The following is a 69,013-nucleotide window of genomic DNA, read 5'->3' as shown; positions in this document are numbered from 1 at the left end:
CAAACCAAAACTGTGCTGAACACAACACTCTCCTGTGGTCACGTGACAAACCAAAACTGTGCTGAACACGACACTCTCCTGTGGTCACGTGACAAACCAAAACTGTGCTGAACACAACACTCTCCTGTGGTCACGTGACAAACCAAAACTGTGCTGAACACGACACTCTCCTGTGGTCACGTGACAAACCAAAACTGTGCTGAACACAACACTCTCCTGCGGTCACGTGACAAACCAAAACTGTGCTGAACACGACACTCTCCTGTGGTCACGTGACAAATCAAAACTGTGCTGAACACGACACTCTCCTGTGGTCACGTGACAAACCAAAACTGAGCTGAACACAACACTCTCCTGTGGTCACGTGACAAATCAAAACTGTGCTGAACACGACACTCTCCTGTGGTCACGTGACAAACCAAAACTGTGCTGAACACGACACTCTCCTGTGATCACGTGACAAATCAAAACTGTGCTGAACACGACACTCTCCTGTGGTCACGTGACAAACCAAAACTGTGCTGAACACGTCACTCTCCTGTGGTCACGTGACAAACCAAAACTGTGCTGAACACAACACTCTCCTGTGGTCACGTGACAAATCAAAACTGTGCTGAACACGACACTCTCCTGTGGTCACGTGACAAACCAAAACTGTGCTGAACACAACACTCTCCTGTGGTCACGTGACAAACCAAAACTGTGCTGAACACAACACTCTCCTGCGGTCACGTGACAAATCAAAACTGTGCTGAACACGACACTCTCCTGTGGTCACGTGACAAACCAAAACTGTGCTGAACACAACACTCTCCTGCGGTCACGTGACAAACCAAAACTGTGCTGAACACGACACTCTCCTGTGGTCACGTGACAAATCAAAACTGTGCTGAACACGACACTCTCCTGTGGTCACGTGACAAACCAAAACTGTGCTGAACACAACACTCTCCTGCGGTCACGTGACAAACCAAAACTGTGCTGAACACGACACTCTCCTGTGGTCACGTGACAAATCAAAACTGTGCTGAACACGACACTCTCCTGTGGTCACGTGACAAACCAAAACTGTGCTGAACACAACACTCTCCTGTGGTCACGTGACAAATCAAAACTGTGCTGAACACGACACTCTCCTGTGGTCACGTGACAAACCAAAACTGTGCTGAACACGACACTCTCCTGTGGTCACGTGACAAATCAAAACTGTGCTGAACACGACACTCTCCTGTGGTCACGTGACAAATCATAACTGTGCTGAACACGACTTTCTCCTGTGGTCACGTGACAAACCAAAACTGAGCTGAACACGACACTCTCCTGTGGTCACGTGACAAACCAAAACTGAGCTGAACTGAACACGACACTCTCCTGTGGTCACGTGACAAACCAAAACTGTGCTGAACACGACACTCTCCTGTGGTCACGTGACAAATCATAACTGTGCTGAACACGACACTCTCCTGTGGTCACGTGACAAATCATAACTGTGCTGAACACGACTTTCTCCTGTGGTCACGTGACAAACCAAAACTGAGCTGAACACGACACTCTCCTGCGGTCACGTGACAAACCAAAACTGAGCTGAACTGAACACGACACTCTCCTGTGGTCACGTGACAAACCAAAACTGTGCTGAACACGACACTCTCCTGTGGTCACGTGACAAACCAAAACTGAGCTGAACTGAACACGACACTCTCCTGTGGTCACGTGAAAAACCAAAACTGAGCTGAACTGAACACGACACTCTCCTGTGGTCACGTGACAAACCAAAACTGTGCTGAACACAACACTCTCCTGTGGTCACGTGACAAATCAAAACTGTGCTGAACACGACACTCTCCTGTGGTCACGTGACAAACCAAAACTGTGCTGAACACGACACTCTCCTGTGGTCACGTGACAAATCAAAACTGTGCTGAACACGTCACTCTCCTGTGGTCACGTGACAAACCAAAACTATGCTGAACACGACACTCTCCTGTGGTCACGTGACAAACCAAAACTGTGCTGAACACGACACTCTCCTGTGGTCACGTGACAAACCAAAACTGTGCTGAACACGTCACTCTCCTGTGGTCACGTGACAAACCAAAACTGTGCTGAACACGACACTCTCCTGTGGTCACGTGACAAACCAAAACTGTGCTGAACACGACACTCTCCTGTGGTCACGTGACAAACCAAAACTGTGCTGAACACGTCACTCTCCTGTGGTCACGTGACAAACCAAAACTGTGCTGAACACAACACTCTCCTGTGGTCACGTGACAAACCAAAACTGTGCTGAACACGACACTCTCCTGTGGTCACGTGACAAACCAAAACTGTGCTGAACACGTCACTCTCCTGTGGTCACGTGACAAACCAAAACTGTGCTGAACACGTCACTCTCCTGTGGTCACGTGACAAATCAAAACTGTGCTGAACACGTCACTCTCCTGTGGTCACGTGACAAACCAAAACTGTGCTGAACACGTCACTCTCCTGTGGTCACGTGACAAACCAAAACTGTGCTGAACACGTCACTCTCCTGTGGTCACGTGACAAACCAAAACTATGCTGAACACGACACTCTCCTGTGGTCACGTGACAAATCAAAACTGTGCTGAACACGACACTCTCCTGTGGTCACGTGACAAATCAAAACTGTGCTGAACACGTCACTCTCCTGTGGTCACGTGACAAATCAAAACTGTGCTGAACACGACACTCTCCTGTGGTCACGTGACAAATCAAAACTGTGCTGAACACGTGACTCTCCTGTGGTCACGTGACAAATCAAAACTGTGCTGAACACGACACTCTCCTGTGGTCACGTGACAAACCAAAACTGTGCTGAACACGTCACTCTCCTGTGGTCACGTGACAAATCAAAACTGTGCTGAACACGACACTCTCCTGTGGTCACGTGACAAATCAAAACTGTGCTGAACACGTCACTCTCCTGTGGTCACGTGACAAATCAAAACTGTGCTGAACACGACACTCTCCTGTGGTCACGTGACAAACCAAAACTGAGCTGAACACGACACTCTCCTGTGGTCACGTGACAAACCAAAACTGTGCTGAACACGACTCTCTCCTGTGGTCACGTGACAAATGAATCTGGAATGAGCCGCTGCAAATGATGATGTGTCATACTCAATCTGGCCTTTTCGAGTGTTTGCATTGAAATACATCAAATTAATAAAATGTTAAATATATCATATTAAATACATGATGAATACATTTACTTTTAAAAAACGGTTAAAATTATGTTTGCATTGAAATGGATGAATAAAACTAATAAAATATTAAATATATGATGAATACAATACATTAACTTATTAAAAAACGAGTAAAATTATGTGTTTGCATTAAAATGAATGAACAAAATTAGTAAAATATGAAATGAATACAATACATTAACTTATTAAAAAAACTAGTAAAATTATGTTTGCATTGAAATGAAATACATTAAATAAAATATTAAATATATGATTAATTCAATATATATTAACTTAAAAAACTAGTAAAATCGTGGTTGCATTAAAATAAATGATTAAAATTAGTAAAATATTAAATATATGCTGAAATACATTAACTTTTAAAATACAAGTAAAATTGTGTTTGCATTGAAATAGATTAATAAAATAAGTAAAATATTAACTATGTTGAATACAATACATTAACTTTAAAAAACAAGTAAAATTATAGTAGTATTAAAAAATACAACATTATTACGAAATTTCTAAAGCTGGGTATACATGCAATAATAGATAATAAACATTAATATAACATAAAACTAGAATTAAAACATAACAAATGGCAACATTTATGACCGTTTGATGCCTTTGTGAACACATACTGATCATATGTATTGGCGTTCTTCGTGTCTGTGGTTTAACTAAACAACCGAGCATGTGCCAAACGCACACGCTTAACAGTTACTAACACACGGAAGTTTAGCTTCAGCCAAAATGTTTGTGTTTGTTCAACATACCTTATAAAAGCGGGTTGATATATCGCGCCTTCAGTCACATAAGCAGAACTTTATAAGCTTCAAACCATCAGCTCAGTGCGCGACTCGACAACATTCAAATTCAGCCAACCGGAAACCGTCATCAGTGTGAGGAATAAAAACTTCCGGTCTCAGCAGCGCTCCTAGAGAGGGGTTTATAATTATACACAACACAACCCAACATCTGCTGTTTGCAACCCTACATTTAGCTGATTTGCAAAAAGGCCTAATATTTCATTATTAATTAAATAAACAAACAAAACATTACCATCACGAACAGTTTTATTTTATTTTAAGATGTTTCTAATTACATGCACTGATCAAAATAACAACATCAGTAAAAAGCAAACGTTTCCTTTTTAATGTCAGAAAGAAGTAGCCAATTCAAAATGTATCATTTTACATATAATTGGCAAAGGATTGCCCCCCAAAAAATGCCCAATTTAATGTCTATATCTTTACATAAACACAAGTTTATAAACAAATAAGCCGTTTTCATAAAATCTGTAATTTTCTGCCGCTGTTTGAACGCAGAAAACACCCACATGTGTGGCAGAAAACATCTGGGTCATGTTGGCATCTCTGGCCATATTAATGTCATTGTCAACAAATAGTTGCATTAAGACAGTGTCTTCAGATCTAGCGGGACCCACTATAGCAGTTCATGTGAATGATTGAAGAAAAAATATGTATTTGTGTTGAACATTGGATGGAGCAACAGATTTTGTGTGGAAATAAAATCATAAAAGTTGTTGATTTTGTTTAAAAATCGTATTAATGTATGATGTGTCGAGGAGGGATTTTACCACACACACACACACACACACACACACGGGGCAAAATACCCACAGTATTTATATACACACTTTAGCTAAAAAAAAATGTTTTTAATAATGTCTGTTTGCACTTTTTATGTTTATTTTGATCAATTAAATAATTCATTTTTGTTCATTAAATATACTGTCATTAAAATGTTAATATCGAATATTTTAATCATTTTAAAAAGTAAAGATTCTGAAAGCATTGAAGATCATAATTTAATACAGATTTATAGGAGACCCAAAAGTTTCTCACGTGAATAGGGTAAACATTTTAACCTTTAGATATCATAATGCAAATTAATTACTCAGTTGATTACTTATCAAGACATACAAAAAAATGTATTACAAGTTTTTTTAAATTGTTTGTTAACATGGGCAAACGGTGCATAATCTAATTACGTATGTGCTAATTTGCATAAATAACACAACAGATCTAAACATTGGGTATAGCCGGGTGAAAATGTCTTGTTGTCGACATCTTACAGTAAAAGACTAGAGGCGAAATAATGTCACCATAGAGATTCAGTCATTCATTCAAGGTCCACTCAGGTGTCACTAAGATTCGCTTTTGTTTCTCCTACATGGATTCATTTGATTGTTTGATCCAGACACGTTTTATTTGACCTACCTTTTGCTTTCTGGGTTCTCCTGCCCCGTATGGTCTCCTGTTCTTCTTCCCTCAGACTCGTCCTCCAGAAACAGCCCCACGGCCCCAGCCCCAAACCCCATCTCTGCAATAATCATTAATAAAGGCTGGTTTCTACAGTACTTCTTCCTGCCTCTATGTATTATGCTCACGGGTAGCCTAAATGTGTTCCCTTCAGACCTTAACATTAGGTATTTTACTGTTATACGTCAACAAGATTCAACAAGACATGTTCACCCGGCTATACCCAATGTTTAGATCTGTTGTGGTATTTATGCAAATTAGCACATACATAATTAGATTATGCACAAACAATTAAAAAAAAACTTGTAATACATTTTTTGTTTGTCTTGATGTAAGTAATCAACTCAGTGATTTTCATGGTAATATCTAAAGGTTAAAATGTTTACCCTATTCACCTGAGAAACTGTATCGGCGTATGAGTTTCGAAATATTTGGGTGTTTTTCGAAACTTTCCCCTAACGGGATTCTTCGGGGCTTTTTTTTCCATATGTGTCATATGACAAATATAGAAATAGTTGTCAAACTAGTTACTAAACACTTTATTCTGAGGCTGCAAACATGAAATATAAAATCACCGGATTAATTTGCATTTAAAGCACACATGAAAACACACAAGTTATTTTTTCCTCAGCAATTAACTTTAAAATGTATTGCTAGAGTTTCAAAATGAAACCGATACACATATGGAAGTTTTACAGGTGAAACTCGAAACATTAGAATACCGTGCAAAAGTTAATTTATTTCAGTAATTCAACTTAAAAGCTGAAACTAATATATTATATAGACTCATTACATGCAAAGTGAGATATTTCAAGCCTTTATTGATGATTATGGCTTACAGCTTATGAAAACCTTTTCACAATATTCTAATTTTGAATTTGGTGTTTTCATATCTGTGAGAACACAAAAGCATTTCATTTCTCCTCCCATCTCTTCTTTTCTCTCAGTACAGAGACACTGTAAAGTTAAATCCCAGGACTTTTCAAGCACTACTTTCTTGGTTCTCAAGGCCAGAGATCTCATCACAACATCTTTATTAGCTTTTCAATTATAAAAAAGGTAAATAGATACATAAAAATGAACAAATAAAACAACAAAGTACAAATAATAATCAGTAGCACATGCAATGACTGTGGAAACTTTACTCAGTGAGAGGATCCTTATTCAAACGCTTTTATTCCCATGAATGGCCTGAAGAATGAAAGCTGTGTCATATCCTGGATGTTTATGAGCAATATCACACTCATGGCTCTATATCTGTGTAAGATGGGCTTCAGCTTTGGTTTTGTGTGAAAAGTATGAACACTAATTAAAATTAAAACAAATTAAACACTAATGTTACATATATTGTCTTTTAATAATTCAAGCACTTTTTCCTAAATATGACGGATTAAGGGTTTTCCAGGACTCTCTCTCTCTCTCACACACACACTCTCTCACACACACACACTCGCTCTCTCACACACACCCTCTCACACACACACACTCTCTCTCTCTCACACACACACTCTCTCTCTCACACACACACACACCCTCTCTCTCTCACACACACACACTCGCTCTCTCACACACACCCTCTCTCACACACACACACATTCTCTCTCTCACACACACACACACACAAACACACTCCCACTCTCTCTGTCTCTCTTACACACACACACACACTCTCTCTCTCACACACACACACTCTCTCTCACACACACTCTCTCTCTCACACACACTCTCTCTCTCTCACACACACTCTCTCTCTCACACACACCCTCTCTCACACACACACACATTCTCTCTCTCACACACACACACACACACACACAAACACACTCCCACTCTCTCTGTCTCTCTTACACACACACACACACTCTCTCTCTCACACACACACACTCTCTCTCACACACACTCTCTCTCTCACACACACTCTCTCTCTCACACACACTCTCTCTCTCACACACACCCTCTCTCACACACACACACATTCTCTCTCTCACACACACACACACACACACAAACACACTCCCACTCTCTCTGTCTCTCTTACACACACACACACACACACACACACACACTCTCTCTCTCTCACACACACACACACACACTCTCTCTCACACACACTCTCTCTCTCACACACACTCTCTCTCTCACACACACTCTCTCTCTCACACACACTCTCTCTCTCACACACACTCTCTCTCACACACACACACTCTCTCTCTCACACACACTCTCTCTCTCACACACACTCTCTCTCTCACACACACTCTCTCTCTCACACACACACTCTCTCTCACACACTCTCTCTCACACACACACACTCTCTCTCACACACACACTCTCTCTGTCTCTCTCTCTGTCTCTCTCTCTCACACACACTCTCTCTCACACACACACACTCACACACACACACACACTCTCTCACACACACACACTCTCTCTCTCACACACACTCTCTCTCTCACACACACACTCTCTCTGTCTCTCTCTCTGTCTCTCTCTCACACACACTCTCTCTCACACACACACTCTCTCTGTCTCTCTCTCTGTCTCTCTCTCTGTCTCTCTCTCTGTCTCTCTCTCTGTCTCTCTCTCTGTCTCTCTCTCTGTCTCTCTCTCTGTCTCTCTCTCTCTCTCTCTCTCTCTCTCTCACACACACTCTCTCTCACACACACACTCTCTCACACACACACTCTCTCACACACACACTCTCTCACACACACACTCTCTCACACACACACACACACTCTCTCTCTCACACACACACACACTCTCTCTCACACACACACTCTCTCTCACACACACACTCTCTCACACACACACTCTCTCTCACACACACACTCTCTCTCACACACACACTCTCTGTCTCTGTCTCTGTCTCTCTCTATAGAAGAGTGTGACCCTCTGTGCAGGATCGAGGACAGGCCACGCAACCCCAGTGTAGAAACATCTTTAGCATTTCTTTATTGAACTAAACTGAATACAGCGATCAAATTTACAATGGGTGCACATCACAGTTCAGTCAGCAACAACGTAACAGCAATATAATCACAATAACCAGTATGTTACTATTGTTAGTTTCATAATGTGTCGGCTCCTAAAAGGACTGGAACAACGGAAAAGAAAAAACAAAACCGCAGCCAAGTACGTGCAACTCTCTCCAAGGTTCGCCACATCTCTTTATTTCAGTTTATGCAGAGAGCCTTGCGGAAGTGACACTGACAGAGCATAAATAAAACCAGTTCATAGGAAGACAGTGTACAAAACCAAAACATCGTAGAACATACTTACCTACACCTTTCCTGGTAAAACCATAAAAAAATCAAGAGAAGTCAGGAGTCAACACTTGAGCAGTTTGCAGGCCTTGTGTCAGCGTGTAATAACACACTCCTCTGTTTAGCGTGTTCACACAGCATGTGCTCAGAAACAAGAGAGGAATCATTTTCTATCGACTGCACACGGACACAGAGTTGGCATTCAGTTTGGGGGAGAGACTGGAGATCCGAGGTATGCATCCGTCACCCGGGTTAAGTCATGATGACAAAGCTAGAATAGTTCAAGACGCACATAAGCTAACTAACTAACTAACAAAAACAGAAAAAAGACCCTATCTGTGTTGATTATTTGTGTGTTGGCGGTTACATTTGCAGGATTATTTCCTCAGATCCACTTCAAATCAACCACAGAAAAACAAACTAAACAAAACCAGTGGAGCCAACAAACATCAATTTCGTCAGGCGAAGGGGAAGTGTGCGCGGTCTCGGTCCGGCTCGCGGGGACTAAAGCTGTCCGGGGTGATCGTGCTCACCTGTGGCTCATCGAGTCTCTGACACACACACACACACACATGCAGTGCTGGCCTCGCTCAGGTGCTCTCGCTGCTCTCCACGGACTGCATCTTCACCAGGTGGTCGGGCTTGGCGCCGGCGGCGTGGTGCTCCCACATCTGCAGGTACAGCCGCTCCAGCTCCAGCGTGTACTGTTTGGTGTTGAAGAGCGGGCTGCAGATGCGCTGCTTCCAGACGCGGGAGCGCACCTTCTTCAGGCTGAGCGGGACCACAACAACAGCAGGGTTAAGCTAAGCTCAAGCGCTCGTCCCATGCAGATTCACTTGTATATGGTGTTTGCATGTAAATGTGTGTTTGCAGAGTGTGGACAACCACCACACTCTTTATTTTATCCTCAAAAAGCCAAAACACACTCAATAAATCAAGCCGTTTGGATTTTCTGAACAATATGATGTCATATTGCTCATGCTCCGCCCATGACCGCTGACAGACTGTCCCACATTAGCATATTTCCCATATTAGCATATTTCCCATATTAGCGCATATTTCCCATATTAGCATATTTCCCATATTAGCATATTTCCCATATTAGCGCATATTTCCCATATTAGCGCATATTTGCCATATTAGATCATATTTCCCATATTAGCGCATATTTCCCATATTAGCGCATATTTCCCATATTAGCGCATATTTCCCATATTAGCGCATATTTCCCATTTTAGCGCATATTTCCCATATTAGCATATTTCCCATATTAGAGCATATTTCCCATATTAGTGCATATTTCCCATATTAGCGCATATTTCCCATATTAGCGCATATTTCCCATATTAGCATATTTCCCATATTAGCATATTTCCCATATTAGCACATATTCCCCATATTAGCATATTCCCTATATTAGCATATTTAACATATTAGCGCATATTCCCCATATTAGCATATTCCCCATATTAGCATATTTCCCATATTAGCGCATTTCCCATATTAGCATATTTCCCATATTAGCGCATATTCCCCATATTAGCATATTCCCTATATTAGCGCATATTCCCCATATTAGCATATTCCCATATTAGCGCATATTTCCCATATTAGCGCATATTTCCCATTTTAGCGCATATTTAACGGGTCGCTGAGAACAAACTGTTTTTGAGGAGGAAAAGAGTGTGTTGTTTTACACAACCATTGAGGAATTTTAACCAAAGTATGTTACAAACTTTACATGAAGACCCTAAAAATTTATCCCAACTTGTGTAAAATGGGCATCCGATGCCCCCTTTAAACATTAGGGTTGGGGCGATGTCTAGCAAAGTGGCACATCTTCACATTCAAACATCGCGATGGACGTTGACAACGGGAGGGGAAACATTACATGTTAAAACGTAACATTCTCATTTTCCACTAGATATTTTCATCTTCATCTCATCAGCAATTTCTCTTTCGTCCCGACGGCGCTCAGCGCTCGTCATGTAGAACCATTCAGTGTTTTCAACCACATAATGTTTATTTTAGGTTTCGGACCTTTAAATGCACTTAAGTACTAGCAAAACAACACATTTATAGTGTGTAAAATACACTATGTTGTAGTGGGTTTTTGATCTCCTTTTTGCCCTCAAACTTGAAAAGATTAAATTTCAAGTTAGATTGAAACACGATCTTTTCTTAAAATCCTGGAGCCCATTTGTAGATTATTTTTATTTGGATTTAAGTTCTGGATAAAACAATTTATTTATTTAAAAAAATTAAAAAAATTGGTTTATTTCGTTGTTTATATGTCTATGCATATATTACTGTGATTATATGTTCATTTGTATGTGAGCATTTATTATGCTTTTTTCCCCCCTCCATTTAATTCTGCAACAATCTGATGCTTGTACTGTGCTTGAGATGCTTTTCTTAATAAAAACGTTTTATTTATAACAGATACACATAGCGCAAGTAACTATAAAGTTTACTCTATTCTTCTCCCAGTTCATCGGCCGCTTAATTTCATGTATTTCGGGGCAAACTTGATGAATTCATTACATGCGCTGTAATGAATCCGACAGACAGGACTCTCTGAACTGCCGCGCAAACAAACATGGCGGCGCCCATTTCACGTTACAGATCAAAAGGGGGAGAAACTGAAATCATGAAGTCTATCAGCCCAACCCTATTAAACATGTCTCGTTTAGAAAGCGGAGATTGACAAAATGAACTTACAATTCCATATCAGTGCCGAGCTTCACGGCAACGTCTTCATACTCCTGCCGGCTCTGAGCGATGAGTTCGAGGCAGCCGAGACACGTGAGCTGAGAGGCGGCGACTCGCGACGCCAGCGTCTCTCCTGCAGGAAACAGGAGATACAGGAGAGACATTCACACATACTCTTGAAGAAAACATGAGGTGATCGTCACACTTGGCTGGTTGTACTTTAGCAGCGTCTGTATAGTTTTTGAAAAACAGTAGGCGAAAAGTCCCCGGATGATCTATAACTTCCAGCAAGATTCGTGTGACGTGTGTATCTGATGAACACTTGACTATCCCAGGAGGCCACAGGAGAGCATTAATGAATTAAGGTGAAGCGACACAACTGATCATATGATAATGACAACATGGCGAGTGTAGTACAGTCAAACCAAAAATTTATTCAGACACCAGATATAATTTTTGATCTTGTTTTACTAGTGTGTGCCGGACACTATAGTTCATTTATGTAAGTGAGGAGAGCAGAATAACGTAAACTGTGACATATTATACCCATAAACTCTTCATACAGTGACTACCAGTAAAAACACTTTGAGCTGATCATGTTTTGCTGAAGTGTGTTTTCTGTAATTGCTAATGCTCTTTTTACACACACACTGAACAACATGAAGCATTGCTTGGTCACTGGTTGAGCTAAACTGGTATTATCTAATTGTGTAGTTAAACTGAACAGCTGACAGATATTCAACATAATTCATGTGTGAAAACCAGTCAAATATCCACTGACATGAGAACTCTGAGTTCTGCTCATGTTTATCACCATTTTCTAAACTATAGCGAATAAACTGATGAAAATGTTGAAGGTGTGTGAATAAATCTTGGTTTGACTGTATTCTGAAGAAAGCATAAGGTGTTTGCCTGTGCAAAAGTCACACTTGGCTGGTTGTATTTTCGCAGCGTCCGAAATCGAATACTTCCCTACTATATATCAGGCGAAAAACAGTGCGCCAAACGAGCAGTTTGTATGTCCAAATATATAGTATTTGAAAAACAGTAGGCGAAAAGTCCCCGGATGACCTACTAAGTACGGCGAGATTATGAACTGCACATCTGATGGACACTTTACTATCCCATGAGGCCACGGGAGAGGATTTGTGAATGACAGTGAAAAGCAACACAACTGACACTGAACTGTTGGTGAGTTCCCGGTTTGGGCGTGTTCGCACCGCAGGAACTAGGAACGATTTTAATTCTAGGGACTCCTTTAGAGGAACTAATTTACTCCAGAGTCGGTCTAAACCAGCGCTATAGGATCTACAGTGACGTCAGTGTTCGCTGATTGGCCGAACGCACGCGAAACACCAGCAGCCGCCATTTTCAAAAAGGGTGTGTGAACACACAGATTATAGCCTATATATTTACTCCAGAAACTAACTCTACGAACATGTAAAAAATGTGTGTAGTGATAGAGAACCTCTTAATCTATCAAGAGATCTATCTGTATTTCTGCTCCGCAACACTGGACATCAACCACACGCCACAACTGCTCATTACTGTCTACTTGTGTACAACAGTTCTGTCTCTACCGTATTAGACCGTTAGACAGATCGTACACTGTGAACACGGAGAATGCGAGCGCTGTGTGTTCAGTCGTTCTCAGCGCAGTTAAAATAAAAGTCACAACCACAAGTGTGTCTTACGTCACGTCAGAGCTCTACTGGGGGCGCGAACGCAACCAGGAAAACGTTCCTATGGGAAACATTCGTTCTCGGGGAACCATCCTGGAGGCTCGTTCCTAGAAAAATCCGGTGTGAAAGCCCCTATGGTGAATGTAGTCCCGAAGACTATAGAATAATACAATAGTGATGCGCGGGTCAGCTTTTTTTCCAACCCGCGGGTCCCGCTTTTATGAAATTATTTGGCCCGCCCCAGCCCGCACCGCACCACTGTATCTATTTTTACAACCCGACCCGCCCCGCCCCGCGACCGTTAAATAGACATACTACTAGGCATTGTAATGTAAATGAAAACAGCCTTTATTTCAGCCTGAAAGTGCTTGGAAACATCGCCCTGTAAACTGGCAACAAGAGACGATTATGAATATGAATCATAAATCAGGTCATATTAATAAGATAACGTTACTAATAAACATTTTCAACATTTACAAAGCAGCGTTTGTATTCATCTAATAGGCTAAACCATTTTTTATTTCTTAGACCCCCCACAAATATGTCTTGACATGCTTGAAGTGCCCGTTTTGTGGCGCTACTGTCTATATTTTTCACACGAGTTGCACTTCAGGTAGCCAATCTAGCTACTGTTGTCTCCTGCTGCAACTATTTCTGAGAACAGCTCCCAAACATTAGATTAAGCAGCCTAACCTTATTTTTCTTTTCAATTTAATCAGGTAAATTCCCGACCTCAATTTCTCCCGCACCTCGTCTTCCATCTTCACTTTTATTTCTCCGTTGTTGTTGTTGTTGTCGTGGCTGGCGGCGGGAGCTGCGGAGCTGCTTGGCGCGCCGCTTTCGTGACGTGTCGCCAAAGGTTTATGGACCTCACGCAAGTTAAGTTGCTACGGCATTCGTATTGTAACCTTATCAAATAACCTAATAAAATACGAAAATAGATATTCCCAAATATTTAATATAGGCTGGAAATTACAAGCAACATACATGGATTGAAAAAAACAATAATAATGACCTGCCCCGCAAATAAAGTGACAATTTCTTTACCCGCCCCAACCCGACCCGCGGGTTACCCACGGGGTCCGCGAGTTACGAGTCGGCCCACGCACCACTATAATACAAGACCTGTATGGTTTTGAATGGGGAAAGTGCAACGCTCAATATGGCGGAATAAGTCCCGCCTCCTAAATAAGAGCCAATCGGTGATTGGTAAAGTCATCGTGTCACTGCAGCGGCCGTTAGAAGCTCTGGAGTCAGTCAGACGCACACATACGCATTAGCTAGATCCTCCCCCGTGGCCTCATGGGAGAGTAAAGTGTCCATTAGATGCACACTTCAGAATCTCACCAGAAGAAGTAGGTCATCCAGGGACTTTTCAAGGACTATTTTACGAATACAGTGAATTTGGAGATACTACTTGAATTACATACTGTTATTCACCAACAAATGTTCGACAGTGTGCGTATCACAACTGAAGTATACCTCGGGCTTGAGGGTTTGCTATAGACTTGCTCGTGTGTTCTGGTTAGTTGCTAGGATGTTGGTGTCTCTATGATACATGATTTGGGTCCCTCTAAGTCAGGGGTCACCAAACTTTTTTCTCTGGGGGCCACATTATGGTTCCTGACTGTGATGGGGGGGCCGGGGCCGGGTCAGCTATATAACATAGAATTGTATAACCCAGACCAAACTGACCACCAGCAGGCCTCATTGTGTAGTAGAGATTACTAGCCTGGCACAGCCATATTTGTTTATCTAGTTGTTTGCAAAAGTAGTAATCGAGTCTTTCCATGGGTAACTAGTAGGTGAGCTACCTTATAGCAAGCTCGGACAGCAGCCTGGTTGACCTGAGTTTGGCGAAGGAATACATTCTGTTGTGCAGCCAGTCCGACTTTCATCCTCCGAATCCTGTCTTCTCTTGCTTGCCCTCGCAAGCTAGCATACTCCTTGTGGCGGGTTTCGTGGTGACGACGCAAATTATATTCTTTGAAAACTGCCACACTTTCTTTACATATAATACAAACTGCACTTCTTTACACTGAACAAAAAATAATCGTTGGTCCACTGTTCTTTGAAAACTCTGCACTCTCTATCAACTTTTCTTTTAACACTAGCCACACTGACAGTACTCTGTGCGTGCGTTGTTGTCTCTGCGCGATCTCGAGCATGTCGGGTGACATAAATTCGCCAAATATAGTTAATTTTATAACTAAATATAAATTTTTAACTGAAAAAAATCAACAAAATACCAGATGCAGACATGTTATTATTTTCCAAAAAGCAATTTAAAAAAAAAATAGGCCATGACGTCTTTTGGGGATTGCCGGTTCAAGTATTGGGGGGCAGAGGGGTTGGGGGGCCAGTCAAAGGGGGGTGGCGGGCCTGATTCGGCCCGCGGGCCTTAGTTTGGTGACCCATGCTCTAAGTCTACAGGATTTTTTTTTCTTTTCATTTTTAGTCATTCAAACAAACCACTAAAGCATAAGCAATGCCAATAGTTGAATATAATGTATATTAATGCAATGGGGGAATAGGTGTGTGTGCTGATAATGCCGGATGTCTGATGTTACCAGTAAAAGTGGCCGACATTATTATAAATATATCTAGTCAGTGACAGAGATCAAGCATATTCATCTACAATAATTCAGTGTTTTCATCTTCAGAATCATGAATATTGTTATTCTGGTGTCTCTATTGTCCTGTGCTTTGGGTTTCAGCACCGAGACTATTCATTCACACACACAATGTGACACCAAATTTAGCTTTTTAATCAACAGTACATTTTTTGTTAATATTTTATCATATATCTTGGAGTATCGCATCAAATCGTGACACGCATCAAATCGTGACATGAGGGTCTCGTTACACCCCTAGCTCTTAGTGTGTGTTACCTGGCATAGTGACCATGGGGGTCCCGGCCCACAGCACATCCATGCCTGTGGTGTGTCCGTTGCAGAGCGGGGTGTCCAGGCACACGTCGGCCAGCTGTCCTCGCCGCACGTGCTCCTCCTTCGGGGCCACCGGGGAGAAGATGATGCGGGAAGCGGGCAGGCCCAGGTTCAGGGCGTATTGCTGGATATTGGGCTCGCCCACGGCCGGGAAGCGCAGCAGCCACAGCACACTGTTGGGCACACGCTTCAGGATCTGCACAGCGGAGAGCACAGTGAGGAGAGACTGCTTTACAACGAGCACATGCTGCTCGCTTCAATGATTTGATAATAAACACCACGATTTCAATTTACTTTGAGTCAAAGATTACAAAGATTTGAGATTTCTCAAAACACGTCTGCAGAAGCCTCTGTTGGTCACTACAGTTGCGTGCCATATTGCAGGTGTGTGTATGTATATATATATATATATATATATATATATATATATATATATATATATATATATAAAAATACATTTTGTGAACTTTTTTTTTACATTATTCATTTTGAATGTGCTTTGTAAAAATGGCTTCTTGGTTGAAATAATTAAAGTCGCCCTGTAGTCAATAATTGTATCGCTTAAAAATCATGTTTGATCACCAAAATTACATATTTAAACGCTTCATGCCTTAAAATAGCGTGAATGTAACTCTACACCCTTGCCTCATTTAGTATTCGTGGTTCTCAGTTAGTTCTACGCGGTTCACTGCAGTTTTAAGGAAAAAATACTCAGCAATGCTGTCGACTTATGAAGTTGCACATGGTTTGTCTTAAAGCGTATTGAAAACACCACATAGACATATTTTCACCACAGGGGGACTTCAAAATTGAAAACTGCTAAAACTTCAGTATTAATACATGAACAGAGATCCATATGAAATATTATTTAGCTGGAGAAACAACAGCGAAACAGTTATGTATATATAATGCCTTTAGCTATAGCGCCCAGCCCTAAACTCTGTAAATAATACAGAAATAGTTCAATAAGGTGACAGATTTAACTAGCTTTGTATTATTAATGTTAGTATTGTATGTAAATGAGGAAATAAATAATATGCACACTTTCTCGGTGTTATCTGCACCCAGATACCCCTGTTTATTAGTCAGCAAAAGTCAAAATGACCTGTTTTGCATCATCCAGCAGATTTGGACAACTCTAGGGCTTTAGTTCAAACTACAGATTGAATCCGCATTTTTGTATTACTGCCTGATTCCAATTTGTGTTTCTACTGCATAGACAAGTGTTATTAATAAAAGCCCATCTTCCCCCTTTAAATCTTACATTGGCCCACATCTGCAGGGTGGGAGGGTCAATCTTATAGAGCTGGTTGAAGTTGCAATAGACAATAGCGTCTTCAGGAAGGCCGTATTGCGAGCGGGTGGTCACCACAATCGTTCTGGGAACTTCTTCTCCGGTTGCTGCCTTGTTGTTAATCTAAACAGAAAGGTTGAAGAACACATGAGTTACTAGTTTAGGTACTGAAAAGACAAGCATGTTCCCTAAAACCGTGTCGCCCATCCCAACTTCTCCGCCACCGTGTCTGTGCCCTACAGCAGTGGTGTGAAGGCCCGAGTGAAGGGGAAATGCCTATTGCACATGTCCTTTCTCAAAGCGTGCTTCTCTCAGCCAGCTCGAGTGTGCCATACCTGCAGAGCTACAGTCCCAGATACTACAACCTCCTCCAATGTAAAAATCTGAAAAACAACAACATGAGGTAATGTTCTGACTCTGCCGACTATCATCAAATCGTCTTTTTGCCAGATCTTCCCTTAAAGCAGGAGTCAATCAGGAGTTGATCGAAGGAGGAAACTGATCTGAGATGATTCGAATCATTTCATCACCAATCTGAGTGAAATCAAGGCTCTCACGTGCGTAATGAATTAGACATTGACAATGTGGGCATGATTGAGGTGTCAGGAACCACATTTACATACAAAGCCATATTCAGAATTATTATTAATTAGAAAGTGATATATTCTGTTTGTGCGCATGATTCACGTGAACTAGGGGTGTAACGATACACGTATTGGTATTGAACCGTTCGGTACGAGGCTTTCGGTTCGGTTTTCGGTACGCATTTTCAAACCGAACGGTTCGTTGGACCATTTGTCCTGCCGACCAAAATTTTGTCATTTCAAATGTAGGCGCGTCGTAATGTAAGAGACGCTGGCGTGACCACAACATTGGCCAACATCAAATGGCAAATGTAATGTAAGCGGAACGAAACTGAGCTGCTCGTTATTGTGTGTTTGACGGACCATTTATCAGTTTGGACCAATGCAGCGCGAGCCGATCTTCATCATCAGCACTGTCACTACACAGCCAAATCCAGTGAAGAAAGCATTCGCCACTGAAGTAATAACATCGCTCCGAGATCTAGTGAGAAACATTCACATTTCTCCGTTATTAACGGATCAAACAGCGCTGACGTGGAAACCAGGAAGAAACATTGTGCCATGAATGAACTATCCAGTGTCCACAGATCAGCAGCATTCACCATGGGTTTACTGTAGTAACACTACTAACTGTAGTAACACTACTAACTGTAGTAACACTACTATAACCATGGGAGTTTGGCAGGAATAGTCAGCTATAATGCTTTCAAGTAACATCACGTCGGATTTATTTTGACATTATGAATACAGTTGCTGCCCTCAAATGTTAATCTGAACCAAAATAAACCTTTGTTTATAACTACTACAATATTACATTTCATTTTGTCCAAGGAGCTGTTTTGTTTTATATGCTCCTAAGAAAAGTCAAGTATAGCTCCATCATTGCTCAAAGTAAAAAAATATCATACTTTATGATGTTAGTTTTAATAAAAAATATAATTATAAAAATATAAAAATTAAATCAAGGAAATTTCTCTGGCATTTCTTTCTTTTTGCTGAATCGAAAACGTAACCGAACCGTATTGAACCGAGACACAAGTGTATCGTATCGAACCGTGAGTTTTGTGAACCGTTACACCCCTAATTAAATACTCGTGACACAAAATCAGAGTGTCAGAATTCTGTCAAAACAAAATAGAGGATCACAAAAGAATGGAAAAGAGTGTGCATGTAAGCCTCTTCCACAGAATGACGGCTTGTGTTGTGCATGTAAATGTGGTCAATTATCCACAGATCTGTCATGCTCAGACTAAATCACAGTCGGAGAGCAAGCCAGGAAGAAGCAGGGAAATCAGTGGAAGTCCAGTGCTGAGATCGACACCGAGGGCCGTACCTGAGTGGTGGCCAGGCCGTTGCTGACGGTGAAGCCGTTGATGGTGACCTGGATCTGGCCTTGGTTGATCATGTTAATGATGGCCTCGGCAGCCGTGTTCATCGGGATGACGGGCATGGACAGGGCACCGTTACTGTCAGCCACCTCTTGACCATCACAGTCCATCTGACAGCAGGGGAAGAAACATTAGCATGTCTGTTTAACTGGGTAAAGGAACGAGCGGTGGATTAAAGCTGGGATATCTTCACTAACCTTCACCACTTTGACATCCGGCAGGCTTTCCAGAAAGGCTTTCAGATCGATGCCATTCAGCACTATGCGGTTGTCAAAAATGTGTCCATTTGACTTGAAGTCTATGACTGCTTTTTTCTAGTGGGTAAAGAGACAAACATGAACCTTCTTTTCTGTAATAGATCAAAATAAAATCATGTGATGGGAGACTGAATCGTACCTTGAGGTGAGGGAACATGTTGGCATGATCTCCAATGAAGAAGGTGTTGGGCATGTAGGCCAGCTTCTCAGAGTATTGCTCTGCGACCTCAATGGGCGACGTGTCCTTATCACTGATGATGTAGTCCATGAAGGGAGCACCACTGGTGCCGGGGTATCCAAGCCACATGGCCTGGGCAGAGTGGGAAAAATACAGTTATTACTCTTGTATTATCTTATATACTCTACCGTTCAAAAGTTCGGGTCAGAAAGATTTTTTTTTTTTTTTAATTAGCTATTTTATTCTGCAAGGACACATTAGGTTACACTTTATTTTAAGGTGTCAGTGTTACAGTGTGATTATATACTTACTAAATGTATTTACTATAGGGTTAGGGTAGGATTAGGGTTTGGTTGAGGGTTATTGCATGTAATTATGCATAATTTACTGTTATTGCTATGGTAAGTACATGTAACAAGGACACTGTAAAATAAAGTGTTACCACACATTAAATTGATCAAGCGTATCAGTAAAGACATGCTAAAATGCCGTTTCTATTCATCAAAGAAACCTGAAAAATATCATGTTTTCCTCAAAAATCTTCAACATTGATAATTAAATAGTTTCTGAAGGATCATGTGACACTGAAGACTGGAGTAATGATGTTGAAAATTCAGCTTTGATCACAGGAATGACATCTTAAAATATATATTACAATAGAAAATAGCTATTTTAACGGTCACACAAGATGCTAATTGTTCTGGCTGTAGAATATGCAAGACAATCCTTATTATAATTGTAAGAAAATGATCACTAAGTTTTTTATTTAAGGAATTTGTTGCAAATGGCTCCTCTAAAAATGGCCCAGATCTCTCCATCAATGCAAGTCTATGTGGATTAAAACACATGCCACTCTGTAAGCTGGACTCTCAAATGCCAACCTGAATGGGTGCCGGGCGCAGTGCGAACAGCTCATTGCGTGCTCCTTTAGTATAGCCGTTCATGTTGACCAGGATGTGGACTCCATCCTGAAAGATCCTGTCGGCTGCTTTTCCATTACAAGGGATCTATGGAGAGATGAAAGCATGATGAGATCAAAACAGATCCCCTGAAAGGAGGAAGATGCTGTGTCTTGAATAGGCCCGCAATGCCTATACTCGCCTGTGAGAGGTCGATGAAGTGATGAGACTCTGCCAAGACTTTAACTCTGAAGTTGGTGCTGTCGTCAGGGCTGAGAGCGTAGCAGAACACCTGCACAAGACACAACAGAGTGAGCAGCGCTCCAGAATAACATTTAAGAGATTTTTAATCATGAAGTTACTTAAATCATAAAATTGCTATTTTTTGTGCATTAATAAGTGCAGTTACTAAAAATAATACATGTTTGTTTATTGGAAATTTGACAAAGCACTGAGCATGAATTGAGATGCAGATAAAATTAACTTTTATTAATAACAGTAACTTGCAAAAACCTCATTTTTAAAGGGAAAATGTAAATAATTTAATCTTAATAAATGAACCATTGTTCTTTTAAAGTGTCAGGCTGAACTGACCGACAGATTCAGTGATTATAAAAGAAGCGCTCATTACTTGTTTTCAGTCACAATTTGAAGAAAAGTTTGTGCTTTTCATGAGACTTTGTGACTTCCTACTTATTTTTCATATAGACCTCTTTTCAGTTAGTAAACATGGTGACGTTTTTTGTGGGCGGAGCTTAGGTGGAGGCAGAACGATCCCTCTGGCCGCTTCACTAACGTTAGTTTGCAAGTTTTGTTAGCTTGATTTTTAACAATAGCCGTGTTTCCACCGCAGGAACTTTACCCAGGAACTAGGAACTTTGGGCTGGTACTCGGTGTGTTTACACCGCAGGAACCAGGGTCTAAATTAAGTTCCGGGTAGATATTTCCCCCTCCGAAAGTCCCTGCTTGCGAGGTAGTACTTTTTCAAAGTTCAGGAACTTTCGCGGGTGGGGCTTGTGCGCTGAACATGCTGATTGGTTGTGTTCACGCCGCATAATGATTGAATAACTCCGCGTAGCATTTTATTTTAACCGGGATTTTTAGAATCTATTGGAGTTCGTGGCTTCATGCAGTAATGAAGTTCCATGCAGTAAGAGTTGTCTGTCTGCAAATATGGAATTTAATAAAAATAAAAAAAGGCAGCTGGACCGACGACGAGATTCAGGCTTTATTAAGCGTATTTGCGGAAGAGAAATTTTCTGCGCGTTCGTCCCAGCCTTCTCACGGTCAATGTCCGCAATAGCTGATAACATACGCTGTCTAATTTTAGATCTAACGTTAGCATTACGAGCTTTCTGAACACGCTTTAGTATCAGTGCTCGTCTCTTCTCTGCCGTTTTTTTAATTTACCTGGTTAGTAAACCAATACATCTCAAACAACTGCAGCACAGTGTGAATCTCTTCCATATTTATTATAAATGTGGCGCTCAAAACTGATTACTGTCTTTTACAGTCTAACGTAGTCTACTGTCCGTCACAAGCAAGCAATGAGCAGTCGCGCGCAGTTTACCCGGTACTTTAGACCGCGCTGTAAACGCAGAAAGCTACCGGTCTGGGGCAAAAAAAGTTCCTGGGAAAAAAGTTCCTGGGACAAATTGTTCCGGGCAATTGCGGTGGAAACGCGGCTAATGACTGGAGAAAATCCGATTTGATCTTAATGTGCAAGGTCACTCGGTCTCCAGGACCGCGATTGTTATTTGCAAAAGTTAATTTTAACGGACGGAACCAGATTGGCTGACTCGTACACGCTCACTCAATGACGACGATCTGACAGGATTAACGTTAACGCTACCTCCGGTTGAGTGGCCTGACTTCTACACCTATCCGATAGAGAAACCAAGCGTAAAGAGAAACTGAGGGCATATAAATCTTTAGATGCCTATAACTAACGTTATGTGCTGAATGGTCATGTACAAGACTTGTGTGTACGATCCGCAGTTCTGCCGAGCCAGCGCCGAGAAGACGACAATGTAAAGAGTGACATTACGCTGCAATTTGAATGATGTGAATATTTTCTAGAATAAAAAATTCCAGATACAGCATATTCATTTTTCATTGATTCTTGCACCCAACAACACAACAAGATGACATTTAATAATAATAATAATAATTTAAGCTCATTATTATGTAGCCGAATCTGTGCTGTTTGTATTGGCTGCCTCCAGTTGTCCGTTTGTTTTGCCTCCAGCTAGCGCCGTGACGTAACTGTGACGTCGGCGCAAAAGGGGTCTATATTAGGGAGTGGAAATGCCTAATAATCAGTAAGTGCTCCTCCGCCATCTACTGGTTATGGTGGTTATTTCACGTCTTAAAAAATAAAGTGTTTGTTTGCCACAAAGTGTTATTTTCCTACATCTTTAAACTGAGTTTAACAAATCATCACATTAAAAAAATGTGAAGCACTTGAAAGCCCTTGAAAAGTGCTAGAATTTCAATCTCAAAAGGTTGTACGAACCCCGAGGTGAATAATGTAAAAACATTTGACTATTTCTGCCACAATACCATGGTTACAGTCAGCGTTACTTCAGCGTTACTACAGTAAATCCATGATGTTGGTATTCTTTTGAATTGAAAAGCCTTCTATAACTTGTTCGTTCACAGCAAATTATTTCTCCTGGTTTCCACGTCAGCGCCGTTTCATCCGATACGGTTTATAACAGAGAATTTTGCGCCGAATTCGAACACTTCTCACTAGATCTCGCTGCGATGTTATTCATTTTGCGGTGAATTCAAACGCTTTCTCACTGGATCTCCCAGCACTGTGTAGTAACAGTGTTAAATGATCGAGGTTGGCCCGCGAGTGAACCTATTCTAAGCTCAAACGAGTATAGCGCGGTTTCGTTCCACTTTCGTTTCTCATATGCAACACAAATCTGCTCATCAGAAAGAAACATAACTACCTCAAACTTCTCGGAGTTGTGCATGCCAGGGATGGACTGCATCAGGTGAGAAGTGGGATGGTTGCCGAAATCTGAGCTAACGTAACCCACACGCAAACGGCCAGCACTGGCCTTCAGGTCCTTTGGATGCTCATAAGCAGGTTTGTGAAGAGCATTGATCTATAAAGCAAGAAAAGTATTACATTGATGCTCATACATTGAAAAACTACTTTCAGCCAAGTGAAAAATCTGGAATTACAGCAGAATAGGCCCGTGTAAATCCTTCCAGTGTAATATACACACCTTATCCAGACACAAGTTGCCATGTCTCTCTGCAATGGCCTTGCGGAAACCGTGCGAGAGGGGGTACAGCATGCTGTGATGGGGGTGCACTGACGGCAGGCGGTTCTTATCCAGCTGATCAGCCACAATGCTCACCAGCTTCTTCATACGCTCGTCATAGTCGGTCCAGTCACATACAATCTGAGGATCAGAGTACGACACAGCATCACACACACGCTCCCAGCCGAGAGCGGAGAGATAATGTGCACTTCATGATGCTTACATTCATGTTTACTTGTATAGCGCCTTTCACAACACACATCGTTTCAAAGCAGCTTTACAGACAATCCACATTACAATTTAGAGTGATCTGTTATCAGAGGTGACCGTTTAAGTTATGCATTTCAGAAATGTACATACAGATGTAAAAAAAACTCCTTTAAGCAAATTTAATCCAAGCTTTCGGTCAAAAGACCATCCTCAGGTCATACAGACAATAAATGTAACAATCAATTTAACTGTGTTCAAACACATCAGGAGAATCAACAGTGATTACCAACACCTGTGAAAGCCAGGTAGGAGAGTTGTAGTCCAATAGTGGGAGTTGTAGTTTTTCTTTAACCTACCCAATATACTGAGTTATCTATGTAATTTACACATGAGAAATGTACATATACAAATCACAGTTAGCTAAAAATGTATTCATTTAACCAATGTAATAATTTAAGGCAGAAACAATGAGCTCATTGAAGAAATGCACACTTGTCTGTAACAAATGGTTCTGCCATACCTGTAGACAGTGAGCCAGGTTACAGTACGCATCAGGGAAGTCGGGCTTGAGCTTCAGGGCAGTGCGATAAGATGCAATCGCCTCAGGAATGTTCCCAGAATCCTTTAAGGGGAGAGTGACACCATTTGAATTCAAAATAACACTGAAAATAAGTATTATTCTTCATGGCTCATGATTCATACCTTGTGTATGGAAGCCAAGTTGCTGTGCGCGTCGGCAAAAGCGGGGTTGATCTGAATGGCTCGGGTGTAGCATGTCAGCGCCCCCTGAACGTCCTGCATCTCTTTAAGAGTGTTACCCATGTTGGAGTAGGCATCAGCAAATGTGGGGCTGATTCTGTTCATCAAGTACAAACAGACAGTGAGACTTTGAAAGACGCCAGTAGAGGGTAAGCGTGTGACGTCACCGTCAGCCGGAGTGACTGCGGTTACACACACCGAGTGGCAAAAACACTGAGCGGCAGCATTTGTTTTCAGCGTGAATGCCGCGAAAAACACACAAAACACATCTAAAACGGGAAAGAGCTTTAAGATCGACTGTACAACAAGATTTAACAAGAAATCTGAGGTATATTTTACAGACTGCTAAAGCTACAGAACAGAGAAGCAAATGGGTCGCGCAAATCACAGAAACAACTGGATCCATGCAGAGAACGGTGGATTTGCAGTTATCATTTTTGTGTCAATATGCTGAATTTAGGGGTAAAATCATAGCCTATTTATTGTATTGACAACTCATCAATTAAATATTTACCATCGTATAGTCAGCATAATTAGACGTTTTTAAATAAACACTGACAAAAAAAACTATACAAGTTTTAGGGCTGGATGATATGATGATCTATATAACATTGATATGAGTAATCACATGGATTTAGACCTATATTGTATTTATATAAAGCGTTCACAGGCAAATTTGCTTTATTTCCCCAGCGTGGGAATGTCAGGAAACAGGATTCCTGCTGCATGTCAATATCCATGAACACTGGATCTTTGGTAAGTTGTAAGAAACAATATATCGAGATCAACCTTTACTTTAAACTGATAATGGTTTGTTTAACTCGTGTTTCCGTGTCACGCTGCAGCTCTTCTGCCACTCGGTCCGGCTGAGAAAGTGACGTCACTGCAAACCCTCTATACTACACAACATATGAGCATATCTAGACACAGGAACATGCCTGATGGCCTCCTTATAGTGCATGAGAGCCTCCTGAAGTTTCCCCTGCTGCTGCAGGACACTGGCCAGGTTTGAATGGGCAGCGGCAAATTCAGGGAAAACCTTTACAACACAGAAAAACAAGACATGATTCAATCAAAATCAATCTCTTTTTTAAACGCACATAATAACCAAAGTGTTTTCAGTGGACGTCATTGGTCCCCTCACCTCCAGTGCTTTCCTGTAGAGCTGCACAGCATCCTCAATGTTGCCTTGCTCACGCTTGATGTTGGCCAGATTGTTCAGGGAGTCGGCGTGAGTCGGGCACAGACGCAGGGCGGTGTTGTAACACTCCTCAGCTTCAGAAACCTAACAGGAAATGTGCAAGTTAGCGGTTGACTTTAAAGGTACTGGACCGGCAAAATCATTTCTATAGGAATCCACACATTTGAGAATTTTGCGAGAGGGCAAAAGGTTTTGCAACGGGTTCAAGCTGATTCGCTTGTGTTCAAGTGTTTCAGACAGCGCTCGAACACCAAATTGATTCCTCTTTCGCGTTTCTTTGCACTTGAACAGACACATACACACAGAATACCTGTCTAAACGCCAGTCTCGGAAAGTATTCTGTCGGTTACGTCATAAGTGAACAGTTGAGAAAGAAACCGGATCTCTGTCAGTGTATTCGGTCTTAAAGTGACAGCAGCCTAATATTCCTGCTGTTGTCTGTCATTAATGTTAATAAAACAACTAAATAAAGCTTTAAACAAATATGAAACTATAGCGGTGTAGAATGGGCAAACAGCTCCCAGTCAACGAGTTGTCATGTCCACACACACGCATTTATTTATTTCATAAAATCGGAGCATTTTGCGTCATATAATCGCATAGGCTTGACATCACGATTGCGATATGATTAATCGTGGAGCACTAATATATATATATAGGTCTAATAAACCTGCTGCTGTGTTTTAATATTAATCAAACAAAGGACAAATAAATAACTCACTGCTCTGGACTAAATAACTTTACAAAAAGATCCATCTAGATTTAATCTATACAGTAATGAATATGCAGTGTTTTTTCACATTTGATTACTTTATTCAAATGTCTGTACATGTTAGATCTACCTGAAAAACTCTAAAAACAGTTTATTTCATTTGTAGCCCTTCTTTGTGCTATTTGTAATTTGATTATTTGTACTTATTTTATTACTGACTGCTTACTTGTCTTTAATAATGTTTTAAATTCACATTACTTGGGCTGGTAGTTTTTGTTGTTTTAAAATTGTAGTAAAGAATTGATACTTCCCTGGTGTCTAAACATTTGACCCACTGACCCAATCCTCAGCACTGAGCCCTGCTGGAGCGGCTCTAAATATGTGCTGTGCTATTAAATGAAAGATAAAATATGACAGAGCAATAGAATGAACAGTGAAAGTAACAGAAGCTCATACAATGCATTTTAGATTAATTAAGCATGAAAATAACTGAAGGAACTATATATTTAATGAACAAATTAAACCAATATGATTTATGTTATTTTGGTTTCTCTACCAATACATTTAAAAAATTACAAATGCAGTGAAAATACAGGTATCGGTGAGTAACAAAAATGAAAGTATCGGTATCGTACTTGTTCTGGAAAAAGTGGTATCGGTGCATCCCTAATATATATATATATTTTTTTTACTTTTCTTTTTCTAATCCGAAAAATTACCCGATCCGTGGTTCAAAAACGGCAAATGATCAGAACAGTGAATTTTGTGATCCGTTGCACCACTATCAGGGATACATGACACATGAGCGTAGGTTCTTACATTGCCCTTCTCCTTCAGTGCATTAGCGAGATTGCAGTACGCATCAGGAAAGTGTGGCTGCAGCTCAATGGCACGACGGTAGGTGTCGATGGCCAGGTCGATCAAACCCTGCTCGTAGTACACGCAAGCCAGGTTCCCATGAACAACAGCATGGTTCGGGCTCAGGCTGAGGGCACGCAGATAACCTGCAACAGCTCTGTGGGGGAAACATGATGTGAATCAGACTGGCTGAGAGGCAAACTCAGGGTTCGTACGTTAAAACGAAATTCCAGGACTTCAAGCACTACTTTTTTGGTTTTCAAGGAATACAATCAGAGATCTCACTAAGCAAACAATATTTTTAATACCTTCGAATTCTACAAAAAAGGTAAAAAGATCAATAAAAAATATACCAATAAAACAAAATGGTACAAAGAAAGTGCAGCACATGCAATGACTGTGGAAACATTAATCATTGAAAGGGTACTATGACTAAGATATACTTTTCTTATTCAAATTGATTTTTTTTCTCTCATGAATATATGATTGACCTGAAGAATGAAAGCTGTATCATATACCTGGATCAGAGTTTCCGCTAGAAAAAAATGGTGCCGGTCAAAGTGACATTTACGGACATTTTGATGATATGCCGGTCAAATATCGCCTCTTAATTAGTCAAGTTGAGGAAAACTGGAGGCAGGCTATGTAACTTATAAATGACAATCAGGCCGTATAGAATGCAACATGTTATTATTAGCCTAACTTTCAAATAGACAGAAAAAAACATGAACGTCCAATTGGCGTCAATTAACACCAATTGTTTTTTATTATGGTTTCACTTCACACACATTCACTTTTTGAAACATTGAGGCACGGATGTACCTAATACAAATAAATAAAACATCTCCAGTTAACTAGCAGATCATTCATTTAGTTCGCTATTAATTAAAAGATCTAGCGCTAAAATCAGATGTTTTTGAAATCAGGCTGAGCGCTCGTGTCCGCTGCTATCAGTTGCATTGCGCAATCTTCACTCGGACGCGCGTTTCAATCTATCGCCGTTGCGGAGACTCTCTATTCCAGGGATCTCCAACACGTCGCTCGCGAGTACCAGTAGCTCGTGGCCCGATTGGAAGTAGCTCGCCAAGGGGCCGTTCACATATCGCGTCTTTTGCGCGCTCAAGTTCGTTATTTCAAATGTAGGCGCTTGGGCAAGTGCGCTCATAATTGAAGCGACGCGCTCATTTTTTCCAGGCGCAGCGAGATGAAAACACCTCAACTTTTCAGAATGCCGCGAGCACGCCGCAGGTCATGTGACAAGAACCAACCAATCAGCTTCACCCTTTCCGTAAAAAAAATTGAAAGCTCAGTCAACATGAAAGATGGGGCGGGAGTGCACCCAAACACCCGGGTGTTTTTCTCTTCTCCGTAAATAAATCGTGTAGCAGAGCTACAGCAAGCATTTTCGGTAGTGGAAATCCATTAGCTACTAAAACTTCTTTGTCGTTGTGGAGAGCATATGGTTGCATAGCAACGACACACGCCACGGGAAAATCAGACCGAATTTTACTATTAATAATAAAAGATAAGCTAATGTGCATTGTAAATGTCCGTAATTTATCTTTTTTTACTCATTCTTTTTTATAAAAATGATTTAAAGGCTGAAATATGTGAGGTTTTCTTTTTATAAAACCTTTTTTGTCAAAACTGGTAGATAACATGTTGCAAGACACTCCTTTAAAATCTGGCCATCATTTTTAATGTTATTATTTTAATGTTTATTTAAACAAAAAGAGCATATTGATGCTATTTTTTTGTTATTTGCTGGTTTTCGACATATAACTTGGTGAATTGATTTTATTTAGTAGTATTTTTTTAACCGGATTCTGTGATAACGGTGATCATTTTGGTCACTATAGTCATGAAAGGAAATTTTCATGCCATTTCATCTCTAGTTGTGATGCACTATAAAATCAACTATAATTATGTGTTTACAGTATAATATGCAAAGTACAATTTTCTATAAAAAATTAATCTCTGATTCTGTTCTTTTCTCTGACATTTAAGGGTGATATACGGTATATAGGCCTACAAAAACTCTTTTAGGTCTAAAACAGTTTGGATCGCTGTTAATATGAGTTATGAGACATTATTTAGGAGATTTAAGTATTGTATTACATGAGTAGCTCTCGGCCACTTTCATTTTTAAAAAGTAGCTCTCAAATGAAAAAAGGTTGGAGACCCCTGCTCTATTCATTCCGGTGAAATCACAAAATAAAATGCACACAAACGTGTCCCTGCTTGATATAGGCAGTAACCACTGATGAACATAGGCTATCCAGTTTTGATGAGAGAAAAAAAAAAAACCTGTAGCCTACGAGTGCGTGGATTAGAACCACTGATATCTATATAATGAGATGTTCCTGATTCACCGTCGTCCGTCGCGTCTGGCCTCTGAAAACAGCTTTTAAGGCTTGCCTGCCTGGGGCCTGGCCATATTTGAAACGTCTCACTCAATCGTTCGTTGTTTAGGTCTATATTACAGCCGTTTTAGGCGTGCGCTTTATTTGAAATGCAGCATGCGATGTTGTTTAATAACTTTCAAAGGGTAGAGGCTGTTCCTTTATAACATAGCCAAAGGTCGGTGTATTTTTGCTTTATACATTTTAGCTTATTCTCAAATTCATATTGTGTTAGGGGGGCGGGATTAGTACGCAATTTTAATTGGACAATTTGACCGGAGAGATTGAATTTTGTCGGACATTTAATTTTTTTCCCGGCCAATGTCCATTAATTACCGGACAACGGAAACTCTGACCTGGATATTTATATGAGAAATTTCATGCAGAATGGCTCTATATCTATATCAGCATTAATTTTGCGTGAAAAGATTGTTTTATCAATCAAATTAAACACTAATTTCACATATTGAAGCCCTTTTCAAGTACGTTTTCATAAATATGGCTGTTTTCCAGGACTGTAGTCCAGGAACTGTAGTGACAGAAGAAGATGTGAAGTGACCGTTTACCTGTCAAAGATACGAGCCTCTTTCAGAACGTTGCCCAAGTTGATGTAAGCATCCAAAAAGTTTGGGTCCAAGGTCACTGCCTGTAAACCCATTGAACAGTCCATGTGAACATTGCGTTCATTCATATCCTTTACCAAAGTGGGATTGTCATACACAACCAACCTTCTCAAAGTGATGTATAGCCAGCCAGATCTCTCCCTGGGCGTTGAACACGCAGCCCAGGTTACTCCAGGCCACGGCGAAGTTTGGCTGCGTTTCAATTGCTTTCAGGTAACAAGCCTTGAACAGGTTAACAGTAAAAAAACAAAAAGAAAAAAAAAAAAAACAGGAGGAAGAGGAGGTAGAGAGAAGAACGGAGAGTAGACAGGGGAGGGGGTTGTAAAAGAAAAGAAACCAAAAGATCAAATAAAAAGGAAGAAAAAACAAAAAGGGCAGACAGAAATAGTGTTAGTATCTGTTCTCACAAAAAGCAAAAAGTGAGTCTGCAGCATGGGCTCGCGTGCGCGAAATCTGCCGCGCTAAGCTGCACACTTTTCCTACGCTGCGCAAATCCAACCAACACCTACACTCAGACTTACATTCTTCAGTTATGCAGTTTCAAATTAACTTTATACGACTAGAAAAAACCCCACATTGAGTGCCAAGAAGACAGCTTTGGATCGTTGACCTTACACGACCTTTCAATTCCCACAACCTTAAATGCAAGTGCGGTGTGCAGGTGGAGGTCCCTGTAATGCAAGCGCACAAAGCCACGCGGGCAACCCGCACTGAGATTGCCGCTTGCGCAGTTTCCGCTAGCGCCCGCATTCGCCTGCGCTAACGCCAGCTCAGGGTGAAGACTGCAGACCTGGAGCGATCCCACTCCCAACCAGACTGGCACACGAAACTATGAAACTCTCTACCCTTTGAGGCATTCGACTAGAGCTCGTTTCCCACGGCCAAATCCATTAAAACCCTAACGGAGATGTTCGTTTGAGAGTTAGCACTGTGCCAATAGAGTCATGTTTAGGGCTGTGTAGCCACTGGGTGCCATGCTAGCAGGAAAAGGGCGTGCAGGTCTGCAACCCGCAAGCCGGGGGTCGAGGGAAGGGGAAAGTGCGGTTCAAGCGCGCGCGTTTTGGTCGCGGTTTTGTCGCTGCGCAGCCCTTGCGCCGCTGCAGACTCACAGCGCGTCATCTGCAAAAATAAATCATAATCCAAAACTGAACAGGAAAAAAATATCAACAAGTAAGAGAGTTAGAGGGTTCTTACTGTGCTTTTTGTTTTTGCATACAGCATCCAATCATTTGTCTTTGCTAATAAAACTTGGGTTTTGTTACCAATACTATGGTTTTGTTTTTCCTTGTTTTTTGGTTCTTCTTCAAAGGAAGCCACAAGACAGAAGAACTCAGGCATTGGAGAAAGGTGTTTTTCTTTCTGTTTTGTTACAAACCCGTTACCATATTTTTGGACTTTGTCTGGGGGGGGGCGGCCACAGCTGGAAGAGGAGAAGACTGATAGTCCTAGTGTTCCTGTCCACCGGACCGCACCTACGCAGGAATACTGTCACCCACCTGAAACCTTCTAAATAACAATATCAGTGGTGGAAAACCAAAAGAGACAAAATAAGAAAACAAGAGCGTTAGTAAAAGTTTGACATTTCATATCGATATCAAAACTTGTATTGACAAAGCAAAACAAGTAAGACAAAAAAACGAAAAAAGGAGAAAAAGAAATATAAAAATGACCTAACATCAGTTTAAACCCATGCAATGAAAAGGGTTTTACATTTTTTTTACAAACAGGAATATGTTCGCAAGGGAGTGAAGAAAGGCTTTGAGTTGAGATTTACACACAGACTCAAACTGTTCATAACCGTTCCACATTTCAAATACAGGTAAAAGAGGAAGGCGAACTGGCTTGATCTTACCCAAATGAACTGATCACATTGCTCTGGGAATATTATTAATAAATCAGAACATACAAGGGGGAAGAAATGTAATCATTTTTCCTTTTCTGTATTCTTTGTTTACATGGTTTAATACCTTTATCCTTTCCTGCTTTCTTGACTCCTGGCCAATGGATAAGGGGGGGAGAAAAAAAGCCTTGGTGTTTAAGGACTTCATACTCATCTAGAAGCCTCCACAGCTCTGAAATAAAGAGGTCAACGCTTGTGCCGCGCGTGTATAATTCTCTCTCTCTATCATGGTGTCTGACGCGTGCAGTGGAGTGCAAATAGCGATCTGTCTGCCTGGCACAGCCCAGGGCTGATACACAGTGTTGGGAACATATAAACCCTCCCGAACCCAGTTAGCCACATTTCAAAGGGGGAAAAACAGGGGGATGTGGAGTTGAACTGAGGGAAAACAGGCCGAAATATACAAGCTCCAGTCAAATTTCACCGTGAAGCCCTTGAGAAGCAGCTTTTGGCTCGACTGAGGGGTCAGACAGACAGTTCGAAGCGCGCACACTCCACGGGCCCTAAGCGAGCGCGCGGGGTTGGGAGCGACAGAGCAATTGGGGGGCCGCTGGCGCCCTCGTACTCTTCCCCACTCCGCACCCCTGGGCACCAAATAAGAGGGCTTCAAACCATCAGAAGGAGAACTCTCTCCACAACATCGTGATAAACTCCCAAAGACCCAACAAAATCATTAACGGCCACGCTGCCTCAAAGTAGACGTTTACTAGGGCCTCGTAAAGCTGGAGAAGCAAATCCAAATCCAAGCTTAGTCTCTTCAACTTTTGAAGGCGATTAATGGTTTTGAATAAGCTGAATTAACAGAATTATACATGGTTACGGGTTAGAAGCCATCTTATTTTTTGCACAGCAAATACCACTACCTTCATCAGTCCATTTATTTGCCCCCTAAAGACCGAGCCAGTGAAATCCCTCCGAGAGACTACAGGGAAGAAGAAAAAGCATGCCAAAACTGCAGCATGTGTTTTAGGAGCCCCCGTTTGGTAAGACACAGAATAGCCCAGCCTTTCTTCCTTTGTGTGGGGGTGAGCGAGGGCTGGCCGGGGCCAGGATGAAGAAGTGTTTGGACTGAGAGAAGCGTTGGAGTGAGAGAGGGGTGGACAGAGGGGGCGTGTCTCTAATCTAGCCATCCAAAATGAGGAACAAAACAAAACAGCACGTGAGAAGAGGGTAAAGGGGTCTTAACCTTGTTTAATAATAATAATAAAAAATTTAAAAAGAGATTGTTTTTGACTAGTTAGGTGAGATGCAGGTGGCTTTGGTTCACTCTGCTGATCTACTGAGGCTAGACCTGTAGTCTAGACCTGTAAAGAGTGCTGACGTGGGGACATAAAATGAGCAGCACGCTCTTAAGTGTGCCGACTAGCACTTACTGGGGGGGGGGGGGTCGGGGGGGGTCGGGGGAAGCTCAACACTCACTCCCAAAGTACAAGAATGGCTAGGTGTCTGACAGGGGGTTATGAGCTAGAGCTATGAGTTTATACTAAAGAAACAAAAGAAATCATTATGTAAACGTGCAAGGGCCGACATATTTAGACATACCTTTGCCTCTTCAAGACGCCCAAGCGCCTTCAGCAGGTTACCCAAGTCACTGCGAACACAATATAGATCCTGCAATAAAAGAGAGAGAAATAATCAATACTCAGCTAATAAACACAAAACACACTAGGGCTGAGCCATATATAATATTTTCGATGTATGCAATATTTTCTTAAAATAGACTTTGATTTTGGTGCTCTTTTTATAGGTTGAAATTGTTCAATTTGAAACCTGGCAAACTCCCTGTATGTCATTTTAAATATTTTATTAATATAAATAATAATACATAAGTGATACTGAAATGGTTAGATATCATTCTTACTCTGTTTATTAAGTGAAAAACGGGATGACTATCTTTTTAATTAAGCAGTGTTCGACATTGACGCTTGTCCGAGACAAGTGTATTTTTTGAAGAGGCGAGTAAAAGTAAATCTTACTTGCCTGGCTGGACAAGTACCCTGATTACAACGTCAATAACAAAATAAATAACTAGGGAATCACCAAAACGTGGTGATCGATAGTGAATAATATTATATGTGACCCTGGATCACAAAACCAGTCACAAGTCGCACGGGTGGATCTGTGGCAATAGCCAACAATACATTGTATGGGTCAAAATTATCGATTTTTCTTTTATGGCAAAAATCATTATGATATTAAGTAAAGATCATGTTCCATGAAGATATTTAGTACATTTCCAACTGTAAATATATAAAACATGTATTTCCGTGAGTGAATGCAGCACAGTCGCCAACATAAATGCACAACTTTAAAGGCGAATTTCTCAATGTTTAGATTTTTTTGCACCCTTAGATTTCAGATTTTCAAATAGTTGCATCTCGGCCAAATATTGTCATATCCTAACATATCCCATCATTGGAAAGCTTATTTATTCAGCTTCCAGGTTATGTATAAATCTCAATTTCAAAACATTGACCCATGTGACTGGTTTTGTGGTCCAGGGTCACATATAATGTATAAAGTACTGACGGTAACGCTGTTGAGGCTCGCACAGCCTCTCGAGGAGAAATCGAAACAAACGAGCGCAGCTCACACAAAGAAACACAGCAAACATACTGCGGTAACAATTCAACATGTGGGGTTTTTATATTTATAACTTATGATAGAGTTAAGCTAACATCACACGACCAAGAGTGCTGTTTTCCTGAATACCATCACGAATGAAAATGTGACACTGATTTCATACAACAGTTCAACATTTATTTTAAGCACATTTAAAAACAACACAAGTTGGCCAAAGTGCTGTACATGTCTACAAATTACTCAAACATTACTCAACACAAAACAATGGCTCAATATACAACACTGATCAGTGTCCCCAAACCTAGGGGCAGTTTCCAGCATAGACTTAAACCGTTCTAACGAGTCACAGGATCTGATATGCAGTACCAGGGTTCCTACGGGTTTCTTCAAGTTAAATTCAAGTCTTTTTAAGACCTTTTTAAGACCATTTATATAAAAAATGAATACCTATTTCACGTCCCTACCAGCAAAGAAAAACAAATTCCTTCAACTTGTGTTCATTTATTTTTCAAATGTGGAATGGGTAAAAGATGATAAGCCAAGCAGGTGTGAAAAATAAAAACATTTCAGTAGGCCACAAGAAAGTTTGCCGAAGAATGTTGTTGTTTTTTTAACATTAGCTAGCTACTTATTCCATGCTGGGAATATGGGGAACTGAGACACCCCTGAACAATAAACATCGAAAATCATAATAATCGTGGTTGACAAATGAAACTTTTGAGGAAAAGTTACATACAGCAGTGTTCATTTGGCAGCAAATTTTGATTTAGTCTCAGTCTTTTGACTAAAAATATGACAAACTAATTTTAGTCATATTTTAGTCATCTGAATTGTTTTAGTTTTAGTCTAGTTTTAGTTGACGAAATATAATGAGATTTTAGTGATTTTTGATTTCGTTTTTTTAGATTTTCTAAATCTACTGTAAACTAAATCTACAGTAGATTTAGTCGACTAAAATATAATGGGTTTAGGTAAATTGTAATGCGTTAATTTAGAATTTCTCTAAAATTTCCAAACCCATACACTCCCGGAGAAAACATATATTAACCTTTTAATATGAATGATTTTTAAGTTTGAACATGCAATACAGATACAGATTTAACTACTGTGACTTAAAAAAAATATCTTAAAATTAAATAAAACCACTTTTACTAAAGTAAAACACAGTCTTCTTTTCAATTAATGATATATGCATTCTTTATAACAACTTACATACATCATCCTTTATTCTTTCAAGTAGACAATTATTTGTATGAATTAAATATTATTAATCCTTATTAAAGCTATTAACAAACAGTGAATGCTTTTCTCTTTTTATTTTGTTGCTTGATCAAAATTAATGACACAGACCGCATTGTGTTTATTGCCACTGTCACTTTAAGACATCGGCTCATGTCCAATGACATGCAGATACGATTGCACTGATGCACACCCGATGCAACTGTTTAACATAACCGACATAGTTTACATGAATACTGTCCAAACCGGACATTTAGACATAATGTTGTGTGTATTTGTCCATTCAGACACGAAAGAGAGCTCAGTTCAGTACCCGCGCGCTGTGTGGTGTCTATGTGCACGGCTGCACGCTTCGGGTTGGTGCGTGGTTGGTTTACATTTTTAACATTTTCAAAGTCAATGATGTTCGTAGCGTGATGTTCGGTAGCGTCTCATAGTTTTTGTCATTCAAAACTAGGTTTTATTTAGGTAGCGTCTCGTCTTCATCAGAAGAATGTCGTTAAAGAAAAGTTTTCGTCATTATATTCGTCAATGAAATACACTGACATACAGCACAATTTTTAAGACCCAGACATCAAAATTTAAGACTTTTTAAGGTATTATTTCCAAATAATAAGGTATTTTCATAAATTCAATGCTTTTAAGTCTTTTTAAGACCCCGCGGGAACCCTGAGTACGGGTGGGCCATATGAGCAAAAGTATCACGGTATTTTTCACTCTCCGGACGATATCGATATTATATTGCGATATGAGAAGAAAAAAAAAAATGGGAATCACATTTTAGTACACCTTAGTTAAATTACAGGCAAAATATGTATTTTAACCCTATAACTAGAAAAAGGTGAGGGATTTAATTGGACATAGACCTGAAAAATCTTTTTTTATTGTGCCATTGTTCTTCTCAAAATGTGCAAACGTGCAACATGAGGTAGGCCTGAATTCAATAGTTATCTCTTTCCACTTTTTATTTTGCAGGGGTCAAAATAATTCCTTCGTTAATAATTCGTAAGAGGAGTGACACTGGAGTTTGGTTTATTGAATACGTTATAATCAATATGAAATAGTGTGATTTCAGAGAGGTTTGACACTTAGGCCTAATTGAAGACAACATCATGTATACTGACCAAAAGAGAGAAGAAGTTGAACAAAACAATATAACTGCTAAATTTGAATTATGAATATCTAACGGTATTCTCGGTATCGCAAAATCCATATCATGGTACAACTTAATACCAGTAGTCACGTTCATACCGGTATAGCGCCCACCCCTAACATGCAGTGGAAGACTTTTCCACAGACGTGGGGCTGCCACAGAAAATGCACCATCTCCCTTGGTTTTCAACTGTGATTTGGGAACATGTAAGAGCAAACTCTGGGATGATCTTAGGGGTGGAATAATAATCCTGAAACAGACGTGCTATATTGGACTCTAGGCTTGCTACGAAGCGCTCTTGTAAAAATTGGTTGCAATCTGAAAAATCACCGATAGAGGCCGCTAAAAAATTCATATAGCACCTTTAAATAAGTTCAGTGATGTTTCATTTTGTTGTAAAAAAGTAATTAATTTAGTTCATATATATATATATATATAGAGCGGCTCTGGAGAAAACCGTGATGTCATCGTCCAGCTCAGCTCAGTTCTCATATAATGGTGTCAATGCAGGAGAACAATAATATTGTTGAGCATTAAATGAATGTTAGATGTAAGGCAGAACTCACAGGGTTGTACTGGAGAGCGGAGACGTAAGCCTGAACGGCTCCCTCCATGTCTCCGGCTGCCACCAGCGCGGCTGCCAGGTTGATGTATCCGTCGATGAAGTCCGGCTTGAGGCGGAGCGCGTGGCGGTAGTGCTCGATGGCCTCCTGTAGTTGACCCCGCTCCTTGTACACATTGCCCAGGTTAGAGTAAGCCTCGGCCAGCATGGGGTTCTGCTTGATGGCCAGCGTGCTGAAGTGGGCCGACCTGCAGACACAGCCAAAATTAGGAGGATGAGACTCGACATGTTCCCGTTATATCCAACAAACGCACTCCCTGTACTGTTCTCATAAAGAAGCGGTCCGGGTTATTTCTGGACATGCTATCAATTACAGCTATCTTTAAATGTTATACCTTCGGAAACCGTCTCGTATTTTCAGCCCACTTGTTTCTACTGCAAGTGTGCTTTCCATTCATTGCACAGTGTGGATGGGTCATAATTATTGTCTGTGGAAACTGACAGCAAGCCATAGAAAAGAAAACGAGTTTGAATTGTCATAATTATTAGGGCTGCAACTAGGGATGTGACGGTGAGGATATTTTCCCACCGGTTAATCGACGTGTGACAACACCGGTAATACCGGCATCACCGGCAGGGCCATTTAAATGGCTAATTTAAAGGCAAACGTAAAATGCGCAGGTTTGCATGGGCAGAACAGCACCAGTCACGTAACTGAAAACTATGAAAGCCGTGTGACCGGCCAACCAGTAAAAAAAAATATATATATACATTAAAAGAAATGATTCCCTCTGATTTTCTGTTTCATTAATAAAATTTTGACTACTCGCAGCAGTCTCGCATGCGCTTTGAGCTCGTGTGGATTGCACGTAAAAAATGAAGTTAACGAACAACCTTGATCCATCAGGAAACGCCATGGTCGCTGAAATCCGACATTTTGCCATAATTTGTGTGTGTTACGGTTTGTTAAAGCCCAAAAGAGAACTCGATACTTGTGTAATAGGCAGGACTTACAGCGCGGTCTCTTTAGTCTTAAAAGCATTCACATTAATAAGAGCGTGATCATACAACGCTAGTCAACGGGTAACAGAAAAAAAACGGATACTGCGTATATATATATATATATATTTTTTTTTTTTACGGACCAGTACGGCACACGTGATTCGTGAATTAACTGCTAAATGTAACCATCATAAAGTGAAAGTTTATAATTTGGACGTGTTATGTCTCACCAATTTAACTGTAGAAGAAGCGGCGAAAATCGGGACTTGCGCGTTCTGTACGCACAGCTGCACACACTCGCAGAGAGAGAGAGAGAGAGAGAGAGAGAGAGAGAGAGAGAGAGAGAGAGAGAGAGAGAGAGAGAGAGAGAGAGAGAGAGAGAGAGAGAGAGAGAGAGAGAGAGAGAGAGAGATGTTTGTCAGTTTTTTCGGTGCGGTCGGTCTTAAAGTGACAGCAGCCTAATATTCCTGCTGTTGTCTGTCATTAATGTTAATAAAACAACAAAACAACACCTTTAACAAATATGAAACCATTTAATTTCTACAGTGAATAAATAGTGTTCTTTTACATTTAGCCTTAATTATTCATTTCTGTACCTGAATAGGACTGTTAGACTTTGTAAATTTGCGCATTTGTTCTTATTTTATTACTTGTTTTAAATAATGTGTGAACTTTATCAGTTAGGCTGAAAAGCAAATTACTATTAGTACTCTTATAAAATTCATTCAGGTATTCATACATTTAAAGGTGCTCTATGTAACTTTTCTACTAGAATGAATCCTTTTTTTATTGCCTGTGTGTGAAGGGGTTGTAATCACACATTACAATGATCCACTTGTCGAGTTTTGCTATTACCTCTGAAGGCCAGTATTCCTATTTCTATGTGAAGTCTCCGGGTCGGATTTACCGCGAAATCCAACGGATGTGACGTGCATGCGCGCTCCCGAGCCGCTCTCCTTATATACAGTCTATTGTAGACGGTCAGGGAGTTACGTCCGGTTAAAGGCGCACGTTTTTCGGCTTATATCTCAGTCAATCTTTGATCAATATTCCCAAGACTCGAATCGTTCGTAGTGCTGGACGGGGCCTTTCGAACGAGCCCACCCCCGAGGTCCAACTCGCCCGGCTCCCCGAGTTATAGCCATTCGAAATCTGGGGTCCCAGCGAACGGCGATCCGGTAGGGGGCATCCCCGAGGCCCGCCACTCTAGCGTTCGGGCAAGGGTTCCCCTGGGACCTCCTCCCCCGAATTTGAGCTCTCTGGGTCTTTGCGTTCCAGAGATACGAGCGATTTTCTTCTGAGATCGTGACGTCACCGGCGTCCGCAATTTTGCAGCGCGCCCGATGGTTTCCTGCTAATATCTCCGCGAAAACACCACCAAAAACTATGGAACTTATATGGTTCTTTTCAGCTCAACTAGATGGTCCCAACGAGCTCGGTGCTCGCCGAATCCGTCAAGTATTCGCCGAGATATTTGCGTAATAGACGGTATTGCCTATGAGTTCGAGCACGAGCGCTCTTGTAAAATTTGGTTGCAATCTGAAACATCACTAGAAGGCCGCTAAAAGTTCCATAGAGCACCTTTAACAATTTTATATGAATGTAAAGAATTCAGAAATGTATATATTTATATACACTACACAAATAATATACAATTAAATGATGCTTGTTTTAAATGTATTGTGCAGCTTTTTAATGGGGCAACAAGATATGACAAAAAATATTTGTCCAACAGTTTATTGATCATTTGTTTCTTCACAGTTTTAAATTCCAGTTATTGTGCGTTTGATGCCAATTCATAGTCCTTGTGCTGTGTGTGATCTAACAGGCACACTTGTTTAAAAACAGCAATAAACTCCAACAAAATAAAGTCATTGTATGCAAATCCACAGCCCTTTATCTACAGATCAAGCATTATAATGTGAATTAGGGCTTTGACTTTTGCCCAAAAATCATATTCGAAGTTCGTTTGTTTATTAATATTCAAATATTAATTACTAATATTTTGACCATTAAATGCTGTGGAGCTAGGGCTGGGCTAAGGGGGCTTAAGCTCCGAATGTTTTAAGTAAAGCCCGAATATTTTGTTACCTTGTCTTTCTCATAGAGCAAAACAACTAATCAGCAAAACAAATGTGAATAAGATTACAGCTGCCGTGATTAACTTACCTAATCATGAAAAGTGCATCGGGTATGCACTTTTCATAAATGTTTATTACAGTTTTATTTATATTTTTACCTCTGCATTAAAGGTACTTGCAACGTGCTTTTGCAGCGTTGAGCATTGTAGCCAATCACAGACATGTCTGTTGAATGAATCGGCCAATCAGATGCGTTTAAATGAGTTCCTGTGCTGAAGATGTGTTTTGCGCGAGCTCACCGTCACCAAGTTCTACACTTTTCGCAAACCTGTCATTATTATTGGCAATAAACTTAAGATGCAAATAAGAGATTCTCGGCAATGTATTTGATATTCTTGATGCTGCTCTGATGCGCTTCATTACGCACCGCTCTGTTTTCATGATGACTAAAAGTTCAGCTGTCTAACGTTAGCTCATCGATGTCCAAATGATTAAAGAAGCCGGGGCTTACCGTTCACAGAAGGATGAACGGGGATGAATTTGCTTTTCAAATTCTCAGGAGTGTAGATTTCGAACTCCTCGTCAGGAGTTGTTGTTGTAGGCGTTGGCGCGGCCGTTGTTTTGATATACAAAATAGGCGCTGCGCTAACCAGGACGCTAACGTCACCTACAGGAGCCCAGATGACCAATAATAGCCTTGCTAATGAGCTCGTGATTCACAACTTCACCAGGCGTGAAAAAGCCTCGGAATCTGAATTGAAAACAATGTTTACAAGCAAACACATTTGCAAAAATTAATGCCCATAACAGGTTCGAATATTAAAGGCTGCCTAATATTCGTTCGAATATCATTTTTTTTTTTTTTTATATTCTAATTCTATTCGAATAACGAAGTTCGGAGTCAAAGCCCTAATGTGAATATTAGGGCCGTAACCGGACGAGGCGCGCGCTGTTTGAATACCGAATGGAGAATGATTGACAGCCGCAGAGGAGGGAAGACGAGTTTCCGTGAACTTTAATTTAATTAAATAGACATCTGTCCCTCACATTAAGGTATGGAATGGCTTCAGATGACTTTGAATATATTCCTGGAAAACGTAATTAGTGCTCGTCTATTTCTTAGGCCTATAAAAGAGTGAAATAACCGCAGTTGTCTGAAACAATCGCTGTTAGATCAATTTATCGCGACAGTCCTTCCTGTTGAGAAATTAGGGCTGGACCCAAATATTCGAATATTCGTTCGGTGTGTTGGTATTCGATTTGAAAATGCAACATTCGAATATTCGTGTTTTTTTTTGTTTTTTTTTGCACACCTGGCATCCCCCTCGAAACGGTTCTCATTCACGCTTGAATATGTTTTACACTATAAAATCTGGTGAAATATAATACTTAACATATAACTTCGTTATAGCTACTTAATAAATATATTTGCTTCTTCTTGGACTACCAAAAGTGTTCCTGCAACGGGAGTATTCTCTGGCTAGAGCGCAGAACAGCGGAGTGTGTATCATGGACAGAAGTGCATGCCTGAGCTTGTGTTTTGGGTTAAGCTGCTGCTTTGACATTGTGGAAAATAGAATAATAGAAACAAAATGTATTATCCTTTTTACCCGTTATTATCAATCTAAATGAATCTACTGCGAAATATTAATAGAAATTTGTGATGTTGTTATTGAAATTGTTATAGCTACCGTGTTCTTTATTTAGACTATTACAGTTCGTTCATTTATTTTTCGTTTGTCTTTATTTAAGTTTCGTTTTTCTATATTTAAATTTCGTTTTTATTTATTTAAATCTAGCCTACATTGTCAGTGAGAATATTATAAGACTATACCTTATTAAAAATACTGCTTAAGTTAAAAGACCTGTGTGTGTGTTTTATATCACTAGCGCAGTGTCCGTTCTCGGAGCATATAAGCTCTGCGGAGCATATGCCGCTTCTTTATTTAAATCTACCCTACTTTGTCAGTAATTTGTTAGTGAGAAAAATATTAGAAGACTTATTAAAAATACTGCTTAAGTTAAAAGACCTGTGTGTGTTTTATATCACTAGTGTAGTGTCCGTTCTCAGAGCATATAAGCTCTGCTCGCGTGAGGCGCGCGCGCTTCCCGCTTGCACTGTTCTGTAGTTTATTAAAAGTTTATTAATTCTGAACGTGTTGCGTCTCGCCTGTCTATCTATATTGCACCAAATACAACACTGCACTCCTTGTGAAGTCGTTTGGATGAACAGTTTTCGAAATAATCAAATTGCAAACGGACAGACCAGGGTATATACAGCAATCCTTAAGTTAAATTTACTACTTTTTAATACCTTTTTTACTACCTTCAGAATTTTTTTTAAAACCATCACCACACTGAATTGCAAGTATTAATCAGCGACCTTTCTATTATTTACACAGATTTTGACATATATAACATACAAAAAAAATAGATTTAGAGACTGTCAGTATTACTAATATTATAGCTACTGATGTCTCGATGAAAATGATTTCCCCCAAAATTTTTAACATTTATTAGGCTTCAAAAAATATAAAAACTTATAATTTAAGTGAACTTAAAACAATCCTCTCTTAAACCCATAATACATGTCATATTTACCTGTGCCATACAGAAATTGAATATGGTTATAAAACAGTCCGCACTGCATAAATTATAAATTAAATATAGATTAATCCTTATCAAAGCTACAAGCGTTCTTTAGTCAAGAGCAGTGAGTAATTTTCTCTGTTCTTTGGGTTAACTTTACTGACACAGACAGAATTAATGGCTCCTGTCACTTTAAGATCTGCCGCTGCTGACAGGATCTCACGCATCTCATTCTCTCACTATTTACTTCCATTTAAGATTTTATTTAACTCATTTAACACGGTTCTTGTGAGGATACTCGACAAAACGGACATTTTGGCATAAATGTGTGTGTTGTTCGTTCAAGCGCGAAAGAGAACTCGATACTGGCGCGCGTCTTTCTATGCGTCGTGTGTCAGGAGGACATTCACTGACAGCGCGTATTGTCATTGTCGCGCATTAAAGCATTTGCGTGAATAAGAGCGTGATCATAATCCTAGCTAAAGGATGACAGAAAGAACGGATGCATTCCTGCGTTAATTGCAAAGCTGGACAAAAATGAATCGCATGAGTTAACGTTGCTGTCAGCACTTGTCATTCATTGCTGACAGAAAATATTGCGGTTTGAAGTGGACTCGTTTTCATGGTAACGTAGGCCTAACGTTACACCGAATGTTTTTTTAGTAACTACACAGTAATGTTCTACATTAAATATTTAGCTAACAGTCTGAAATTATCCTGACCTGAGCTAATTTCCTGAATCAACCAACTCACCTCTCCTTTCTTTCTTTTCATCCATGATGACATTCGTCACCTGTTGTTGTTTCTGGCGTTTCATCACTGGCTGTGTCGCGATCTATTTTTTTTACAGTCTATGGTCGCAACCGCTATACCTGCTCATTAGAACTTTCAGTGAGCTATTTTACACAGGCTTGGTCCTGCTCCTCCGTGGCAATGACGGCGTGCGGTTAAAAATCACAACAAACGAATTTGAAAGTGTCCCCCTTGTCCGCATAGGAAATTACACCCGTGGGTAGGACATCATCCCCAGGCTTCATGAACTTGCGCTCCATGCTTTCACCGACGACGCTAACGTGACGTATGGATCTCAATCACAGTGTGTTGCCAGGACCCGCCCTGCTCTGCTTCTGATAGGCTTGTAACGTTAGTTAGAGCTGCGTTCCTCTCATATGATTGGTAGGTGAAATCAATTGACTCGAAAATATTAAACCGCATGCAAGTTCCCCTTTTTCTTTTTGTCCTCACAGCCGAACGCCGGAGATCCGGCACGGTGCCGGATTATTAAGCCCTGGACACCTGATAGTCTGAAAAAATAATACCTAACTTGGAAAAAATAATACCTCTGAGACCACATTTAACACTTTTAATGGCCTTAAATTTGACAATTTTGATTTATCACTTTTTAATACTTTTTAAAACCCCGCGGACACCCTGACAGACAGACATAGGCTATAGAGATTCCGAAGCTTCGAATATTCGATGTTCATTACTACCGAAGCTCAAAAAATGGTATTCGGACCAGCCCTATGAGAAACCTGACGCACGTATAGATTCTCCTCTGCCATCACATCTGCAAAATCATTTTTTAATGTAAGTTTTACATTTAAGGTAATTTAAATATACCACATATCTCACAAATTTCAACAGGGCATCTTGCTTTAACATTTGTTTTGAATTTCTTCCCAATAGTCCCCCTGTAGTCAATAATTGTATCCATTAAAACTCATCTTTGATCACCCAAATGTAGGGGTGGGCGATATAGCCTCAAAATTATATCACGTTATTTCAAGAATATTTGCGATAATGATATTTATGATGATATAGAAGAAAATATATAGATCAATGTTTTATTTGTGATTGCAGCTGGCAGGCAGCAGCATTTATTAGTGCAAACAAAATGAAAAAAAAAATTCATCCTTTTCCAATGAGTTACTGTCATTATGGTTAGTGCTGCCGCGATTAGTCGACGTAATCAACCATGCAAATTAGTCGACGCCAAACGTGTCGTTTTACTATTGACTGCATATTTATTTTTGGTCTCCCGTCTCAAACGGCTCACTGTAATTCACCTCCACACACCAGTCTGTGCGCTGTGTGTGCCCTGCTGGTTAATCTGCCATCCTCGTCCTTCCCCCTCCCCCGCCTTCACTGCTTTGATATGAAAAGTTGCAGAGGCAGGTGACGGTGCTTTCACATGGGCTCGTTTGCTGCGGTCCGAGTCCGAGCGCGATTGCTCCCGGCGCCCGCGCAGCGTTGGTCTGGTTTCACACTCAACTTAATTCTACCGAACCCTGGTGTGTTTGCGTGCATATTACCTCATCGCAAACGTGCACGGCGCATGATAGAAAACAGAACGCGGGTCAATATATATATATATATTTTCAATTAATTCTGTGCTATTATGCGCAGCTGAGTGAACAACACAGGTGTGTGTGTCGCATAAGGTGGCCTTCTGCTGCTTGCAAACGGACTCTTTTGAGGAGACACTTTCCAAATTTGTTGCCCTGATTCCCCGCGCTAAGCGCAAATACACTGCAGACTCACTCTCGCTCGTATCCAAGGTAAATCATCAACACTATCATCCCTTAAATGTGTTTTATTTAACTAAATACATAATCAGCTAAAACGCGCACCCGAGTCCGTGTTGCTTTCACATTCGCGCGAACCGCGGCACAGGCCCGGTAGTGTTGTCAAAAAAGTCGGTACTTCGGTACCAAGTCGGTACTAAAAAAAATTTACGGTTACGGTACCAGCTTTTCTAGGTACCGAGTACCGGGTTAATCCAGTTCTTGATGCGCTGTCCGAAAGGTGCAGAGTTGCGTCCTCTTCATAAAAACACTGAGACATGGCGACCGGCGGCGCTGCTAATGCGTTGGCTCTGAATCCACTTGTTGACAAGAAAGGAGGAGAGCCACATATGGAAATATGTTGAATTAGGCTAATGTCACGTTGCCATAAAGGGCCGTTCACACGTTCACATAGCACGTTTTTTTGCGCGTGCAAATTTCAAATGTAGGCGCGCGGGAAGCGCACTCATAATAGAAGCGACGTGCAAGCTTGTTTTTCCAGGCGCGTCACTGTTTATGGTTGCATAGCGGAGACACGCGAGAGCGAGCGCTTGTGGAGAGAAGGAGAAAGCGGTGCAAACTGCGCTCTCCGTGATGACGAGGAAGTATCAGCAAATCATTTATTGATTTCTAGCCCTTGCATTAGAAATCAGCTACAGGGTTCTCAAGTTTTGAAGACAGGCAAGAGTGACATTTTTGGCAGTTTTGGATTAAATAAAAGTAGGCTATAGTTAAGTCAAATAAAACATGTTTTATCTGCTGTATAGTTTGGTAACACTACAATAAGATACCATTCATTAACATTACTTAATGTGTTAACATCAACACATTGAGTGAACAATATATTTTTACAACATTAATTAATGTTTGTGAATGTTATTTAATACAAACACTTGATTGTTCATGTTTGTTCACTTCATTCATTGTGCATTAAATAATGTTAAAAAATGTATTAGTATATTTTTAAATTAACCCCAAGGAGAATAATTGCTACAGTATATAACTATGGTTTATTGTTAGGTCATTTTATCTAATGTTATCTAACAAATAGAATCTTATTGTAAAGTGTTTTTAATACTACAGTTTCCATCTTTGTAACTGTGATATACACTTTAATATATGTAAATGTTATCTAAATTAAGCTTTGGTACCGAAATTGGTACCGAGAACCGTGGATTTTCACTGGTATTGGTACCGAATACTGAAATTTTGATACCGTGACAACACTAAAAAAACATGCACGCAAGTGTAAACGCGAGCTGCATATCTGCATATCTGCGTGCCTGCCTGCTTTCAGCGCGATTCATTATAAGGCAGAGCTAAGCGTAGTGGGCTAGTCCAGACTCTTTCAATTCAATTCCAATGTATTTGTATAGCGCTTTTCACAATACATATTGTTTCAAAGCAGCTTTACCTAAAATGCATGAGTGCATCTACTTTAGCCTACAATTCAGTGATGTTATCAGTTATACTTTTCAGAAATGTACATATAAAAAATGTACAGTAAGCTAATGTATTAATTTAAGGCAGAACAAAGAGCTAAATTAAATAATGAATACATGCATGTTTGTTAATAGAGGATTAGATTAGGACTCTGACTAATATGGTATAGCCTAATGGAAATGCAGATACTTATGCTTAGATTGTTAATACATAATGTTTTTCAACAGGTGACATTTTATATTTTGGCCCTTCAGTGTAGTTCAAAATAAAATGGACACAACGAAATGACAATGTTGTTGTTTTTTTAAATTAGTCGTTTAGATTAGTCGACTAATCGAAACATTAGTCGAAAGATTAGTCGTTAGTGGCAGCACTAATTAAGGTGCAATAGTAGTGACAGTCACACAGCATGAGTAGCCTTGGTACAAGTTGGTGGTGTTTTCCCTAGATATTATTTTAAGTAAAAGTATAACATAGCTAATGTAATTTAACTTTGTAACTCTTCAGGAGCCTGCACAATATTGTCACCTAATAAAACTTACCTAAAATTTTAAGTACGAATATAAACAAACAAAAGACAGACCTGCAAACTCCTCAGAGTAAAAAAGGTGACAGTGTCGCGGGGGGGGGGGGGTATGGAGGGTGCTTCCAGTGGCAAAACTCGCCGCTCGGTTGCTAGGATAGTTGCTACAATGTTGTACATGATTGCATACGAGCCAAAAACAATGTCTTAACGATGTTGTGGAGCTGCAATATGGCTTCTATATGTTGCAATATGGTTGCTAGGTAGCTTTAAACGGTTGCTAGGGTGTGGTTACACAGTTACATGTTGTTCTGGATGAACACTATACTGTATAATTATCATAGGATTGGCAAAGGAGAAAAAAGGCAGTAAAATATAAATGAACCATAATGAGCAATACATTTGTTACTGTATTTATTATTCTTTGTTAATAAAAATACAGCTGTTCGTTGTTTGTTCATATTACTTCACAGTGCATTAGGCTAACTAATGTTAACAAACAGAACTTTTAATTGTAATAAGGCTACTAGTAAATAGTGAAATTAACATTACCAAAGATTAATAAATGCTATTTATTTATAAAGATTAAGAAGTGCAGTTTATGAATGGTTAATATTAACTAGTTTGGTGTTATCGATTTGTTATACACCGATTCAGATCTCTTTTGATGAGACAGATGTTGGACAGATCAGTTATTTTAACCATTCATAAAAGTAAATCGGTTCAAATGAGTCATTAGTCCGCGAATCGGACGTGCCATTAGCTGACACACACGCGTTGTGTGATTATCCCAGCAGATCAGGACATCGCACAAGATTTGTCTCAACTCTCAACACAGAAAACATTTAATCACTGGATAGGTTTTTTGTTTATTGAAAATGTGGTTTATGTCAGCTGAATGTGCGGAACGCTTTTCAGAGAGGATAGGGCAATTTTAGTAGGCTGCAATTCACACCCAGCGGTAATTCAGGAAAACAAATCTCCACGTGAAACTTTGGTCTTTTGATCTTTTACTATCGTGTCACTTCTCAATAGATTTTGATTAATATGCGCGATAGAGGGAGAGCAAGGCAGTTTGAATACAGTGAGAGTGCGCACGCGCGACCGGCTCTCTCTCTCTATATATATATATATGCTCGACTTCTTTCAGCGCCCTGTCACGAGCGCAACATAACAAAGCGGTAACTAACGTTAATTGAATCAAGCAAACAACTAGCTGTTGTTTTTGCTCCAAAAAAGCTTGATTTACCTCGAATTTCACATAAGATTCCTTCACGTTATGAGTTTCCATCAGACTTGCGTGGTAGCCAGGTGTCTCATCCAATGGCGATTCTGATGCAAGTGCTAAGATTCCGATTGGCCAAGAGAAAAAGTACTAAGATTCCGATTGGCCCAGAGAAATGTCAGTTATAAGAATTATTCAATAATGTTTCGCAATTCTCGCCTACATGCAGATTAAGGGCAGCCTCATCTGGTTGCCCGTTGACAGCAACATTGCTCAAAAAGTTGCCCTGTGTATCATCACCTTAACTCTCAGACAGGTGTTGTTGTTGTGCACGCTAGGGAACGTAAATGCGCCATACATCACATTGATATCGCGATATGACACTTTTTTATCATGTAAAAATGTATACCTGTGTTATTGTGGACGGTATGATATGGCACACCCCTACCCAAATGACATATTTAAACCTTGAAAAATAATGTCTTCATGCCTTAAAATATCTTGAATGTAACTCGACACCCTTGCCTCATTTAGTATACGCGGTTCTATGAATATGCAAATGAGCCCCGCCTCCACTCACTCACTCAGCTCAGAGATCCACTGGTTGACGATCACACGTTGATCTGATTGGTTACAAGGTCGTTTGTGACGTCAGAAACACCAGCGATTTCAAACCGTGTTTTAGAGACTGTCTTTGGTTCACTGCAGTTTTAAGGAGAAAATACTCAGCAATGCTGTCGACTTATGAACTTACACATGGTTTGTCTTAAAGCATATTAAAAACACCACATAAACTTGATTTTCACAAGATAATGGACAGATCCCTTGAGGCATCCGCGAGGCTGATGACGCTTTGAAGTGACAATGAGTGATCAATTTGATTTCTAAATTCATGTCCCCTTTGAGGCATTAAGGCATTGATTAAAACCCAATCAATAGACCTCGAACACCACACCGCCACCGTGAAGCGTGCCAGACGCCCATCTCACCTGTCAAGCCTGCGACACTGGAAGTGTATGGAGGAGAGCAGCAGCAGAACGCCGGTGTTATCGGGCTCCTGCCTCCACAACTGCATGCAGTGGCGCTCGGCCGCCTCGAAGTCCCCCGACTGATACTCCCGGTGCGCCAGCTCTGCCAACCCTTGGAAGGAAAGCAAACGTTTGGTTGGTTCTGGAGCACCAACACAACCCAGAGGAGGGGGAAACAACATGTTAGAAGAAATGAAAATGAGGTCAAATAATAAAAATAATAAAAAAAGAACAGTGGTGCTGTTAAAAAAAAAAAAAAAAAAAAAAAAAATTAAGTAGTGAAACAATTAATCGCATCCAAAATAAAAGTTTGTGTTAACATAAGTGTGTGTGTATGCCATGGTGTATAATTATTTTGTGTGTATATATATATATATATATATATATAAATACACACATGCATGTATTTAAGAAAAATGTGTTATAAATAATTTTTATATATTTGTGTGAATATACAGTATATACATGCAAATATTTCTTAAATATATACATGAATGTGTGTGTATTATATATATAAAATAATTATACACTGTACTCACAGATTTATTAAGTAAACACAAACTTTTATTTTGGATGTGATTAGGCTAATTGTTGCCCAGCACTATAAATAAAACTATAGTGTGGAACCTTTTTTATGCTGTGTTTTTAACAACAACAACCATCACTGCATAAAACTGCAAATTTCCTAAAACTGGTGGTTCCAGATGCAGATGCAGACATAAAAAAAAGTAGAATTAAAAAAAGAAATTACCAAAGAAAGTCAGCAGCAACTGATGATCTGAAATGACTAAAATTAATGATTTTAATAACCTTTCAAAATTGTTAATAATTTAACTAAAAGTTATAAATTCTAAACTCAGCTGTAAAGGATTAAAAGGAATGAATAGAGATGGAAATGAAATGAGAAACAGAGATGAGGACTGGTATGTAGGAGTATGATGTGATATTATGAACCTGAAAAGGACAGATTAACATATAGGTTGGGTAAAATTCAGAGTTTAAGAATTGGCTTCATTTCATTAGTGTAAAGAGGGACAGAAAGAGGAATTTCCTTGCAGTTTATAATAATTCAACAACACAATCACAAAATGAGGAATTTCATTAATCCAAAAAAGCAAAAGAACGACATGATCTTATTTTGATGCAGTTATTCTTTGGTAAGTTATATGTTTGACGAGGTATCCATCATGGCTCATAAAATTAATACAATATAATTATACACAAGAGGAACCGAAATTAGCCATTTAAACACTGAATATTAACATTTAATGTTTTTTAAATGTTGTATAAAGAAACATCTTTAAATGTTTTCACACTGAAAAATAAATAGGCCTACTTATAACTGCACTACACTAGAATAGTTGGAGCAATTTCTCAGAATTACTTCCCATTTCCATAATGTAAATCGGGCCCTCTTTTCTAACCTGTTTAAATTTAGGAATGGAAATCCTAATGGCACAATCCTGATTCACACACTGCAACTAACGTTAACGTTACTGATTATCGACTATTATCAGATGTTATGAGTGAACAGATCATATTACAAACAGTCGTCCATAAAGTAAACAGTAACAGTAGATGGAAGAGACTCACACTATCGTAACCAGGTTAGTTATTAGCTACTACTTAAATGTTACTAGTGTTGCTGAAATGGTTCATAACTACCATTAATATCTGCACATAAATCTACCTGGACAAACTACTTGACAGTTTAATCATGACACGCATGCAAAGAGGTCAGTATTACAAGAGTTATTAAATCTGCCACAAATAAGCTAGTTTTCAAATGAATAAAAGCGGGAGATTATAACCAACAAAAGCGAAAACTGCCGTTATTGTCATGGTTACCTGTGCTATCAGCCACGTTCCCCACCGAGCTCGCCATCTCTCCTTCACTCTTCACCGAATCCTGCGAGGCGGCGGACAGTGTCGCGATTTAATATGAGATGTAAAATATAAAGGTCTCGAATTTACTTAATATGTTTAAAACCAGATTCAGATATTATGGCGAAAAATCTTCGGTAAACAGCCTGCGGTCTTGCTGCTGCTAGGCTAACACACTACAGGAGAACGCGGACAAATTCACGGAATCTGACGCACACGGCCAACGTCTTGAATCGTTTTTCTCGACGTCACTTGTTCAAATTATATATATCTACGAGTCTAAGAGCTCAAATATAGATGGCTAGTTAAACATGCGAATTTATGTTCGATACTTTCACCATGGCGGAATTTTTAGCTAACAATGGCTTTCCACTCTCCACCGAAATGGCGGATGTGACCGGAACTTCTTTTTCGAGGAGGAGGGGCGTGGATATTAAAAAAGTAGAGCCATAGCGCGCGATTCCTACAGAACTAATATGAAAGCAAATATCGACAAATCTGCGTTATATATCAGATATAGAAAAATAAGAATGTTTAATCATCTATATCGGTTTTTCTTTTCAAATCCTTACAGTGTTTGTGTACTCTGATAATGTACTGCTCTTTGTCTTCTTGCGCTGTATGATTGCGCGAGCAGCACTACAGATCAAATTGCGGTAGATTAAATATGGCCGCGTTCAAACAGGGGTGTGGGTGCAAACAACACACAGTTTAGGCGGGAACTATTTGCACTACATTCCCTCACACCATCTATGTTTGAATTAAAGCAAGATACTACATGTGAATGAAATAAACATTTAAATAATAGATATTAACTTACTTGCCCATTTGATTATAACAGCTGATGGGCCCTTTTGACTTATGGAATTAAAACAATGGAAATGTTTGGTTACCCATATTCTTCAGAATATCTTCTTTTGTGTTTAGCCTATTCACACAGGTATACTATAGGCTAAATGATGACAAAATTTTCATTTTTGGGTGAACTTTCCCTTTAATATTCAACAATATTGTTGATTTGCCTGAACTCATCTTAGCTGGATGATGACATCACTGTGTCCTTCTTTATATCCAAACTGAACTCATTTCATAATTGATTAATTTTTACACAGTTACTGAACTGGAATTAATCAACAATTAGCTGACTTCAACATAATGATGACTATTTGTGTTTTTAGATCTGCTTTGCAATCATTGAATTGTTATTTTCACTGTTTGTCACTGTAAAGCTGCTCTGGAACAATCTTTATTGCATAAAGCGCTATCTAAATAAATGTGACGTGACTTGACACTACACGGCAATCGTTCTGTAATGCAAATTTTCTGAAATGTTATGTTTAGATAAGCAGCAAATGAGGCTTTGTTAATCAAATCTGCACTATAATTTGCATGAATTTCCAGAACAGAAATCTAAACATTGGATAAAGCCAGGTAAAATTGGAGAAAAAAAAAGGTTTTTTTTACAGAGGGGCTTTTGGATTTCTCTTTCTATATCTCCACAAATCAGAAACTGGAGCATATACCAGTGTGAAAAAGCATTCGATTGAATAGATTGAAAAGTTTAAAATACAAACTTTATGTCGGCTTGTGTTAAAGCCAACTTAAAATCTTGTCTTAAAATTTTAAACAGGGGAATTTAGGTTGAACCATATTTTTTCCATTCCATTTTATTTCAGTGTTTGTTTTATTTGCAAAGGTAAAGATAATGACCCTGCAGTCATTCACAAACTCAAACATTGTTTACAAACTTATCCAGTCTCAGTGCTTTAATATTTCTTTGTCAGCAAATTCAGCAGTTTTGTTACAGTACTTTTACAAGGTCAGAGAGATTTAGAATTTGTAGATTTGATTAATAGGCTATGTCTTGACTTGGTGAACTAGATTTTGACATTTGATTTATTTTTAATTATATAAGTCAAGTCTTTATTTTATTTATTTATTAATTTATATAGCGCTTTTTACAATACAGATTATTTCAAAGCATCTTTGCATCTGTACAGTAGATCTAGAAGAAAATCGTGGCATAAACCAGCTTAAGTCAGTTCAGTGATGGACAGTGATATATGTACATTAAGAACTATATGCGCGCTTGTTTTGGTACCACAATAAAGTACTATTAAGTAATTTTTAAACAATCACAAATAATGAGTAGAAGTCACAAAAAAATGGTAATTCACCAATTTAAACTGGTTTGAATCCAGTCTCAAAGTTAAATCCTGAGGGCCTGTCCACATTTAAAAAATGAATTTGTGCCTCTTGATCAATTTAATTAATTAAAATAAGCTAAAGTAACACGGTTTTTAACATTTTGTTACAATGTGGTAACCATTATGCAGAATGGTGAGTGTGTTTAGGCACTCAGTATGCATTAAACCTCACACTCGGACCTAGATAAGTAATATTTATTGTTACAAAAGTGGTTTTAATTTAATTGAACAAAAGTATTTCACTGTCATTGGAAGTAACTGTAGAGTCAAGTTAGATCAAATTATAATGTTGGCAATTTTATCAAAAATTTGGTAACACTTTACAATTAGGTTCATTAGTTAACATGAACTATATGAACAATACTTCTTTTCATCATTTATTAATCTTAGTTCATATTAATCTCAACATTTACTAATACATTATTAAAATCAAAGGTTGTATTTGTTAACATTATTAATGCACTGTGAACATGAACAAACAATGAACAGCTGTATTTTTAATAAGATTAATAAATACTGTAACAAATGTTTTGCTCATTGTTAGTTCACGTTAGTTAATACATATGTTACCTAATGAACCTTATTGTTAAGTGTTACCCAACATTTTCTCTATTAGGAATTGCAAAACTTTAAGAAATTACACAATTTTTTTTAGTAGTCTTGACTAAATGATTTGTCACCCCCCTTTTTTTGAATATACATGAAAATGCACATTTCGAACTTAAATGGTTGTAATTCAAGAATGCTTTGGAATATGGACGTATAAATTGGTCTCGTTTTAAAGAAGACATTTGGCAGATTTTTTAGAAGTGAAATAAATTAATAAAGTGACACAGAAAAAAAGTTATATAAGTTTGAGTTTATGAAAATGTTCAATGTAAAAAATTGAATTATTAATATTTTATATAAAATATATATTTTCAAAACCTGGGCGACTCTAAAACTGCAAAAAAAAAAAAAAAAATCAAAGCCAAAAATCTGAACAAGTTGTGTTTCAAATTTTAGGTTGATATCTAAAAAAATGAGCTTTCAGTGAGAGTGTGTTTGGGCGCAGTACCGAACGCTTCCACTAGATGACAACCAGACTCCATTACTGCCCATATAAGGGCGCCTCCATTTCCATATGTGTTTTGAGTGATCTAAACCATTATTTCCACAGTTTTCATTCAATTTATGAAGTAGGCATCCTATTCAGAAGTAATATGAGAAGTTTGGCAGATTTTGATATGAATTCAATCTCTAAGAAACACATAAAAAGAACAAGTATGTGCGTTATAGCTCACGGCCACATCACAAATGGTGAATCTATAATTTTTGTCTTTATATTTTAAAAAAATTCAGGCATTTTTTTTCTAAAATAATTGAATGGATGCTATCTTTTGAACTCTTGGCATGAAAACAAACTGAGGTTTCTACCCTTCTTTCATGATTTTTCATGTTCATCGCTATTTCAAAATAAAGGTCTAAACACGCCTAAGGAGTATGAAAATATTCTTGTTGCAAATTGATAAATTACGGCTCCTCTGTAATTTATTTTGAAAATCAATCACCAAATATGGAAACTAGAGATTGTAAGCTTTCAAATGATATATAGTTTGTCAAGATTAGTTTAGGTTTAGTATAGGATATTACTGTTTAAAAAATGTAATGGATTTGGGCCCACCGGTGGGCCGGTGACACTTGTTCATACAACAAGATTACAACCAATCATTTCAAACTAATTTGATTTTGTTGGAAATTTTTTATTTAATTTCGTGAAAACGTTTTCCTTAAAACAAGTTTGTTCAACAGCTTATTATTTTGTTAGTGTAATAACGGCATCAGTCAGCAGAGGGCATGACACACACGCAAGTGCATCCGCACACACACACACACACACACACACACACACACGCAGAGAAAGCTTTGTGCACACAAGCTCAGTTCAATCAGAGCTTACTTTAAACGTTCAGTCAATCTACCATGTTGCGTTGCCCCATAAACCTTGTGTGGGTAAGTTGACCCAGTGCCCAAGTCATCCCGTGTTGCCGTTCACAAGGCCTCATGTCTTCCAAAAGCTATAGGAAAGCAAACATAGCCAAATCAATTCAGCTTTCTGACAGACTGACGTGTCTAAAGGCCGAGCTTGTGATGCGAGGCTCATTAACTTTCCTCTCTCAACAGCCGGTCTGTATGGGAAAGGGTTGACATCATTGCTCCAAAGGCTGCTTCAGAGTGTGTTGGTTCAGTGTGCGAGTTTGCCCCACTTTACCCCGCCATTGCCTTGGGAAAAGCTCTTGTGTACGAGTGATGTCATGCCCGTGTTTTGGGCAATTGTATCTGACATCTTTTATCTTTGTGCAAGCCGGCTCTGATGGCCGAGGCAGGTCCGATCTCCCGTTAAAGGGTCCGGTGTCGTTTATACACAGGCTTTCACACAACCTCTTGCTATTTTAGGCAACACATGAATGGAAAGAGGGTCACTCGTATAAGTCGTCTATCAGACCCGTCCATTGAAAGCAGAGTTTTGGGAAAGCAGGATTTGTTTTACTTCGGTCTTCTCTCAGATCAGGCGACCCACATATTTATCAGCTCAATGTTCTCATAACACAATGACCATGTCTATTTCAGTTCTGGACCATTTAATAAGCAAGCCCCCACTTTTTATTGGTGCTTTGAGGTAAAGTGTTGGTTTAGAGTTTGATATTTGCATTGTCATGGTTACTACTGTGTGAGGAGAGCAATGTGCTCCCAAAACAGACCGTTTCTCACCATACGCACCCTTATATCTGCTGAATACTGTGTGCTTTAGCTCTTCTCATGATTATTACAGTTGCTGCACATGTTTGCATAGCCTACACTGTAAAAAATAAATAAAAAAACGGTAAAATATAGCAGCAGAAACGCCTAAAATCTACTGTGATTCTACAAATACTGAATTGCTTTCACTAAAAAAAAGTGCCATAGTGTTCGTGCTGCCTTAAAATGTTAAGTTTAGTCAACTTGAAATGTGAAGTCGTACTAATGACAGCTTGGATATTTGAGTTGACTAAACTTAAAAAGGTATGTGTTTGTGCTGTCTTCAAATGTTCAGTTAAGTCAACTCAAATATCCAAGCTGTCACTTAGTACGACTTCACATTTCAAGTTGACTAAACTTAACATTTTAAGGCAGCACGAACACTTTTTTTTTTTTAAGTTAAAAACAAAAAAAAAATTTACAGTGAGCATGTTAATGTTAAAACGAAATACAGATTTCAGTAAAATACTGGCAGCAGAGACACAACAATATACTGTAATTCTATGGTAACTGTGAAATTACTTTACAGCCGTTTACTGTAGAAAATGCAACACATTTTTGTGATTATTTCAATTCACAGTATATGCGCTAAAAACGCTGGCTCTAAAAGGGAACCCAAAAAAGGTTGGAAATAAAAATCACACAGAGAATTAATACAGTAAAACACAGGCAACGGTAATATGCTAATAAAAAGGTGAACATTCATTTATATGCAATAATCAATATTCAGCTTTGGCATCTATACACTCTGGTTTTCCAGCCTGTCGCACCTCCTACAGTGCCGTTGTGGCAGCTGCAGGGTCATCAGCTGGACACCGCCGTTCATAGATGTTTCGCCCCCACGACCAGTACATCTCCAGGCCGGGGGGCCGGTGGCATGCTGGGGACGTCTCGCCGCCACCCCCTGCGGCTCCCTTCACTGGGGTGATGATCCCCACCCCATTTCTTTCCTCCTCAACCAAAGCCAGTAGCTCCCTTGCTCCGCCTCCTCACCCAGCACCCCCGTGGCTTTCCTCAGCCTTGAGCCTGTTACGCCCGCTCCATGTAGCAGCTGGACTGCTGCTTTGCCCACGAAGCCTCGACAGCCGATCTCCACAGGGTGAACAGTTGCTTTCCAGCCAGCATCTTTGCACTCCGCTGCTAACTCGGCGTACTTCTGGTGCTTGCTTTCGTGGGCTGCTGCCATATTCTCCTCCCAGGGGATGGTTAGCTCGATGAGGACGGCTCGCTTCGCCACTGCTCTTCTTCTGAGCAGGAAATAAGTGTATACCGCCATAGACAGTATAAGAAGTGGACAGAGCCATCTCATTGGACAGTTGAAGCCCATCTTTAGCGATGTTTGAGCACTTCCGTTCCTGACGCGCAGACTCAAACCGACTCAAAGTAAGCTTGATGACGTGAGCAACCTGTCTGACAGACGTTAATCTTCTAGTAGCTGTGCGTGAAAACTGCCAACGTTAATCTTGCAGAGACGGGGAACTTGAGCAAAGAGTCCTATATCGTGAGTGAGCAGGAGTAAGTATCCCGTTGCTTTTATGGACTCATTATCTATGGGCTTCTCCCTTGACGGGACGTCCCCCCGATCGCCTGCGAGCTTCTCCTCCTGTCTGTACGGTAACTTCTGTACAGCGCGACAGAGAGTCGAGTGGTTATGACGCAATCGTTAGCCTATTTTAACAAAATCTGTTTCTACGGGGCCATAATGTAACATAGAAGGTAATGGAGCCCTTTATACATTGTCGTGTTTCTTTAGAAATAAATAATGGACAAATGGAGTCTTTAAACGCCTCAGATGTAAAGTTATTCGCTGTCAAAGTGACGCCAAAATGAATGGGAGTCAATGGAAATGCTAACGCAAGTGAAGTTCTGCTACAACATGGCGGCACCCGGCCGGCTTCAACTTCCGGTCGATGGATTACCCCCTTGTATACCGCCAGGCTTTACAAATCCTGTCAGGGCATGCTCTTCAGTTGCCGGGGAATGGTTTGCTGCCACCCCTACAGCCCTCCAGGATCTCGGCCAGTTTTGTCAGGATTGCATCATGGCGCCACCATGATGCAAATGTCTGCCATTGTTAATTTAATACTTTTTACGTCGTTGTCAATCGATTGTGTAAACACTATGGAACAGCTGATCGGAACGTGTGCACTGTTGACGTTGATAGCAGCGCGGATTGATAGAAATGGATAGAAAATAGTGCCGATTAAAACTGAGGTATGAATTTTGGCCGGCGTGTTTTTTGTGTGGTAAATTAATCAAGCTTTGAAACGCAAATAATTTTTTCACGTAAAAACGCACAGTTTTGTGGCACCGGAAAATAACCGGGAGTACTTTATTGAAAAACTTCCAGCGGCCAGAACTCTGACCAGGGAGGGGACAACAGAGTGGGTCAGTGTGTATGCACTATAGTGCTGGTAAGGATTGCATACAACTTCATGTCTTAAATGGGCGAACTAACCCTTTAAAGTGTATGCTTTAGTAACGTCTAAGTAAACAATAACATAGATATTGTATAGATATATAGAAGTAACATGGCACCTGAACAGAGCTCAATATTGGTGCACAACATGACGGTAACATCCGATAGATCGTTTTTGAGTATGAATGTGTCATTTGAGAAAATGAATCCAGATGTCACAAAAGGAAAAGTTACCAAACCTAATAACAAAAAGCAATGATAAAACAGTGTAAATACAGCTGGAAAACAGTGAAAAATCAACCTTATTAATTATCCATGCCCCAGTGCATGATGGGAACACCAGTATTAGAAAAGTTGAGTAGGTTTTACTTAATTTTATATCGCTGATAATTCTGCTTGAGTTGAGTACTGATATCGGATTTACTTTGGTTTTTTTTTAATTCTCCTGAACTAACTTTTTAATAGCAATTACATTTGTTTTTCAGTAGCATTAACTTATCATTTTTATCAGTGCACACATTTTGTGCTATGAATAATACTTTGAATCGTTTGGTTTGTTTAGTTGAGATGCTTGTAAAAGGCTATACACTATTTTTACCTGACATGCAATAAAATGAGTGAAACACTCAGACATGACTAGAGTTTAGAGAAGTCTTCTTTGGTTATATGTATATTGTATATTGGTCTATGTCAGCATGGGTTTGGGTATATTGTTTATGCATATTCTATATGCGTGTGTATGGTATATATATTGTATATTGCACAATGTCTGGACTTGTAACGTTTTGGTTCCAATGAAGAGAAAGATGAAGATGATCCAGAATTAAATTCAACGAATTGTTTCAGAATTGCTTCTCCAAGGGCCAACATTGATGGAAGCATTTCTATATTTACATTTACATTTACATTTAATTTAGCAGATGCTTTTATCTAAAGCGACTTACAAATGAGGAGAGCAATAGAAGTAGTTAAACTAACAATAGGACAACAATATGTGAGTGCTTATGTGAGTGAACGGATTATGTAATAAAAAAAAAAATAGATATAGAGTAGAAGAGAAGAGAAAAGAAAGTGTTAGTATGGATCAAGTGTTGCCGGAAAAAAGATGCGTCTTCTTGAAAATGGCCGTGGACTTGAGTTGAGTTAGCAATTTCTGTAATTCTATGTAATTTCTTACATCAGAAAGTGTCTTAATCAAGATATCAGTTGTTACCAGGCACGTGCACACATAGACATCAAAGGGGGCTTGAGCACCTGCCCTTTTTATTCCTGGAGAGAAAGTGCCCTTTTTTCTGAGGTGCTTTTTTTATTTTTATTTTAAAATAATAGGCCTATATATTATTGTTGGTCGTCGCTAGGCCCAACTTCTGCCTAGCCCCTCTAAAAATTTGTGATTAATGTAGGCTACACAAATTCGTGTTCGCTTCAGTCTTGTTATTATCAGATTCAGCGCGTTCTTCCTCTTTATTCCGCAGCGGCGCCGAGCAGAGAGCACGTCAGAAACAGAGGACAGGGGGCCTTTCTCAATCTGTGTTCTTGTCTGTACTTGTGTCCTTGTGTTCTTGTGAAACGTCATCTTTTGTGGCCCAAGTACTGTCCCAATACACAAGTTTGCATTTTGGCAAGAACAGTTAAAAATCCCGGAAGTGTTCTTGACACGCCCATTTTACCAAGGATGCATCGGCTGGTAACTTGTGTGAACTTGACGGCAGAAATATCCCAGCATTCAATTCGGCATTCGAGGAAGGAGAGGCAGGTCAATACAGTATTTCGTTTTTCTACAATTACGTACACTATTTCATCACTAAATTCACTTCTGAGAACATTTGATGCGAGAAATCAACTGTGTAGATTTCAAATATTGGCATTTTACGAAAATGTATGGCTAATCGAAAATGTGCTCAAACGTTTTCGGAAGTGAGAATCTCCATAAGCGCCTGCGGGTGTAACGTTAGCTATCGAGCCAACCGGCCAGTTTGCTCACAGACTCGTTTTTCCCCACAGCCAAGAGACCATTGCAGCCTGGCTGTTATCGTCAATAATTCTCGTTATGTTTGGGTACTGCAGACGGTGTCTGTGCGGGGGTATTATTGCGCAATACCAGCAAGAACACATCGTCTCAAACTGTCAGCAGCGTTCTGTGTGCTCGTTAGCTTGTGAGTTCATTCTTCCAAGAACAACTAGCAAGAGCGTTCTCCCCAAGAACACAAGTCCGTTCTTTGCATTCTTGGTTTTGAGAAACACCAAGGGTGTGTGTGTTCATCTGAGCCTCATTGGTCTGTCACTGCTCGTCAATGTCAGAATATTTGAGATGACCAATCAAATCAAAGTAGGCGGGCTTTATGTTCACAGACGCTGCTGCGCGCGAATTTTAACCATTTTAACAGTGCAACTCGAAGGATTCATAGGCAAAATCAACCTATCAGTTGACCCTATGTTTACTTTCTTCAATGACAGACAAAAAATGAAAAGCCTATATCAGTCAAAGCTCAGCTTTAGGAGGGGAAGAGACAGGGCAAGAGAAAAACAAAGAGAAAAAGAGTGTGATGATGATGAGGAGAGAAAAATAATCAGCTGCCCACTGACATGGTTTTAAAGCTGTTATCCAATTTTTTTGGCCTTCAAAACATCTTAAAATGCACATATGTAGATCAGAGAAATCAAAATTTTCTCGGGGAAACACCGAACCCTCTTCCGTACTTCACATTTGGGACCACAGTGATTATAAAACCCTGACTTTGCATGGTAATGAAACTGATTAATAGTGAGCATTAGATCCTAAACTAGTGTTACCTTTTTTTTATTTTAAAAAAAAATATATATATATACCCTCATTGGGGGCTTAGCCCCCCTAAAATGAAAATCCTAGTGACACCCCTGCTACAGATGCAAACAGATGGAGGATAGTAGGTTTAAAACAAACTCCATCTAATTGTGAATTTTGAAGGTTTTATTTGATGATGATGATAAAGTCATGCGTGAAACAATTGTGTGAGTTTGAAGAAGATAAAATTAATTAACTTTTTTTTTTTTTTAATTTAAAAGTCAGAGTTGAGTTAATATATATACTTTTTTGTTTAAAAAAAGTTTTAAAAAAATACGTAATTATGAGAAGTGCCCTTTTTTTCACTTGAGCCCCTGCCCCTCAAAATGTCTGTGCACGTCCCTGGTTGTTACCCTAAAGCAATTCTGAATTGGAAACAAGTTTTTTCTTCTATACCCTCTACTGAGATGTTTTTGATACATTCTACAAAATAATCAGAATAGATGAGATCTTCTTCTTGGATTGTAATACTGGCTCAGATAATTGATAACACATTAAAGTTAATAATTCTTGGGAAGTTTCATATACATAAAGCTAAAGTAATGTCTATAACACCCTCCTTTAATTTTTTTAAGATCTTAAAATATTCCATGCATGACTCATTGAATTCAATCACTAGAAATAAGAAGTGCATAAAAACATCTCATATTTTGAAAAAAAAAAATAGTTTGTAGAATTTAATGTTTTACTCTGTACAATGTAAGATCTGTTATACATGTTCCCCAATCTCTGTTTGTCTTATGTTTGATGTTAAATGTCATTGTAAGCTTTTATGAACGTTAAATAAAAAATAAAAATAAATTCTATGCAACTTCTCATTTTAAGGTCTGGTATTCTGTAATGTTTTGGTTCCAATGAAGATGAAGATGATCCAGAACCAAAATCAACTTTATTAAACTAAATCCGCACAGGTACAAACAAAAGCGAGAGACTACGAAACAGAGTGCGTTGGTACAAACAATACCAGACAACTGAATGAACCAAACTGAGGGAATTATGAACAGAATGCAAACTCTTATTAAAGAGCCTTCCATTCCTTGCATACGTGGACTATTGAACACCCATAATAATAATCCTTTGTTCCCCAATAGAATCTGCAGTATCAATTAAATCTACACTCTAAAAAATGCTGGGTTGTTTCAACCCAAATGTGGGTCAAATATGGACAAACCCAAAGGTTGGGTTAAAAATGTGATTTAAAATTTTAACCCAACTTCAACTTTCACTTTCAACTGTATTTTTTTTTAATTACATTTTTAACCCAACATTTGGGTTTGTCCATATTTGACCCAAATTTGGGTTGAAACAACCCAGCATTTTTTAAAGTGCACAATAATTCTACTGTGGGCATTTTACAAAATGGACCTGTTAACAAACCCCTTTTTTTAAAATGATGTGTCATTCATTGCAATGCAAGCTTGCAAACATAATGTATTATGTATTTGTATAAGTTGTTTAACCTCTAAAAACTTATTTATGCATTTAAGTGCTGCCTACTAACCTCAGATCAGGGAAAGTGTGGTCTCTACTCACTTAAAAATAACCCAACGAGTAACCCAACTATAGCACCTTCCCAAGGTTATTTTAATGTACCCAAAGCCAGTTGGGTTAAAAATAACCCAACAGTTAAGTTAACTATTTATTTTTATTTATGACATTATTTTAATAAATAAAATAGACTTTGTTTTCAAATGCAGATTGTTTGTTTGTATAAAACAATAAATATGTCTCTCAACAAATATATTTCAAAATTACAAACTAAATATTGGGGAGCCTAGAATTTAATGTAAATATACATAAATTTAAAATACACAACATACGTATATATCCCATCAGCCGGGTTATAACTACGAATTAACCAACGATTAAAAAAATTACCCAATAACCCAGCATAGTGACCCAAGTCGTGTAACCCAACGGTTGGGTTAAAAATATAATAACCCAACGTTTTTCACTGTGTAATGACTCTAAGTAAATTTAGCGAACGATAGCATGAAAGGGACAGAGTTTGGAGTCTGTTAAACCCACTAATGAAACCTTTCCTCATGACTTCATGCTGCAAGGATGTTCCTCTCGGGAATGTGTTTCCGTTTCATCCGCCTTCTGCTCATACTGTCCTTATAATGCACAACCCTCGGGAAAACAGATGCAGGGATTATTCCACCACTGTAAAACCATATCGCCCACACCACAACCACTTCATTATTGTGTGAAACCCCCAGCTTCAGTATTGATTATAAGGCACAATGCTGTTCTCTGCTCATTATGGTAGTTAACACACAGTTCATTGAGACGACTCTCAGTCAGCTAAAGGTCACAGCTATAATCCAGCTGTCATGCTTTGACACATCACATCATATCTGCGCTGATGCCAAGCGGTTCCTGGAGGAGGACGAACACATCAGGCAGAACCACCGCATCTGCCAGCTCTTAAACATCAGGTGCTCGTGTTTGATTCATGCTGTGGCCTCTAGTTAATGTATGTCAGGCGGTCTACCCGTTTTATAGCCTCTTATTTTGAGGTCGGATTGTGTTTGCCCGGACAGCACAAGTATGTGGAAAAGCCAGCCTTTTAAATTCAAGCTCTCCTGAAGCCCCTGTACTTTCATGAATGGGAAACTGTGATGTCTCTGCTGGATTCACAGGTTTGGCCTCGAGCGGTTGTTCAAGCATGTGTGTTCGTCTAGACTTCAGACGTCTTTGTAGGTGAGCGTCTTTAACTGGTGTGTGTAAAGCATGTGCTTATACTGTATGAAGAACATTTATATGGAATTATTCACAACTATTGGTGTCCCATTACTTTTTTAAAAGCAACAAACGCAGAAGTAGAACGATCAAATTATCATTTTTTTTGGACCCTTTTACAGCATTGCATGAAGAAGAGTAAATAAGCCAAGTCTATTTTCTCTCTTTCATTGCATTTGTAAAAGCTCAAACATTTAACTCTCTTACCAAAGTTATTACTGGAAAAATAATCAAATATGGGAGGCAAGCATGCATAAAAACAAAGTTATACACCGCCATTCAAAAGTTTTGGATCGGTAAGAATTTTAAATGTTTTTGAAAGAAGCCTCTTATGTTCATCAAGCCTGCATTTTATTTGATCAAAAATACAGTAAAAATACAGTAAAATTGTGAAATATTATTGCAATGTAAATGTGAATATATAGTAAAATGTAATTTATTCCTGTGATCAAAATCAAAGCTGAATTTTCATCATAATATGATCCTTCAGAAATCACTCTAATATGATGATTTGATGCTCAAGAAACATTTCTGAAAATTGAAAACAGTTGTGTAAAAATGTTTTTCAGGATTGTTTGATGACAAGAAAGTTCAAAAGAACTGATTGCATCCTTTCTCAATAAAGGTTCATTTCTTTTAAAAAAAATTACTGAGCCCAAACTTGTGAACGGTGTAGTATAATGTTATACAGTGTGCATAACGTGTAATATTTATTTCCTGTAAGTGTAAGTGATACATAAAGTGCTAGATTTGGTTTATTGTGATTTTCAAGCTCTTTTTTAACGCTGAAAGAGTAAAGTGTCCTAACTGAGCGCCTGCTCCTCCTGTATTACACCTCGCGCCGCTGGACTAAACTCATGAGGGTGTCAGAGATGTAATCGTGGGTGTTTGCTCTCTTACATAACTGGTCTCCACCCCATCATAATGGCTCCAGACGCCACTCCTCTACCGCAGGGGAAACTGTTAGGGCATCGAATTTGTCAGGTTTAGATTAGAACATAATGTTTACGCCAAAACGTCTCCAACGAATCATTAAAACACTAATCTTTCTATTTAATTTCAGTCAGGGAAAGGCTGCAAGTTTTTTCCCCTACCCTTTTTGTCTGCATGTGTGTTGTGTTGAGAGATCTGTCTTTGCGTGCGGTAGAGAAGCGCCGGCCGTCTCACCTGACGTGTGCTGAATGCAGCTCGTGTGATCCGGCTTCATCAGAACAGAAGCAGCGAGACGGGTGAACGCCACTGAAAGCACACGGAGATGCTCAGGCTGTTCAGACAGGATTAAAAGTGCTGACTCGAGCTTTCAGCGTGTCTACTGACTGACACACAGCTTCCTGAATTATGTTTCATTAGAGCCTAACTTTTTATGAAGAGACTAGGCAAAAGGTTCCTTTACCAGTTTACTCTGTGCAGGGCTTGTGGGTATCTGCTCCTTTGAAAGAAGGTAAATACTGTTGACCGCCCTTTAACCTCTTAAGGCCCAAGCTGATTTTTTACATGCATTTTTTAATTCTCTTTGCTATTTGGGCTTATTGGAACCTAATTAGAATAAAAACTAAGAATCATCTTTTGATATGATGTACTTTTAGAGAAAAATGATGTCCACATATGTGGACTCATGGTCCGAATTTCCATAAAACACAATAAAGTCACCTTTGTGTAATAGAATGAAAAACCCTTTATTTCTGCCTTGAACACAGCAGTTTTTTTCCTGACTGTTTTTTAATGTATTAATAACACATACACACATATTTTTTAACATGTTTTGACTATCAGAGAGTAAAAACAACATGGAAACATTGCAATATTTAAAAATGTATACGATGGTTAATAGGGAGCCAATGCAATGTTGACATAACCGGGCAATATGGTCATACTTCCTGGTTCTGGTAAGAACTCTAGTGGCTGCGTTTTGAACCAGCTGAGGTTTGTTTATTAAGCGTGCAGGGCAACCACCCAGTAGAGCATTACAATGATCTAGCCTTGATGTAATGAACTAACTGTTCCACATTTTTCATTGAAAGCACATGACGTAACTTAGATTTTTTAGTTTTAAAGTTGGTAATTGCTAGTCATCCAGTTTTTATATCAGCAATGCATTAGGTTTTTTTGTATTGGCAAGTTTCGTCGGGCGTGAAGAAATATAGAGCTGAGTATCATCAGCATAACAGTGAAAACTAATGCCATGCTTCCTAATGATATCTCCCAAGGGGAGCATGTATAGAGTGAACAGCAACGGTCCTAGTACTGAGCCTTCTGCCTTGTGGTACACCATACTGAACTTGTGATCAATAAGACATCTCTAAGGGATCATCGTTATCAGACACATCCAAATCTGTGTTATCTCCATCAATTAACCCAAAGTAGCTCCAATGCTCTTTGCACAGAAAAACGCTCTGGAAATAAAAACATGATAAAATCAAATACAAATTAATTTAATTTATGTAGGTTTGCATTATTTATTTGTTATTTATTCCAATGGGATAATATACAAGCTAATTTACATGTGCACATTTTTACTAGCATATTACATTTTTACTAACATTTTCAACCCAACTAATTTAAGTATGTACGTATGCATTTAGTGATTTAATTGTTATTTATGTCATTGGGACCATGTGCACCTTTTTAGCTGCATCAGAGCTAGCTTTTTTCCCATTTTATGTTTGTGCATGTTTACTAGCATATTAGCTGTTTCGAGGAGCTTCAGTCCATAAGTACACATACGTGTACTTCATGTTTAGCGACCTACAAAGTTGGTAGTTTTGCACTTTTTTTTCAAATTTGCATGTCATGACAAATATACAAGGCTTTTATAAATATCTAAATCAGAATAAGCCATGAAATATGACAGAACTTCTTAACTGGTCGACGTTTGTGTATGGAGCTACCACTTGAATCTTTCCTTGTGTTTGCCGCCATTTTGAATTTTGACCATAGTGTGTTATAAATTTCTGACACTACCAGATGGCAGTATAAGTACCCCCATACGTGTCCATAACACCACCAATTCAGCAGTGAACACAATTGTGGACATAAGAGCAAAAATGTGCTGTCCACGTATGTGGCCAAATCAAAATTTAAGTGTTTTAGCTTTTAGTATGAATATGTCAGCCTTAAGGTTATGAATAAGCTGGTGTGTTCTAAAACAATGACAATATTTGCATTTAGGAGAGATAAGCATTCAAAACTTCTCACTTCCGCTAAAATGGATCAGGGATTTTTATGAAATCACCGCGGGATTCAGCTTCTCATCACATCTGTCCAATCAAATGCGCTCTAGAATCTAAAGCTCCGCCCCCTTTGCTATAAACACCACCTGGCCAAAGCGAGCGTTGACACGTCACAGAGCAATGTGTGTTGGAGTGTGTGTTCGGTTGCTCAGGCGCTCGAGTTTTATCCCGTTTTCCAACTGTGCGTTGGTTACGAATGAAATGGCTAGATTTTATTCTCATCTCTACTATTGAATCCAGCATATCATCAGCGCTCGGATTCGCTTCCATGGTGCTGTCA

The 69,013-nt window shown here is 39.5% G+C and overlaps 1 protein-coding gene across 4 annotated transcripts; it reads right to left on the bottom strand.

The window, feature by feature from the left end:
* Nucleotides 1–8,427: 8,427 nt before the first annotated feature.
* On the bottom strand, nucleotides 8,428–52,927 carry ogt.1 (O-linked N-acetylglucosamine (GlcNAc) transferase, tandem duplicate 1). 4 transcript variants are annotated; one of them, XM_056265178.1, is made up of 23 exons: nucleotides 52,495–52,927; nucleotides 50,608–50,788; nucleotides 38,193–38,436; nucleotides 34,194–34,262; nucleotides 30,857–30,973; nucleotides 30,695–30,774; nucleotides 27,688–27,883; nucleotides 26,100–26,240; nucleotides 25,894–25,994; nucleotides 24,899–25,052; nucleotides 24,717–24,818; nucleotides 23,948–24,127; nucleotides 23,666–23,824; nucleotides 20,908–20,997; nucleotides 20,688–20,813; nucleotides 19,768–19,938; nucleotides 19,569–19,685; nucleotides 19,317–19,481; nucleotides 17,735–17,782; nucleotides 17,370–17,522; nucleotides 16,049–16,301; nucleotides 11,485–11,608; nucleotides 8,428–9,534 (listed from the first exon to the last, which is right to left on the bottom strand). In XM_056265178.1, the coding sequence occupies exons 1-23, from the start codon at nucleotides 52,529–52,531 to the stop codon at nucleotides 9,354–9,356; spliced, it is 3,189 nt and encodes a 1,062-aa protein (XP_056121153.1). In that variant the 5' UTR covers nucleotides 52,532–52,927; the 3' UTR covers nucleotides 8,428–9,353. The 4 variants fall into 4 exon arrangements, with proteins under 4 accessions (XP_056121153.1, XP_056121154.1, XP_056121155.1 ...); XM_056265179.1 differs by having other exon boundaries at nucleotides 50,608–50,758; XM_056265180.1 differs by lacking the exon at nucleotides 17,735–17,782.
* Nucleotides 52,928–69,013: the final 16,086 nt, after the last annotated feature.

Source organism: Rhinichthys klamathensis, unplaced genomic scaffold (genome assembly GCF_029890125.1).
Source record: "Rhinichthys klamathensis goyatoka isolate OS25496 unplaced genomic scaffold, OSU_Roscu_1.1 h1tg000230l_1, whole genome shotgun sequence".
Taxonomy (NCBI): Eukaryota; Metazoa; Chordata; class Actinopteri; order Cypriniformes; family Leuciscidae; genus Rhinichthys; species Rhinichthys klamathensis.
Note: the sequence above shows the minus strand (reverse complement) of the source record. Positions and strands in the feature narration are given on the sequence as shown.

Bases quoted from the DNA above. Each gene is read 5' to 3' on its own strand.
- ogt.1 (XM_056265178.1), bottom strand. From the start codon at position 52,531: ATGGCGAGCTCGGTGGGGAACGTGGCTGATAGCACAG. The intron at 34,263-38,192 runs GTGAGTTCTGCC...CTTTTATTGCAG, and splicing joins CCGCTCTCCAGTACAACCCT to GATCTATATTGTGTTCGCAG. The intron at 17,783-19,316 runs GTACGGCCCTCG...GTTGTTTTTCAG, and splicing joins ACGGCCTGGCCACCACTCAG to ATTTTTACATTGGAGGAGGT.